Raw genomic sequence first — 72,089 nt, forward strand, 5'->3', positions numbered from 1 at the left:
AATATAAAACATGTCAGGGAATGATAAGTACTATAGAATAACAAATAGGAGAAATTGTTCAAAGAAAATTTGAGGACAATATTTTCATTAAGATTAACTTCCGAGTTCAAATGATAGCTTAGTTCATTGGATTTGTTTTCATACATTTAAAAAAAAAAACAATTGTATGAAACTACTCCATACTAAAATCATTCAAGAGATTGTTACTTTTGAATTAGCACTCTCAAGAGTTCCTTCCTAAAAGTTTAGTGGACTGTGTGTGATTCACTGAGAGAAGCAAAAGATTTTAGCTCATAGTATCTCTTAGATTTTGAAAATAAGAGTTGTGTCTCAGTTAAATTTATAAGTGCAAAAGTGAATGTTTACTAGGTAAGTAAAATATGTTAAGTGTGGCCAAAACCTATAATAGGTAATTATGTAAAATTGTCAATATTTTTCCTTTACTTATACTTGCTAAAAAGGCTATTCAGAGCAAAGATAAGAGTAGAGGTGTACAGTACAGCACATCAGTCATTTTAAGATTTTCCAGCACCACCTCTGAACAGTATTTGTAAACATGAATGGATAATATAATATGCAGAAAATAGAATTAAGTTCCACCATCAACATTAAAGGGGGGAGGAGGGAATTGACAGATCTGTTTATAGTCTTAAAAATAAGTAGTTTTTTAAAATCCCAAAATTATGGGATATTAACACATGTGAACTTCAACAGTGATTCTCAAATTTATACTACACAGCTTTCTGAAATATCGTACAACCTCTCCTAGAAGAGGAAAGGAAGAGTGAAGAAAATGGGGCCGGTCATTCCAATAAGAAAAAAGAAGGGGTCAAGGAGAGAAGGCTGCAAGCTACTAGGAAGTGGGAAGTTGGACAAGAAGAGCTGTAAAAAGTTTCCCTAAATCTGCAATAAGGAATTGTCACTGGTGTGCAAATTAAAATAAATTCAAAATATGTGAAACTATGTACCTAAGTGTTTCAGTGATTTTCAGGGGCACTCTGAGGGAAGCATCTATAGCATAAGAAGTTGACAAGTTATAGAATTTTGAACTTCAACATTACCAATTAAGAGTTCACAGTTGTGTCTAAAATCTATGTCTAATAGTAAATCCATACCCACATGACAAGTGCTGACAGAAAGAAAGACCTGCTGCAGCTTTCTATTTATCTGAAAAACAAGTACAAAAAGTTGTATGAAATCCCATCCCCTCTTCCATAGTACCATATTAGACAAAAGGATTTATTATGTAAACCTGGACCTATGTAAAGATCTCTAAGGAGAATTAACATGCATGATTCATGCACTCACTGGCCTATGAATAAACAACAATTAGCATCAGTTTTCCTTTCTTATATTTTAAGCCTAATTATCCACTGCAAATTGGGACAAACTAATTAAGTATTCTGTTGCTCATAAAGAATCTGAATATTGGGTATTCACATAAGCATCTTAGAATCAGCATATGAAAATATAGCTGGGATTGAGCTACACAGGATTTATACCATCTATTTAATTTCCTCTCTTACCACAGCAACAAGTTATCATTTATATTGCATAAACCAGCCATTAAATCACCAAGGAGAAATTTTATATCATGTTCCTTGAAATTATTCTAGTCTGTCAACAATGTTACCAAGCTTCCTGTTCACCTAACAAGGTGACTACAAATGAGACTCCACAAGCAAGTCTCACTACTTTCCACCCATATCTTGTAATATTTCTTTTCTTTCCCTACAAACAGAACTCACCAATATGTAAGCCTGGTATAAATCCTGAGATTTTTATGCATTTATTTGACCTCAGGTCAATGATTATATAAGACTCATGTAGGCCAGACCCTGGGAATAGGGGAAAAAAACCTCAACAACAAAGTTTAAGCATTCTCATAATTGCTGATCTGTGAATTCTATACAACTTAAGAAAACAATTTCTTCACATACCACTAGATTTTGTTTTTTAATTTTGATGAATAGTGTCCCCTAAGGTGACACATAACTAGATCTGAAATACCCAGTGGCAAAGAATATTATCCGAATACTAATCCTTCTGAATAGATGATGGGTTTGTGGGTCAACTACACTGCCTTGTAAGCTTTTTCTTCCTTTGAGATAAATACCAGGTCTTTAAAGCCTGATTAACTGGCACAGAGTGATTTTGAATAGGACAGCAAATGACCATTGGTAGGGAGGCTGGTCTAGGTTACAAGGGCAATAAAGCTAACAGATCCGTGATCTAATTCATGCTTCTGACATTTATCACTGTGTTCTCATTAAGTTTAAACCATATATAGTCAGTAGAAAAAGTTAAAGGATTAGTCATAAAACCATTATATATAAAGATTTAAAGATACATAAAATATCAGCTTTATTCCAATAATTATCAACCATAAATGACTTAAGTAAAATTTTAGACTTAAATGAAATATCAAATTATTTAAATAAGTTATTTCCTTATGACTACTTCATTAAACATGCTAACTCAATACTATTGCACTGTTTATTCTGATGGGCATACAAAACAATACTAAGGCAACAGATTCACTTATCAAAAATTACTACTATAATGTATTTTAGAACGTAAAGTTATTGCTTAGACAAAAGCAGAATTCAATATTGCTGATTAGTTGAGAAAAATATGTAGCCTAACACTAAATAGCTCATATTCTTTTTAATTGTCATGTCTTTAATCCAATTTTATAAAAACACGAAATCAAAGTTCTGACTTTAAAGCAGGGATTTTTAACCTGGGGCTTATTAATTTCTAAAAAATACTTTGATAACTATTTTCATTTAATTGGCTCTTTGTAATCCTATTCATCTTATGCATTTAAAAACATTCTAAGATGAGCTCTAAAGGCTTCATAACAATATTAAAAAAGGAGTCCAAGACACAAAAATGGTTAATAATTCCCTACTAATAGCAATTTCGTCATTGTTATTTTTTTAAGTGTTTGCCTTATATGGTATTTCAGAGCCAGTATAACCCTTACTTTATGGCTAACAGTTCTAAACTTTTTTTCCTCCTGATTTAAAAATCAGGTTTCTAAAATTCTACAACTAAATCTGCATTTAGAGGAAAAAAATGTTTTAAATACTTGTCTCTTTATAATACTTAACTTACAGAAGAATATAAAACAACCTTTGATGCAGTAACAATTATTTCAGAGTATCCAAATATTTTTTCATCTGCAAAATATTAAGGCATAATTCCAAGGAAACTTAAGAATTAAAAATGATTACCAAAACTTGTGAAATATGGAAAAGTTGGGGAAAAAAGCAGCATATTTTAACTTATAATTTTAATATAGCAATCAAAGAAAACTCCAAGTACTGTACAGTCAAGTGTAATATGGTACACTATATACTGTTATAATACACTATTATTACATTACAGATTTAAAAAACCCATATGTAATTAATACAGCAATCACAAATAAAACAAATCAAAACGTGCTGAATAACAACCAGTGCTGTAGGGATGGTATAACTTCTATGCTAATTTCTTTTAGTCACACTTAAAGCACTTGCTGTCTTCTAAATATATACACTATTACTTCTTATTTATACATATTTTAAATAACATTTCCCTCCAAAAAGTGCACTCATTAGTTCTTGGCAATAATCCTCAAAGTCAAATAAACCTGAAAATACTAATAACTTTTTCAGTCTTTTATTGCTCTACCACAGGCATAAAGGCTCAAAAATGGATTCTGCATTTTAGAAAGGATGTAAGATCTTAAAATGTAAAATACTAAGTAGCTGATATTGACAAGGAAAAATTAACATCAACTAAAAAGTTCAACTAGTTTTCCTTTTCTTTTACATGAGAATAATCATGTTAATATTGTACTATAAAAAGCATATAGATTCCATAATTTTAAAAAATTTAAATGTCAAATATACAAGTAATGGCATTTTCTTCAGTAATTTCACATTTTGTATGATTCCTGCTGTTTTGGAACAAAGCTAAAAACTCTCACGATTTGATAATCCTAACATATGAATTAAAACATTTTGCATTTCTATGTATTGTCAAAAATGGCTGAACTTGCTAAGTTACTTGGCAAATCTCATGTTGGTAGTACCCTTTGTTATTTTATTTTACTAAGTATACATTTAAATATTATGATTTGTTTTTAAATGAACAGTTCTGGGTCTTCTCATCCTCAAAATAATACATTTCTTGTGGAATTAATAATGATAATAATGATGGGCACTAGGACAAGATTTTGTAAATTTTGTAATTTTGTAAAACTGATCTAATAATCCTCTTGCAAACCAGAATCTACCAATCTTATTCAGAATATCTATTTTGTCACTAACTCTTGAAAGCCATTTTAAATTCTATTGCAAAATGGTTGGAATTCAGCCCATGGTACAGTTGTTTGATGGGGAGAAAAATAGCCCAAATGTAAATTGAGTCCTATGAGAATTTTTTTTTTAATCTCAAATTCTTCTCTGCAGTATTTCATTAATGAGACAAATTAAGTCCTCTTGGAATGGCTTTACAAACAAAATTATATGATTTGGGGGTGGGGAGATTTTATGATTGCATAAAAAGTATTCAAGTTAACATATTGTCAAGTTCTCATGTGAATAAGAGAAGTGGCATATTACTGTTTTAATCTAAAGATCCAAACATTACTAAGTGTTAATTTGTAGAGAAATGTTCGCTAGCAGCATATATTAGTAGTTAACCATATAAAATAATACTGTTATAAACTTTTCCATTTTGCGGCTAACAAATGATGTCAGTGATCTTCAATAATGTCAATACTGACTGGTATAAGAAACTTTAGCAAATGACGTTCCCTGAGGTAAAAAACCCTGCACAAAACTACTGCTCACCTCCCATTTAACTGGGTACTTTTGAAATTAGATCATATATGAGTCAGTACTGGTAGTGCAGAGATCTTTATATAAGGTAGTATGCTTGTCCAGAACCACAGCTGTTTTTCAGTCACGTCTCAATGGTAAGCAGTAAGCCTGATTTTTTTGGGGGGGTGGGGGTGGGGGAGAGGTGGGGATACTGCTACAAAGAAAGAAATTACCTTCATACCTTCCATAACCAAGAGCAGCTGCTAAATTTCTTGGCTACATCACACCTTCCAAAGGAATATTAGAAGCATAATGATAGGAAAAACAATAAGTTTTAGGCCTTTAAATTTATTTTTTAATGTATCATCCCCTCATCGTTAATATAGACTCTATGGTATTGTGCTGTACTGTTATGTATGAGTTTTAAAATTTCAACTGGTTTCCCCATATTCTGGTAGTCTTTAAGATATCTGAACTTGGACCATTAACACAAACATGATAAGTTTACCTACAAGAAAAATAATTAAGGAAGAAAATATAGAAATTAATGTAAATTTTCAACCAGACTAAGGATTATAAAATAAAGCTGAGTTTGAAAAGTTAACCGAAAGTTATGGCATAACTTCTAAGAGGACATAAAAATCAAACACAATGACCACTGCAAAGACTTTCCAGCTCACAAAGTAAAAGTTTGGTGATCATTTCCAGTGATTTCCATGCTATCACAAAAGGCAGGACTAAGATAATATTTAATTCTACAGCAACTTATTTGATTATTGTACACATAAAAGAAAAAGAATGGCTATAATTTAACAGAATAAGACAAAATAAGTGTAAAGAACCTCAGCTGTGAGACTTAGTGAAGATGTGTCATTTTGCTTATCTCTAAAAAAAGGCAGCACCTACACCATTCAAGACCTCAGCTGAGGTAAAATCATTTCTACGAATCTGATCACTTCAGAGCCAAACTTTTTATTCTTTAAACACAAGAGAACCCAAACTACCAGTCTAATGTCCATACATCAGTGTAATGTAAGCAGCCGTGCTGTAGCAACAAAAATTAATAAGATGTCTGAGGTTATGACTAAATTCCTGCTTTTGCATGTACATTCTGATTCACATTAGATAAGCATGAAAACTTAATAGGTTAACTTTGTTTTGTTTTTCTACTTTATATTCAAACAGGATTTGTAAGTCATCAAGCCAACACACAGTCACAAGTGAAGAAAATATTTCTGTTTTCAAGAAAAGGTGATTCTCTGATTTACCTGGAAGCAAGGAATTACCTTGTTAGACAGTTTCCCTGTGGTAAAAGAAGAGGAAATGTACATTTTAGTGACCAAGAAAGCCAAAATAATTATTGTGGATAGATACCGTAGACTGAGGATTTATACATAAAAGTTCTTATGGCCAAATGTGAAATGTTACTTGGTGGTTATATTTCACACTTTATGCAAAAATAGTACACACTATAAAATAGTTATAAATCTCCCTCAACCTACTCTCTGATCTGCAGAAAGACAAATTCTTCTAAGTAAATTTTAGAAACCGAAAAACCTGAAAGTTTCCAAATTAAAAAAAAAACCTTGATAAAATTAAACCCAAATATGCCTCACTCAGTTTAGTTTTAAAGTGTTCTGATTCTCTGAAATTAAGTGACTTTAACTGATGTACTTTCACAAAGAGAACCTCGTTTACTGAGAAACACTATAAAATGCCCAAATTCCGTATGACAAAAAAAAAAAAAGATTTTTAGATATCTGATAAGATAAACCTGTGGAACTCAGAATATAATTTTCATGGACCTGTTATATGTGCAAACAGAGACACTCAGGCCTTCAATGCTCTAGAGAAGATTGTATTAATATACATTCTGTCTTTCATCCATTCAAATTCAACTTAATTTCAGTGAGCAGAGGAAGAATGTAAAACAAAATGCACATTACAAAATGCAGATCTGCAGGATAAGGAGGTAAAATAGTGCAATACCAATGTCAAGATAAACATTCTTTGTCTTATGGAATAAGCACAACATCTGCTTCTCAAGGAAGCTGGCACTAAAGATTTTATGAATACACTAAGTGAATGCCAAGTTGATCAGGGTATGATGCAGGAAAATTTGCATCACAAATTCAAGTGAAGCCAACAAATAATGATCCTATGGGCACACATACAAAAAAAAAGGAAACATTTCCTGTCTCCAAGAAATTTCAACAGACACTTAGCATATCCAAGCTTAAAATACCAATGATCAAAATTTTAGAACAAAGCAACTCATTAATAAAGAATAATTCTCATTTTATAAGTTCTCTGTGACTGACAAACTTTGAAAATTGGAGATCATATAACTATATCTACCATTATCTGTTGTACTTCCTATCACAACACTTTCTAACCAACCTGTGAGATTAAAAAATGAGGTGGCATTTGCCTTGCTTAAGATTCAGGAGACAATATTAACATGCTACCGTGTAACGAAGCACCCTACTGGCTGTGTTGATTCAGACAGTAACATAACGGAATCAAATTCACTTTATCCTTCTAGAATAGCTTTTTTGTTTTAACCTTGCTCAAGTGGCAAAAACTGTATATTACACTCTATTTCCAAGTTATTTTAATCAAGAATACATAGCTCTATGAATGTATTTAAATCTAAGGAAATATCAGGTTCATATAAAGTGTCTAATATACTGTATTATGAATTTTAATATACAGTTCAGTTCTGGTTGCTCTCAGATTTACATAAACATATTTTTACACTATAATAAATGTCTGGGATAGTTATTTGGAATAACATTAACTTCAACAAATTTAATTTTTTGCCCAGTTCTAGCTTTTTCAGTAATCTTAAACATACTTAGCAAGAGAACTTTCACATGTTTAAAGAATTAAGACTCTCATGGAATTAAAATTACAAAGAACTTTCAATTACCCACATCTACAGCAGAAACTCATTCTCAGTGCATCTTCTAATAACTAATTTACAGGTAATTCAGAGCCAGCCTGGGCAGGAGTATATTAAAAGCTATTGCCAATCACACACTTGCTATCATGCACTGAAGAACAAGATATAATCTTTGAAATATACATACAAGATTTTTTCTTTTAAATGACTAATCATGTATGTGGCCCAGCCAACAACATTACATATTCACAATAAACATTCTGCCCTTATTAGCCCCTCACTAATCAAGAATGATCCATTGGCTCAGTTGCATTAGTCATTTCAGCATCTTGACTATCCATCTCTTCAGGCTCATCCACAGAATTTCCTTTTTGTGCTTTTGACCTTGTAGCAAACGTTGTTCCCATTGCACTTGCCACATTTCCACCAGTTGTTTCTGCATTCAAATGCTCAGTACCACCAGTTACAGGAAAAGATTCAGGTAAGCCAGCCTGAAAACTCCCAGATTTTGCAGATGAACTTACAACTTCTACTTTCCTTTGAGGAAAATCAGTTGGTGACTGTTCTGTGTTCTGATCTCGTAAGTGCCTGTCCATTGAAGCCTGGATAGATGAAACCATTTCCTGCAATTTTTTTCGCTGGGCTTCAATCAAATTAGGATCCAGCTGCCGGCTGTCTCTCATTGTTACTACTCCAGGAGCTATCCGAATAAGCTCACTATTACCAGGAGGTGCTGTAAATACAGAAGGATCTGGTTTTGCAGAACTAGCCGCAAAATCTGTTCCTGTACTATGTTTTCTGACAACTGGACCTTCTCTAGCTCTCTGATCAAGGAGAGGGCTACTAGACGCAGTTCCAAGAGAATGCCCTTTTCCTTGGAAGGCAGTTACATTATGCAGTTGTTCTGATTTTTTTTTCACTACTCCACCACTACCTAATTTCAAGAGACCATGTGAGGGACTTGATTCTCGACTTCTTGAAGTAGTCTCTGCCCGAACCTGACTTAAAGCCTCTCTCACTGAATCTTCAACATTAGGACTAATAGGGAAGTGCCCAGCTGCATCCACACACAATTCCAATCTATCTTCTGAAGCATTGTAGACAAAGGTTTTACCAGGAAGATGTGGAAAAGTGCAATGCTTGCCATCAGCCATACCTGTGAAAAAAGGGGGAAAAAAATCAGAAATTTATTTTCTTCAGCTCATATTTAAAAGATTACTGAAAAAGCACTGTTAACTTTGAAATACTGTGAAGCTTAACTTCGTTATCCCAGTGAGTAGTCAGTAGCTTTATGTAGCTTTTGCATACCTGGTAGTTGAGAAACCAAAGAATTAAAACTATTAAGTATATCCCACCATATGGAAAATGAACTTAAAGCATTTGTTCACAAGTCTTTTATCTACTTGATGGAAAAGGACAACACTAAAAAAGAAAAACCTAACTGTTCAAAGATAATATTACAGAACAATTTTAAATGAAGATGATGCACCTCAGAAAGTATAAATCAAGGGAAATGTGATTCAGTTTTCTAAAATTCAAATTATGTCATTTTTGTGAACACATCTATTATAGGAAATTGATAAATAAAACAGTTGCCTAGGAGGAAGACCATAACTGGAGAATAAGATTTGGTCTTCTGGCCTATAAGAATCTTGGATTCTTGACCAAGGACTTTTTTTTTTTTAAACCCTTACCTTCCATCTTGAAGCCAATACTGCAGAAGAGTGGTAAGGGCTAGGCAATGGGGGTCAAGTGACTTGCCCAGGGTCACACAGCTGGGAAGTGTCTGAGGCCAGATCCCTTCTCTAGGCCTGGCTCTCAATCCTCTGAGCTACCCAGCTGCCCCCTTTACCAGGGACTTTTACCTAAAAAGAGCCAGAATAATGTATTTGCCTAGAAATAGATGGTCTGATAATAAAGACTTTTAATTTAAAAATTTTTAATTGGAAAGAATAGCAGGAGGTGCTCTGCAGCCTATTGGAAAATAACAGAAAAGCGAAGCAAAAGTATTGTATTCACAAGCACAGATGCCAATATGTGGATTATGTATAATAAAGAATGTCATGGTTCTTAAAATGAGAAAGAAAACAAAAAAAAAATACCTCAGCCTTTGTAAGAAAAGTTAGACCTGAAATGAGGCAATGGAAAAGCGTATTTATTCCCCATTCAAAAGGAATAGTTTTGGGGAAAGGGTATATCACACAGTTATTCAATTGTATAGAAATCCATGAACCTCATGGGGGAAAGGGATTAAAAAGGGAGAGAGAGAGAGAGAGCTTTTGAGTGAAGATCAAAAGGTAGAAAAAATGAGGCAATATACTGGTGGGAATATATAGTGGGTCCTGTCACAAGGCTAGATAGAACTAGATAATATGCAGTTCACCACAGATAACTTGAAGACAGGACATAGAGTTTCTAACAGATAACAAAAGGTACAATAGTCATTCTAATTAAAATCTGTTTTGCTTTTTTTATGTATATTTATTATAATAATATTCCCCCAATTACAGAGAGATGGGAGGAGTAGAAAACAAATTTTTCTTCACTGAAAAGAATAAATAACATTTTTTAAAATCTTTATTTAAAATTTTTTTTAAATGGCTGTCAAAATTCACTAACAGAATAAGGCCTGAGACTCTAAAATAGTGAGATGACTCAAAAGGAATGAGATACTCTCAAAAACAAAACTCTACTATGCTCCACACACATTCTGATCCTACAATCCCAGTTTACTTGCTATTCCTTGCAAACCACATTGAATTTCCCTTCTCTATGACTTGATACTAACTAGCCCAAATGCACATGCCTAAAATGTTCTCTTCTCACCTCTACGTCTTGACATTCCTGGCTTCTTTCATGACTCCAATTCAAATTGGATCTTTAACAGGAAGTCTTTCTGATTCTTACCCTTACCACCAAGCCACTTAAGCTTTCTACTACAAGGCTACCTAACTTCCTCACAATATCATAGATATGTGTCTATTTATTTACATACTGTCTACATTAGCATGTAAACTCTTTAGGGGCAGGGACTTTTAATGTTCTTTATATCCTTATACTTGAAAAAGTTTCCAATATATAGTAAGCACACAATATGTGTTTGTTGACTGACTAATTAAGCAGTTCTTCAGAATTCTAACAACAAAGATAAGGAGAGAACTGGAAAGAATAATGTAACTGAGCAGGGATTTCATCAAAGTTATTCACTCAGATTTTGAAGGACAATATAAAACATGGAAGCAGGTATAAGGATGACCATTACAGATTGGCAAGATCCTTTAAGACTAATACAAGGCAGGGGGAGGTAGGGAGAAAGGAGAGAATATGGAACTCAGGACTAAAAAACAAAGGTTAAAATTTTTTTCCATGTAATTAGCTAATATTATTCTTAAAAAAATTTTTTTTTAATTTTTAAAAAGGAAAATATTAGGAAAGGGCACATTATTGCAGGAAGCCATTAAGAGTCAAGACTTGCAGTAAGTACTCAAGATAAGAAAAAAAAAAAGATTTCTTTAGCTATCCTGGGTCAAGATGAATATGAATCACTTGCTTTTTCTCACTTACCATTCATTTTATATTTACAGTGATCCCTCACCTATCACAGGAGTTACGTTCCAGAAACCCCCACAATAGGTGAAAATCTGCGAAGTAGTGGTGTTATATTTATTTTATTATTTATATATATTTTAAGGCTTTATAAACCCTTTCCACTCTCCTATAAATCTTTTCCACACTCTTATTAACCTTTCCCACACTCTTCTAAAACACTGAGCCAATCAGCTCCCAGGATACAAAACACAGTGCTATGGTTGGTCCTGCAACATTGCAAAAACTCCACAATATAGCAAAAACTCCACGATAAAGAATTAGATTTTTTTTAAACCCAGGATACAGTAAAGTCGCAATAAGTGAACCACAATAGAGCAAAAGATGACTGTATATGGCCATTGTTTACACCCCTAAGGTTGATAATATTTATAATGTAAACTGACAACTAAACACATTATTATGAAAAACTACTCTTCTGTGATTCCTTTTTACCTTGCCAATATGAGCAGTCTGATTAGTAACTTTTTTTCCCTAGCATTTCTCTCAGTACCTATTTTGAGGTCTTTTTAGCACAGTCATATCCACAGATTCAAACTTTAAATCAGTATTAATGCCATAAAGAAACAAAACTGGGGGTGGGGAGATGAATATGAAATAGAACTTATACTTGTAGGAAAGGAAAGAACTACTGAATTCCTATTTTGCTTCTTTTTCTACCAAGGAAAATCATCTTCAGACTGAAAATGAAAAAGTAGTTAATAGAGAATTAGAATTCAAAAAACGTAAGGAGATAATAAAAGCATATAATTACCAATAATGATGATAAGATTTCCTGGTACAGAAAAAGTACAAACCAGGGCAATAAAACCACTTACAGGTCAATAATCTTTCATGAATCATAACAAAAAAAACAAAAAACTTGTTGTATTATTTGAGGTGTATAAATATCTCAAGTGTTAAGAACTAGATCTAGTGTCAGAGAACCCTGGGGGTTTAATCCCATACCCCTGATACTATATTTAGGTGACCATGAGCAAGTCCTTTAACCCTATTTCCTCATCTGTAAAATGAGAGCTGGGCATTAAATGACCTCAGGGGTCCCTTCCAGCTCTATCTATGGGCTGAAGAAAGTCAGTAATTCAAATTACTTGTCTATAAGCATGAATTGTTCTAGAATGGTTCACTGATTTCTGATCTCTTGGAAAAGAGGTGATACCTAAGAGGTCAGCATTCCTTCATTTAAAATGGCCTAACTGTCCTGAGATTTGTAAATCCTAGAGGAGTTAGCAAATTTGGATGAGCTTAGAAAAGAAACTGATGTTATCAACAAAAGGATAAGAGATGGATTCATGGAAGAGGTGACTTCTGAATTAGACTTTTAAAAATGGGTAGGAATTTTAAAAAACACAAAGAAAAGAAGAGCAATCTAATTAGAATAGTGTTTGCAAAGTTGAGGAGACAGAACAGCAGAAGACACTAGTGATAATGGACTAAAGAGCTTTGAGTGTCAGACAATGGTATCTTAACTTTGCCCAGGCAAAAAGAAGACACTGGAGAGTAAAGGACCTTCACAGAATCTTCATGGCAAAGACAGAAACATATAATTAAATGTCATATTGGTTAATTTTTTGATCCACTGATCAGAGGGTGCCTAGAAGCAGATCTCTAGCATAATGCCCTATGATTCTGTGCTCAGCCTATTCATTTTTACCAATGACTTACATGAAGTCATGGTTAGCAGCAGATTTATGAAATTCACCAATAACACAAAACTGAGAGAGCTGATATTATTTGGATGATAAGATTAGATTTTAAATGATCTTTACAGACTAAAATTAGTAAGATATCTAAAGCTATCCCCCAGTAGAAAAATGGTCAATGACTATGAACAGAAAGTTCTCCCCCCCCAAAACCCTGCAAACTATTAATAACAAATGAAAAAATGCTCCAAATCACTAAATAGCAACAGAAATGCAAATCAAAACAACAACAAGGTTTCACCTCATACCCAGCAAACTGGCAAAGATGACAAAAGACTGAAATATATCAGTGTTGGAGGAGCTGCTAAAAGACAAAGAGGAATGAAAAAGGGGAGGAAATCAGTGTTTATTAAGCACCTATTATGTCCTTGGCACTGTTTACAAATATTAGTTAATCCTCACATAGATTCTGGGACATATGTACTATTATTATCCCCATTTTACATTTAAGGAAGCTGAGGCAGCTAGAGATTAAGTGACTTGCCAAAGGTCATACAGCTTGTAAATATCTGAGGCCAGAATTTAACTCAGGTCTTTATGACTCCAGACCTCATTTACCACCTACCTGCCTCTAGACATAAACTAAGGCACTGTTGATGGAGCTGTGAAATCTATTCATTCTGGGAAGCAATGTAAAACTATGTAAATAAAAATACTAAAATGTTCATGCCCTTTGGTCCAAAGATTTCACCATGTAGCATAAGATCACTGAGAAAAGGCTCCGCGCGCGCGCGCGCGCGCGCGCGTGTGTGTGTGTGTGTGTGTGTGTGTGTGTGTGTGTGTGTGTGTGAGTACTTTTTAGGGGTAGCAAAGAACTGGATGTAATATAGATGTCCATCAATTAGGGAATAGCCAAATAAACTGTGGTACATAAATGTAATGGAATTTTACTGTGTTGGAAGAAAAAACAAGCATGGTGAATACAGAAAAGTATGGACAGACATATAAATTGATATAAAATATTAAAACAAGCAGTCAGAAAAAGAATATTATACAATTACTACAATGTAAATGGAAAGGAACCACAAAATAATCAATACTGAATATTGTGGAATTATAAAAACTAGAATCTGACTGTGTTAAGAGTATTCCTTATAGAAAAAGTTGATAAAAATAGAAATGGTAGAGTAACTGCATCAAACATCAAGATGATATTCATGAAAAAATCCACAAACAAGAGAGGGAAAGCATAGTAGAGTTCATTAGGATGAGGATCAATGGAAGGAGTAGTAAATATTATGGTGGGATCATCTAAAATGAGTCCAGGTAACTGATCACAAGTCTGGCATGGAAGCATGCTGGAATAAAAAATGGGGAACTTTAGATATCCCAACATCTTTTGGAGCACTTCCTTTTCAAAAAGCAGAATGGCTGAACAATTCTTGATTTGCCTTGTGATCATCTCATCCTTCAAAAAGTTAAGAAAGTGATACCAGGAACTTCTATTCTGGACTACATTCTGATCAATATGGAGAAAGTCACTGCCAAAGTAGAAATGATGAACTTTAGGAGGAAAAGACTAATCTATCCTCCGAAGTTTGTGCCAGATAAAGAGAAGGAAACCATGCACAATCTGAAACATATCTAAGATTTCAATAAAATCAATTTCAAAGAATTCAGAGAAAGGATGGATAGGGGATCCCAAAGCTAAAAATCCTAAAAGAAAGTTGGCCTAAGAAAGATTGTATGCTCTTAAAAGTGCTATTCTAATAACAATTTCAATGAAGAAAAGGTAGTAGTATAAAGAGACCAATATGAATACAAAAGTAATTCGTTGGTTAATTTAGATTTTTAAAGGACAGAGAAAATGGAAGCAAAGGTAGTAACTGAAAATGATGTGTGTCTAGGGGTAGCTAGGGTGGCTCAGTGGACAAAGAGTCAGGTCTAGATATGGGAAGTCCTGGGTTTAAATCTGGCCTCAGACATTTCCTAGCTGTGTGACTATCAGCAAGTCACTTAACCTCAAATTACCTGGTCTTTACCACTCTTCTACCTCGGAACTGACACTCAGTATTGAGTCAAAGAAAGAAGGTAAAGTTTAGAAAAAAAATAAAGAATGGTTCTTAACCTTTTTTAAATTATGTACCTCTTGGACAGTCTAGAGAAGCCTCTGGATCTCTCTTGGCCTAATGTTTTAAAATACATAGGATTGCAAAAGGAAACCATTTATATTGAAATAAAGATGGAATTTTTTTTTCCCCATCCAAGTCCACAAATTCCCCTGAATCTTTCTATTGACTCTTTAAGAATCCATAGACCCCAGGTTAAGTATGTTAACAGTGTAAGAGAGGAAAATCAGATTCATTACAACTGGATATTACTGCAATAGAAGAAAGAAAAAATATGAGTATTTTGGAGAAACACAGACATGAAGTAATGAATGTAAAGTAAGGAAAAGACATTGACCACAACAATGTAAACAGAAAGAACAATAATAAGAAAAAGCTGAAAACTGTGTGATTATAAAGGTCAAGCTTTACCTTGGAGAAGAGTTGTGAAGACATTCCCCTCCCTTTGCATATACTGTCATACTCATTTGCTGCATTGGCTAATTTGACTGAACTACTCCACTCATCCCCATCTCTTATCCTCACCTTCTTTTTATCTTTTGTTCAAGAAATGACTCTTTGTGGGGCAGCTGGGTAGCTCAGTGGATTGAGAGTCAGGCCTAGAGATGGGAGATGCTGAGTTCAGACACTTCCTAGCTGTGTGACCCTGGGCAAGTCACTTAGCCCACATTGCCTAGCCCTTACCACTTTTCTGCCTTAGAACCAATACATGTTGATCCTAAAACGGAAGGTATGGATTAAAAAAGAAAGAAAGAAAGAAATACCTCTCTGGGTTTGAGACAGAAAAGATATTTAGAAATTAAGGTTATATACAAAAGATATCAAAATGCATACACACATATACCATATGTCAATGGCATTAGTATAATGCCAAGAACTAACATGATACAGATCTTCCATGAGAATCTTCTGAAATACTTTTATTTCAAATTGCTGCCATCTGCTCTTTCCATATCTCATAAGGAACAAACTGATTCCCCATTTTGAGACTCTTATTTCAAAGGCCCATCACAATCATCCATATCTAAGGTCAAATGTATACCCATATTAGGTATGTTATATTAAGTCAATTTCCTTGTGTTGACAGTCTTGGAAAGCAATGCAATAGTAATCAAGATTCAACCAAACAGATACTAATAAACTGTTGGAAGAACTGCTAACTAATACAATTATTCTAGAGAGCAATCTGGAACTATACTCAAAGGCCATAAAATTGTGCATACCCTTTGACCCAGCAATACCACTGGGTCTGTATCCCAAAGAGATCAGAGATGGGGGGGGGGGGGGGAAGGAACTACTTGCATGAAAATGTTTTTAGCAGCTCTTTTTATAATGCCAAAGAAATGGAAATTGAGGGGATTTTAATCAATTAGGGAATGGATAAACAAGTTTTGGTATACAGTTATAACAGAATACTTTTGCAGTATAAGAAATGACACAGGATGAGTTCAGAAAAACCTGGAAAGACTTACAAGAACTGATACAAAGTGAAGTTAGCCAAACCAGAACAGTGTATAGAGTAAGAAAAATATTGTACAATGATCAACTGTGAAGGACTAAACTATTATCAGCAAAGCAAAGCTCCAAGATAACCCCAAGTAGGCTCATGATATAAAATACTAACCACAGCCAAAGAAGAAACTGATTGATCAACATATGCCACTTTTCACTTTATTTCATGAATTCTTTTTGTTGTTTGATTGTCCTGTCACAGCATGAGGAATATAGAAATATGTACTGTATGACAGCATTGGTATAACCCATATCAGACTATTTACAGGGAGGCAGGGTAGAGAGGGAGAGAGAGAATATAAATTGCAGAATGTCAGATAACAATTGTCAAATATTTATGATTTTTTACTTCATTTCATTTCAGCAAGCTTCCTCAACATACTTTTAAAAATTCTATTAAACTGTATACACACCACAGTTATATGCATACTGCCAAAACTGAGCATCCATATCATATTTTCAGTATTTTTTTTAACAGAAAAGTCTAGGTGGTAACATGGATAAAGTACCTATTCTAAAGTCAGGAAGTCTCATCTTAGTGAGATCAAATCCAGCCTCAGACACATACTAGTTTGTGTGACCCCAGGCAAGTGACTTAACCCTGTTTGTCTCAATTTCCACATCTGTAAAATGAGCTGGAGAAGGAAATGGCAACACACTCTTCAGCATCTTTGCCAAGAAAACACCAAATATGGGCAGGAAGTCAGACATGCCTGAAATGGCTCAACATCAACAACTGGGTTGACAGTACCTTTCAAAACAAAAAGCTTATTGCAACAAGTAAAATTACAAAAATCCTGATAAGGTAATAGAATAAAATGTTTGTATATAAATAATAAATCTAGTTCCTTCCTTTTCTATCTCAGTCAGTAAACATTTATGAAGAATCTATTACATGTTCCAGGCACTGTGCTTGGGGCAGTCCTTGTCCTCAAGGAGCTCAAAATTAATTGGAGGAACAACAAACAAATATATACAAGCAAGTCATAAACAGGATAAAAAGGAAATAAGAAAGAGAAGGCACTATAATTGAAAGAGTCAAGGGGGCAGCTGGGTAGCTCAGTGGATTGAGAGTCAGGTCCAGAGATGGGAGGTCCTGGGTTCAAATTTGACCTCAGAACCTTCCTAGCTGTGTGACCCTGGGCAAGTTACTTAACCCCCATTGCCTAGCCTTTACTACTCTTCTGCCTTAGAACCAATACCTAGTATTGTTTCTAAGATGGAAGGTAAGGGTTAAAAAAAAAAGAGTTGAGAAAGACTTCCTGTAGAAGATGGGATTTTAGTTGGGAATCAAGGGAAACTAGGAAAGGGAGTAAACTGAGATGAGAAGGGAGAGTATTCCTCAAGAGTTCAAGAAAATGCCTAGAGGAGAGAGATGGAGTGTCTTATTCATGGAACAAAGAGGAGCAAGGAGGGCAGTGTCACTGGAACAAAGAGTAAAGTGTAAGAATAGAAAGTAGGAGGGGACTAGGTTATGAAAGTGGACTTTATATTTAATCTTAAGAATTGATTGAGTAGGGCCAGGATAGCATGATCCAACTTGTGCTTTAGGAAAATCATTTTCGTGGCTAAATGGAGAATGGACTGAAGTGACGAGACACTTGAGACAAACAGACCCACCAACAGGCTTCACCCATCCAGAGGTGAAAGGATGAAGGCCTGTATCAGGTATTGGTAAAAAATTTGGTATAACTTTTATAATAACCATTTTGTAGTATTAAGAACCCAATGAATGCATCAAAATTTATTCTGAAATCTTTATATATATACATATGTAAATGCCACAAACTTCCTTACCAATAAAAAGTAGCACTAATATGTCAGACTGTTTCCCCTTCAAGATAAGCTATTAAATACTGAATGAAACCTATAACTAGAGTCACATCTCTAAGAACACTTTGAGTAAATCATTTAGCCTTCCATTTCATTAAGACTTCATCCACAAGCTTCCTTCACTTCTGTTCTGCTAACCCTCTAGCAGCAGGATCCAACCTCTTTTCCTTTCCTACTATCACAAAAGGAATACTTTCTCCTTACTCAGACTAATCTCCCTTTATTTGTCTCCTTGATCCCATTCCTTTTCAACTCCTAGATCCAATAGCTTGCTACAAATATCATTTCTCTCTTCTTCTCTTGCTTGCCATAGTCACCATATATAAGTCACTATAATAAGCATGCTCAAGTTTCCCCTACCATCTAAAAATAAATAAACTTTCCTCAGGCCTTCAACTTCTTTCAGCTACCAACCATTCTTTCCCTTCCGGTTTCACTGACAAACTTTTAAAAAAAGGTGCTCCTGGGCCTCCACCTCTTCACTTCCTACTCTGTCCTAAACACCTGTGCAATCTGGTTCCTAGCTCTGAATCACTCAACAAATACTACTGTCTCAAAAGTTATCTCCTTTTTGTCAAATCTGGTGGCCTACTTTCAATGTAAAAGGCCTCTTCATTCTCCTGGACCTCGAGATAATTCTTGCTATTATCATCCCCTCAAACCACTTTCCTCTTTTAAATTCAAAAGCACCCAAAAAACCCTAGAGTAAAGCTGAACAGTTTAAGGTGGTCACTCAATCAATACACATTTATTAAGTGCCTATACTGTCCCAAGCCCTGTGCTAAACCCTGAAGAGACAAAAAAGAGGGAAAAGGAACTCCTTGGTGTCAAAGAACTCACAATCAGGAAAGGCCTCACATAGGAAATAGCATTTGAGCTAAGCTTTGAAAAATATTAGGGATGCTAACAAGTAGAAGAAAGAGAGAATCTGTTTCAAAATGAGGGATAGCCTAGGGAAAGCACAAAAAAAGAAGTTGGAACACTAAAGAAAGGCAGGAAAACCAGTTTGACTGTTCTATAGAGTGAATAAAGGGAAGTAATATATAATGAAAACATAATATAGTGAGTCTGGAAAGGTGAACTGGAGCCACCTTATGAAGGGCTTGAAATATAGAGGAGTTTGAATCTTATCCTAGGGGTAATAGGGAGGCACTAGAACAGGGGCGCTTTTTTATGGGATTTTTAAAAAATTACTACATTATTTACAGAACTTTCATTTCTAAATATATCCCTTCCCTCTCACCTTCTCAGAGAGCCATCCTTTAGAACAAAAAGCTTTTAAAAAACAGAAGTTCATCAAACCTAACCCAACATATTATGTTATCCCAAATATGACAACATATATCATATTCTATACTATGCCCTCTATTTCTTCAAAAAAGCAAGGGAGGTACATTTTCTCATCTTATTTTTAGTGCTAAGCTTGATCATGATGATTAAAAAGAATTCAATTTAAGTTTTTTATTCTATTTTTTTTTAAACCCTTACCTTCCATCTTGGAATCAATACTGTTTAATTCTTAAAAGTCATTGGTGAGGGGGCAGCTAGATGCCTCAGTGGATTAAGAGCCAGACCTAGAGATGGGGGGACAGTCCTAGGTTCAAATACACAGTATTGATTCTAAGATGGAAGGTAAGGATTTTTAAAAAACATTGTTGATATTGTTTTCATTCTACTTAACCTTACATCCATTTGAATGTTCCTCTATAGTCTTCATAGTCATAGTTTATTATGGTGCAGCAGTATTCCATTACATTCATGTACCACATTAACCATTGCCAAATCAATGGGCATCTATTTTTTTTTCTAGTTCTTTACTATGACAAAAAGATAGAGGTTGCCATAAATATTTTAGTATATCTAGGACCTTTCTGTAGCTGACTTCCTTGGGGTATATGACTAGCAGTAGGATCTCTGAGTTATAGTTATAAAACTTTAGTCATTTTCTTAACTTAATCCAATATTGCTTACTAGAATAAATGGACCCAACCATAGCTTGATTAAAAGTGACGGTCTTTCCATATCCTTCAGTGAACCTGGGGTTAGAGTGAGGAAGTTGGAAAGGAGTTGAGCTCAATAACCTCTAAAGATCTTTCAAAACTTAAACATAGTTCTCTGACCTGTGGTCTGTAAAAATTATCCTATTTACCCATCTTGAGAAATGATCCCTCGTCATTTTTTCCCTTGATAGTTTTGTTCATGGATGCCAGGTCTAAAAAAATGTTATTGTTGGGGAGGGGGAAGAGAAGACAAAGAAAAGGAAAGGAGAAAAATTAGAAACTAGACTGCATTGAGCATTTGGGGGATAGCAGGGCTGAGTCTATAGATAGCACCATGAAGAGATGCGAAGCAGGTAAATGTGCTAGTGCTACTTATGATTTATATATGTATCACACCTCAAAACCCAGCAAAAATGAAATGTCTGTAGTAACCAAGTCTTTTTTTTGGATCAGTTTATTCTTAGAAAATTTTTATTTAAAAATTTTAAACAATTTAAGAGGTATATGTCTAGTTTCACAAACTAGATTCTTAAGATCCCCAGAAGTAGAGACTCTACCTTATACTTCTATATCTAGTTTATCACCTAATGTACACATACCACAGGCATTCAAAAACGCTTCTCGAATAAACTATATTTCAGTTAACTGAGCCTTTTGCTATGGTATCTTGAACTAGTCTAACACAGAAATCTCCTAATTCAATCTTCCAATTCATTTTATAAACACAGAAACTCAGGCTGAGATTAAATAACTCAGTTATATCTTTAAAAAAAAAGAAAAAAGGTGAAAACCAGAATCCATGCCCTTTGCCATCTAATCCAGTTTTCTGAACAACTAAAATTCTAGAAAGGAAGAGTTCACAGTGGTGTTCTAATAAGGGGAAAATGTAAGTTCTATTTTTAAAGAAAATTTAGTTTTGGTCCATAGTCATCTACTGCAGGAACATATTTAAAGTACCTATCACCAACTGTGTCAGAATGGAGTATGGTGCCCAATGTTTTGTCAGTGAAGTTCATGCTCACCTACCCACGGGTAATAAATGGAAGTCTTGTATAGATGTTTAAGTCCTAATCTTTCCTACTTCTTTTTTCCCCTCATTTTGCCTACTAACAGATTAAGACAGTCTATTCAGAGAATAACCAAACTACAGTAGTGTAAGGAAATTTCAAGACACAAAAACATTTGAAAGTAGTTTTTGTAAGGCTATCTTAAAGCCTGTCAAAAGCACTTAAGAATACTAGACATACCCTATACCAAAGTCCTTTTGTTCCAAAGGCTATTCTTCCAGGCATGCTCATTCTACTTTCTTCCTTCCCACCATTGGAGGTTGGTCAATAGTAGAATAATGTCTATTGGAAAGAGGACTGGGCACGAACTTAAACTATCTGGATTCAAGCCCAATATACTATACTTTATTGTTTTTTATGTAAGTTACTTAAAGTCTCTGAATCATAACTGCATCATTTGTAGATTTCAGGGATTAGACAGATGAGTTACTACTATGACATTCTGAAGTTAAAAGATCAGGCCCCCAGTTCCAATTATTAGTTTCCTCTGTTTGAAAAGAGATAACTTTTCAAGGACTCTGTTACCTACTCAGTTGTCATCATTCTGGCTCTCTCTTTGTGAGCCCTCTTTTTCCTGTCATTGGGCCATAGCTATCCCCTAACATTTTTTTAATAGTACAACCTTGAGACCTTAACTTCTTTGCCTTCTTTCTTAGGGACCTTGGTGTTTCCTTCTCCATCTAATTTGATCAGCACAACCTGGATATTCTTTTTTTCACCACTGCTGTTTGCCTTTGTTTTCTCTTCATAGCCCTTTCTAGTTGAGTTATGCCTCTCTTGGATTCCTGGAAAAATCAAATTAAGCTCCTCTCTAGCTCTTATGTTCCATTCTTGACTTCCATTTGCCTTGGACTCAGGTTCTGTGATTTACTTTATTATATTTCTATTCCTTCTCCATGATACACATTTGCATTTTAAGGAAGTCTGGTTTTACTTGCAGAATTCTTGTAAACTTCTCATTACAGATTTTTTTATACTTGTCTACATGTTCATGTTTGAGTGTAATACCTCAGGCTCACTCTTCCCCATTAGGGGTTCCTTCAATTCTCTAGCACTTGGAGAGAGGATATTTTAACATCAGTGTTTTAAGTTTTCATCTTTAACCTATATCCCAAGAGAATTAGAATTGGATTGTAAATTATTTGAGAACAGAGAACTTTCCATTTTTGTCTTTGTATCCCTGCATATCACACAGTACTACTATATAGTAAGTCTTTCATAAATAGTTATTGAATTAAAGCAACAGATTATAATGGCTATAACACCTAACTAAATTAATCATCCATATATGCTGATCATCGAAAAGGGTTAAGTGCTATTTTATTTGTAACCTATTAGTTTTAAAGCCAAATTACTAACTTCTCATAAAATTGTTTTTTTTCTAAGGATATATATACCTCATCTCCTTTCCTCTATTAAATACTATCACATCTACATAAAAGCAGCTGATGCTTATATGATGCTTTACAAATTAGTTGTCAAATATGATAAAAGAATTATTTAAGGATAAAATTCAAAGAACACAAAAACTTGGGAAGATTCAATATACCCTAATATGGAATGATTTTTTTTACTAAATATCAACCAGGAAAAACAGTTTACAGAGAAACAACCTAAAGTTATCAAATTCCCTGAATGACAAATTTATTTCTTAGCATTCTAAATGAGTCTGGACTTCCTTGGTATGAGAGACAGAATATAGCTGCTGAGTTTCTATATTAGTTAACTTTATAACTTTCTGCTAAATAATGGTAAGTTAACTTTTCCTTTATACAAATTATGGCTATTAGAGAATAAAAATCATTCTTGGTTTAATAGTTTCTAATACCCAACTATTATAATACCAAATATCATGAATACTCTATTTCCTGACTATGTCATTTTGATTCAATATTCTAGTGTAAAGAATTACCAATAAATATCACTTGTAATTACCAATTTCAACTAATAAGAGTAAAATAACCTTAACACTAAATAATGAACATAATTTGACTTTTTTATGATTCAGAAAAGTAGTTGAAGATCCTGTGCTATGTTGAATCTTCTTTATAAATTTCATCATCATCCTGATCCATTACAATGGCAGTCTGGCTTAAACCTATGATTATGACCAAACATATATGTACATGTGGATATAGGTAGAGACAATTTTCTGTAAGTTTAAATAGGTCTGACCATTTCCCACTTCTAATCAAACTCCAAAGCCCCTTCTGCCTCTAAGACAATTTTACTCCCATTTGTCATTTAAAGCTCTTTTCAATCTGACCCCTTCCTAACTTTCCAGTCTCTTACACAGTGCTCCCTACAATCTAGCCATAGTGATCTACTTGCTATTCCTCCCTCATAATATTTATCTTCTTTTTGCCTGTCTGCACTCCTTATGCCTGAATAGAGCATATTATTTGTTTCACTTCTGCCTCTTGAAATCCTTGATTTCTTTCAAGACTCAATTCAGCAGAAAGGTAGCTCAGTGGATTGATAGCTTAGAGATGGGAAGTCCTGGATTCAAATCTAACCTCAGATACTTCCTACTTGTGTGACCCTAGGCAAGTCACTTATCCCAATTGCCTTATCCTTACTGCTCTTCTGCCTTGTAACCAACAAACAGTTCTAAGAGAGAAGGTAACAGTTAAAAAAAAAAGACTCAATTCAGTATCACCTTCTACTGGAAGTCTCTCCTAGTGACTCCCTTTCAAGGTCACTTCCTCTCTGCTTTGTATGTGTTTTGTATAGACCTAATGTACATGCTTCTTCCCTTACTAAAACATAAGCTTTTTGAGAGCAAAAACTATTTCAATTTTGTCCTTGTATTCTCAGTGCTTAGCACTGTGCTTGGCACATAGCAGATAGTTAATAAAGGCAGATTAACTAATATTACACAATCCCTATCCTTAAAAAACTTTGCAATTATATTGAGGAATTGGGACTCATAGAATAACTAAGCTAAAATCTATGATAGAATAAAGTACAATCAGAAATCAGAAACGCAAAGAAAAAGTAGATTAATTTAAAGCTAGAAAGAACTTTGGGTATCATCTAATCCAACTTCTATTTTATATTGGAGGATATAGAGACAAATAGAGATCAAGTAACTTTCTTAAGGTCATAAGTGGGTTGTCAAAAAAGGAAAGAATCTATGGTGGCTGAAAATGGGGGTAATCATACTTGTACCACTGACCTGATCTGTCCCAAAATGAGACCCAAATGAGAATGCTGGCAAAACACAAAGCATTACAAAAGTTTGACATAATAACTACAAATAAAGTAACAACAAAAGCTTCTCTGATGTATATTAAGGTTTCTATAACATTAAAGGTATCTTAAAGAAAGAAGAAATGAGGAAATGTACCAACCCTCCTTCCCCTGGAGAAGTGTGAGACCAGGGATATGGAATGGTATACATGCCATAGATATGTTTCAGAGGTCTGACTACTCATTACATAAAACAAATCCTCTCTTATCGGTTGTTGTTTTTTTTCTTAAACCTTTACTTTCTGCCTTAGTATCAATTCTAGCAACAGCCAGGCAGTCAGAGTTAAGGGCTTGCCCATGATCATGCAGCTAGGAAATGTTTGAGACCAGATTTGAACCCAGGTACTCCCAACTACAGATCTGGAACCCTATCCACTCCCTACCTAGCTGACCCTTCTCTGTAAATTTTTATATCCAAGTTAACTCAAGTATATAAAGCTTTTATATCTGATAAGTATTTTCAATTTTTTTAAAAAGATGTTATTTTTAAAAACTCTTCTTTCCATTTTTAACAATGTGTAACACTATATATACAAGTTAACTCAAACCAGGTAACTGTACATAACCTCTCACTTTGTATTTTTTCCTCAGTCTGGACCTATGATTTCACACCTGGTATGGTAATTTCTCAGTGTAGGTCAGTGACTCATGTGTAACTTAGAATCTTAGGCAGTGGCCTAGGCAGATGCTATCATCATCGTGTTGTCCATGTAGCTCACGTCAGAAGCAGGACTTGAACCAAGCCTTCTATGCTCATATTAAAAAAAAAAAATTAGCATACTCTTTTCACATATATACATAGAACTTCACAAAATTTAAACATTTAAGAAAAAGTCAATCTGAATTCATGGTCTAAATTCTAAATATTTTTAAATGCATTTCACTAAGCATATGAGCTATTGTATCTTTGTTTCCTGTCAAAAGAAAATGTGAACCTTCTGAAACCTACAATCAAAAATAAAAAGCTGTGAAATTAACAATAGAAAATGGCCTTAACTCAATAGAATATATAGAGTATATCACTTCTCATCTGGTCTAGCCTCACAATGGCCTCCTAATTGGCCTCCTCCCAAATCTCCATACAAGATGCCAAAGTGAGGGTCCTCAAGTGCAATCCTGAACAAATCACTTCCTTGCTCAATTAGCTCAAGTAGCCCCTTATTACCTCTTATTATATGCAAATTCATCTGTTTGCCTTTAAAGCCTTCACAGCCAGGCCCTAACCTACCTTTCCAGCATTACAGATTAAACTCTCATGAATTCAGTAGCCCAACCAAATGCCATTCTTCCTGTTTCTCACATCACATATTATCTCCAATTTCCATGACTTTGCAAAGGTTCTCCCCATGCCTATAATGCATCCCCTCTCCTCATTTCCGAATGAATGAAAAAGTATGTATTAAGCACTTACAGAGTCAAGCACTGTGCAGAGCAGTAAGAATATAAATTTTTTTTAAAAGAAAGAAAAGAAATCCTCTGCCCTCAAGGAGCGAATTCTAACAAGGGAATGATCATTCATACAGAGGAAATGGCCAGGAAAGGAAGTATTTTGGGGTGGAAAGAAAGGAGGGATGGAACACACTACAGCAAGAAGTTAATAAAGCAACTTGACACACTTGATAAGATGTGAAGCTGAAGCAATGATCTGTTTGTAGAAAGAATGGACTAAGGGGCTAGTTTGTATGAGCAGTCACCAGGGACCATTAGACATGTTTTCTCTCAATAGAAAATAAGTTCTTTAAAGACAGACTGTTTCATTTCTGTTTTTGTATCCCTAGAGCCTAGGACAGTAATGGTAAACCTTTTAGAAGGGCTGGTAATGTGAAAAATGTCCTCAGACACCCATAGAGAGGGGGAAGAGAGCAGCTCCACCCTGCATCCATCCCTCTGGATTTCTAGTAGTAAGCTCTGTTGAACTCTGTGCTGGGGCAATGGCACGCATGCCCACAGAGGCTCTGAGTGCCCCCTCTGGCACACGTGCCATAGGTTTGCCACCATAGGTCTAGGATATAGTTGACACAATAAGTGCTTGTTGGTTAATTTTATTTCTAATCAATTAATATGTGGGAAAGAAGGTACAATTGAAACACACTGGTTCTAGAGTCAGAGGCCTTGGGTTCAAATATTGCCTCTGGTGTTTATTACCCGTGTGACCTTGAAACAAATCACTTTCCTATGCCAAATTTTCTTTATCTGTAACAGAGACTGGCAGGTCTCTGAGATCCCTTTATGATGTTAGATCTAAAATCCTAAGACATATTTTTGAAAAAAATTTATGACTTTTTAAAACTTCCAGTCTATAGGGTTTTATGAAAAGTATTTTATTTTTCCCTTTAAATTTGATCTTTTAAGATAATAGCCTTAACTTTGTATTTTTAGGATGCATCTTTCTATATACATTGAAACTGCAAGTAATGATCTCTCCCTGGGGGCTCACCATATTGGTACCAGACTTAGTAAAGGGACCCAAAGACTTTAATCTCCTGCAGTTCAGACCTAAGCAATCCAATAGCCTCAGCTTCCTTTAGAGCAAGTATTATAATCTCATGCTACTTTGCCCAGCCTCAGTATCTTTTCTGTGATCTTACAAGTTGCTCTGAGGAGTAGGCAACCAAATGATTTACTTGGAGTCACATAGCCAGTAGGTGTCAAAAAACAACTCTAATCCAAGGCTTAAAGGCAGACTCTCTAGCCACTTCAGATAAGAATGCCTCTTCAGGTAAGAATAATATCAATGTACCAAAATATCTCTAGCAACATTTTTTTTGTGGTTGCAGAAACCTGGAAATAAAATAAATGCTCATCATTTGGGAAGAGTTAATCTGTGGAACATGAATATAATGGAATATTACTAAATTTTAAGAAACCACAAATATGATGAATACAGAGAAGCTCACAAAGGGTTACATGATGCAAAAGGAAGTAGAAGAGCCAGGAAAATAATACATATGATGATTACAACAATAAAAATGGAAAGAATCACTGAAAAAAATCAAAACTGAATGTTATGAAATGATAAAGTTCAACGATCTAAGAACATACCTCCTCCACTACTTTTAGAAGTATAAGAAATGGCTCTCTGAAAGGAAGAGAGGGGAAGAATTTGGAGGGCAAATGGGAAATATAAAAACAAAAGATACAAATAAAAAATTATTATAAATATAAAAAATAAGAACAGAAGTCATATCTAAAAGGGTACTGAAGTACTTAAAAAGAAAGAAAATTAAATTCTCCCCTGCAATTGCCTTTACATCATTTATTTATTTATCAAGATAGACATAAAATTTGTAAGCTCTAATTATCACAAATCTGAAATGTTGAAAAAAAAATTTTTAATTCAAACCTGCACTCTAACCTCTGAACAGCATAAAATGTAATGTTTCTTTAAAACTTGAAGTACGAAATAATGATGTTTTAGTAGCAAAAAAAAGCATGTATTAGCATAGTTCTTCATCCTCATATAATCTTTTATAGATTTTTAAAAAGAAGAAGGGCTTTAATGACACCAAAGTATATAAGGCTTTTTTAGCTTTACCAAAATTTTAGACATAAATTTTTGTCTTTTAGAGTCAATTTTTTTTACCCCTGGAAGAATGACTTAATACATACATATTTGGGTTGCCTTCTTTCTGAAAATGAAGGATGTGAAGGAGAATTACTGATTCTACATAGTAGACAGTTCGTCCAGAAAATGCATTTCACTTTTTAGGGTTTTTTCAGTAGCAATATAACTAAAATGACTTTTACCAAATAAGAAAAAAAAAGCAACCCTATTTTTTGGTAGGGTAATGTGATTTTCAAAGAAACTGATAATGTATTTCATCAAAACTAAATGTAATTTTAAATCTCTTGCATTTAGAGCTTAGGAAAATAAATAAACCCACGTAGCTTCTTTAATCACTCTATTAAGCAATGGGGCAACTGTTTCAAACTTTATGCCACTCTAAATAAAGAGATATCAGCTTAATGACGTTTTATAAAATTAATTGCTAACTAGAATATTTAACCTTCTCCCTGAACTTACACAAAACTAATTCAAGTTACCATGGTGAAATAAATATCTTATAATTCCCCCAATAAGGTTCTCTGATATCAAAATTTATATATGCTTATGAACTTTATGAATATAGCTCAACTTTAAAATTGCATAACAGTATTTTATAGTTAATCTCTGTTTTGTTGTTGTTGAGTCATGCCAGTAGTCTCTGCTTCTTTAGGATCCTATTTGGGGTTTTCTCTGCAAAAATATTGGAGTTTTTTTCTCATTTCATTCTTGAGATTATTTTATGGATAAGAAACTGAAGCAAACAACATTAAGTGACTAGTCCAGGGTCACACAATTAAGCAAGTGTCTTGAGGCCACATTTGAACTCACAAAGATGAGTCTTCCTGACTTCAGGCCCAGCACTCTATCAACTCTGCTGCCCTAGTCTTGCTATAGTATAACATAAAATCTAAAGAGTTGGGGGGTGGGTGTGTTGGCCATGTCTAGTCATTCAGTTTAAATATCCCCCAAACACCAAAAACAACACTAAATGTCTTCTGTACCAATTGAGAGGCAAAGCACAAAAATCTGAAAATACTTGTTATCGTGGATTTGACCAACATAAGACAGCTATGCTATAAGCTGTGTGTCTAGTAGTATGGGTTGGGATTTTTTTCTGTGGGGGAGGGGAGAGAGAAAGGAGTTGAGTGGAAAATGTAGCATACAATGATCCTCTGGAACAAAAACAATAATTTGCCAGGTGAAACTGCCTATATACAATTAAACTGACCTACCTATAATAGACATTGTTGCCATTATTTCAATAGAGAACCTATAAGAAATTAATTAAGAGACAATCTTCTAGGGAAATTCAATTACATATGGCTGCATTTGATACAAGAAAACTTCAGTAATTTACTTTTCTTCCCCATATAGCTAAGAACCTTCAGAAGGATAAACATTAAATAGGTATTTTAACCAGGAACACAATCAAGAAAACATTAACAAAAGCATGGAGAATACTAAGTGGAATTAAACAATAATGCCAAGTTATCTATATTAGTAGGATTCAGATAAGTAAAAAAGTAAATGCCGATTCATAAGATCAGGGCTCCAAAGGAAAAAGAAGCCTGGACAATATCCCTAGAACTTAAGAGAAAGGTTTTATATGTTAGTGAGCAAAGGAGAAAAAGATGTGTAGTGGATATATGGATATGAATATGAAAAACACCTATACATATGTACATGTGTATACACATACATAGTCATATAAAAGATTAATGGTATAATGTTTAAAGAGGGAGGAAGTTGACCCTGGGCAAGTCACTTGACCCCCATTGCCTAGCTCTTACCACTCTTCTGCCTTGAAACCAATATACAGTATTGATTCCAAGACGGAAGGTAAGGGTTTTATAAAAAAGAAAAAAAAGAAAATCTCAACTACAATCATTTGTTATGATACTTAATAAGACAAAAAACCCAACATGTTCTGATCATCTCACTGACTGCTACTGAATCTGCTTTTTACCCTTTAACCTTAACTACATAATCATGGAGTATAAAGCTGTTATCTCATGGACTTTGTCTGATAATCGGTATATATAAACTACTCAATTTTTCTATTCCCATCACTTGACAACTTTTAGCTAAGGATTAAGATCAAATTATATGAATGCTTTTAGTGATGATGTGGCAAGAAAAATAGGTGTCCAATAGATGTCAGTGTAATAACACATTAACTGATAAGATTACTCCATATGGATAATAGCTACAATCCATATTTTTTTAAGGTATACCCAATTAAATGTAAACTTCCCTAATTTCAAAATGGCTTGAGCAGACATATTATCCAAGAATAAAGTTAGAAATAAATTGTACCCATGGTTTTCTTCATTATGTTGTAGAACACCCCACCCTGTTGGAACAAGTGAGGAAGTCCTTTCGCATGAGACCAGATATCTTCTCCTGTAGAACAAAAATAGATCTGCAGTCAATATTGATATCAAAGCACATAGTACTTGCTAGAATTCATTTTATTATCTGATCTAGAACAACAAAAACAATGGTTTTTAAATGGCTTTATGATGAAACCACTTTGTCTATTCACAGCTAAGGAAAATGATCACTTGAGCCTAGATGAATTCTACGGTCCCTTACAGCTCTAATATTCAAAACAAAGGATTCTCCTTATAATAGTCCTAAGATGTATTATGTAATGTATTATTATCCCCATTTTATCCATGAGGAAACTGAGGTTCCAAGCTGATTTGTCTACTAATAAGTGTGAAAACTGATAGCTCAAACTGATAAACTATAAAGCCCCACATAAATGTGAGCTACTCTTATTAACTATTGTTTGAAATAAATGGGCCAAAAAACAAAGACAATTACTTCTTTCATAACCTTCCCCAGCAAAACTTGCATTGTACTACACAAAGCTTTTACTCATGGCTCTATTTCTATTCCTTTTCTGATTATTCTTTCTCCATTTCCACTCCATACATGAACTATTACTCCCTCCTCATTGCCAACTCCTGACTTTCCTGACTTCCTTCGAGTCCCAGCTAAAATCCCACCTTCTACAAGAAGGCTTTCCTAATCACCCTTAGTTCTAGTACCTTCCCTCAACTGATTATTTCCTAAAACACCACTTTGTACATTGACACATAGTAGGTGCCTAATAAATGTTTACTGATTATATAATTTGTTTACACATAGCCTCCCCCCATTAGGTTGGGAGCTCCTCAATGACAGGGGCTGTCTTCTGTCTGTCTTTGTATCTTCAGCACTTAGTACAGCGTCTGAAACAAAGGAGTGACTTAATAAATGTTTAATGACTAAATGATTACTTCAGCCTTTACTGAAGACTTTAATAGGCCCTATATGTTCAACACCATCTCTTTTCCCACTTGCTAATATTTCTTTCCCCTTTCTATTGCAAATCTCATGTTCAGAACTAATTCTCCAATTCCACTAAAAAATTTGCCAAATATAAGTGATATGGAAGAAAAAGTGAAAATAGAGAACACAAAGCAGGAAAAACAGGGATGATGGTTCTTGGCTAAAACCTATTCCTAACCCCAAGGTACCCATACTTTGAAATTAATTCCCATTTCCAATACTCACATGCTCTGGCTCTTGACTCCAAACCCCAGCTGGAATTATAATTTTTTTTCCTTGTCCATTCTTACTTTGTTTATCTGTCTCAATTTTAACCTCTTGCATCTACCAGGTATAAATATGATTAGAAAATTAGCAACTGGATTTTTCAGTCAATTACCTAACAACCATCGTGCCATTTTAGTGATGAGACAGAATGGCATAGTTAAAATGCTGGATATGAATCAAATGACCTGGGTTTTAATCGTAGAACTGCTTCTTAATATTGCTCATCTTGGTAAAGCACTATACCTTCCTGGGCTTAATTTATTCTGTTTGTAAAATGAGAGCAATATACTAAATGGTCTCTATGATCCCTTTTCAGTTCTAAATCTACCATCCTAAGATCCCACCATTTGTTTTTTTTTAATTGAAGATACAGCACAACCCACAGCACTAGCATGTCAAGTTCTAACTCTTGCTTAGATGAGGAGTGTGTCCTGAATAGTGATTAAAAAAATGGTCAAGGATTTAAACCTGGCTGCTACTTCATAAAGTGAATACTGTAATTGAGATTTGACTATGAAGTTTGAGATCACAAATTAACACAAAATAAAAATGTTAACTATTTTGTGAAATTTAGTGATTAAAATGTACATTCTCTAAAACTCACCAAAAAATGAAGATAGCTATGAACTGAAGAATCTGTAACCATGAAAAAAATAGTCAAAATGCAAACTTCCACTGAAAATCTATTTCACTACAAAAGATTTCACTGATGAATTAAATGAAGGAGCTATTGCCATCTATTCTCTCATTTCCATTCTCTAACAGATTACTTCATTAAAATAGCTCCCAGGAATCACCTGCTTGATTCTCCTTAGTCTAACACACTTTTCAAGCACATCTACTCTATGCAATAAATGTTTAAGTTCATGACTTCAGAACATATGCTTCCATGTGGAACATAAAAAAATACAGCACTGTACAAATGCATCTCAAGTTCAATACAAACACTGTAAAATGAGGTTTTATACAAAGTTATGAATGCTTCCCTGTTATGAGTCCATAGTACATAACAGGTCCAAGGTAAGAAGGTGAAATATCATGAGGTAAAAAAGCATCATTTCAATTTTACAAAATTGTCTTTCACCCAACATTTTAAAGAAAAATCAGAGATACAGTGATCATATTTAGACCCAAATACATCTATAGTATTGTCAACACTGGCTTTATAACTTGCCTGGGTGCATCCAATTTCAAGGGGTTTTAAGAATCTGGGAAACATACTACTAAATTAACAAAATCACTTAAAATCCATACTGCTCTTTTGGGGGCTAAGGTGGAATTAGGAAGTGGTTTCAAAACCAAAACACAGGAATATCTCTCCATTCCTAAAATCATTGAAATGGAAACACACAAAACACCATTTATACAACTCTAAAATAAATTCTCCTCTTTCACCTAAATCGTTGTAGTCACTTTAAATGGGAAAAAAAAACCGTGATAGTAAGAAAACTGAATTAATACAAGAACAAGTGCAGCTAGGGTAGCACAGTGGATACAGCGCCAAGCCTGGAGTAAGAAGGACCTGAATTCAAATCTGGCCTCAGATACTTCATAACTGTATGACCCTGGACAAGTAACTTAACCCCCATTGCCTAGTCCTTCTGCTCTTCTGTCTTAGGAATGATACTAAGACAGATACAGGTTAAAAATAGCAATAATAAAAGTCAGTGAAATTAATCCAATACTACAGGCTTAATTATCACATTAAGCAAAATTTGGATTTAGAAGACATTTTAATACTACAGAGGCAACAATATTAAAGATGCACAATTTACCTGGCCATTTAAAGACCAAAAGATAACTTGCAGAAAGATATTAATTTCACTAATATTCAGTACTATGAAGATATGGGCTATCCCATAAGAGATGACATTTTTCGGAAAAAATCCTGAGTTTTTTGGTTGTTTTTTAAATTAAACACTCAGTTCTATATAGAAGAAGGCTAGCCAATGACCAATATCAGTCATAGGGAAGATGTACTTGAGAGAATTGCTTTTCTGATGTAGATCTGATGAATCTGATATATAAATATTCTGAACCAAAATATCCATATAAAACAATGCCACAAGTCTCTGGCTTTTAATGGTCAATTTTTTTAAGATGCTATATAAGTCACTGTTTTAATATCTATTCTTCTTTTTTTAAAACATGTTTTTCAAAATTATATATTATTGATATTTGGCAGTTTTACTATTTTTCTACATGGTAAAGTGTGCTAACCTCTAAGTGATACAAACTGAATCACTTACAACAAAGGATGAAAATAAAATGAAGTATAATAGTAAAGTACTGAAAGCATATAAGGTACTTTCTTAATTTTATCACCAGCTTTATTCAGATGTGGTCATTTAAGAAACAAAACATCCTTCACACTTTGCTCCATTCTGAGTTCCATCACTTTATAGCCTCTTCAACCCAGGCACCAAGGGTTCTCCTTTCTTGGCCAAATAGATACTCAAAACAAACATAGAATTTTAAAAATGGAAGGGACCTTAGATATCTAGTCCAAGTGCTTCATTTTACAGGTGAGAAAATTTGAGACCCAGAGAAGTTGTGACATCTGAGGCTACAAGCAAAGTTAGAATTAGAATTCAAAATTATAAACAACACACTTTTAAAATGCCATATTTTATCAGTATCTTATATTACATTTAAATAGTTATAGTAAATGGACTAAGTTAAGCAGAAAGAATACTGCTTTTGGAGTCAAAAGATTTGGGTTCAAATTCTGACTCTGCCACTTACAACTATAACTTTCAGCAAATTACTTACCCTGTCTGGGCCTCAGTTTCCTCATATGTAAAAATTAGGAAGTGTGGAATAAATAACCTTTCAAATCCTTTTCAGTTACAAGTCTACAAAGTTCAGTGTCTATACTTAGTACTGAAAAGAAAACATCCATAGAAGGGGATATTTATAAACAATAATACCATGTTAAACATTTGGTTTATGTAAACCAAAAAAATGTTTTAAAGAGATTTGGCTCTAACTCAAACATTTAGTACTTCCCTTCAAGTTCATTAAAATGGAACATCACAAACTTGAAAGAGAGGGACAAACTAAGACAAAGTGTTTGCCTAAGCAATTTTATAATATCATAGGTTGGTTTATAGAAGAGTTTGGACTAGAATTTAAATTTCCTAAATACCTTTTCACTAAACTAATGCATTAAAAGATTTTAGTTCCCATAACTATTGGAATCCCAAAATTCATAATCCAGGAAGAAATCAAGAGTCTTTACTGAAGAAAGTAAAGAAACACTGACATTTAGTAGCACTTTGATGAATTGAACCACTTTTGATGCTATCCTTGTGAAAATCAGAAATCTTTCAAGAAAAAAAAAAACAGGAACTACTAATATTTACATTTGTGTTCTTTATATCATATCACCATGTAGTGTGATCAAATTATTAAGTGTAACAAAAATACAAGAATAGTCTAAATGCGGCAACATTTCATTGCAATATAACAAACCTTCCTTTTCAAACTAGCTAGAATTCAAAATTATTATCCAAAGCTTTAAATTCCATTTCACTGGTAACAAGACTGTTTTCATTAATTTTAGTTGCATCATCAAAAGGAGAGTCACACTCATTCTCCCTAATATACTTCAAAAACAACCCTATTTATTTACTACCTATTTCTTTATCCCTATGGCACTTCATTACAATCAAATCCAGAGGCCAATGAAGACACTTAAAGCAACTACAAAAAGATGTGAACAGGGTGTAAGAGTAGGAGGTAAGAACAGAAAAAGGAGTTAAGACAACACCAGCATTGAATTAAGTGGGGGTGGGGTGGAAATATCAACACCAGAAACTGCAATTCATCAGACAGGAAGTCCTGAATCACCTGACCTAAACACAGGAAAACAAAATAAATTTAAACAAAAATTAAAGGAGGAAAGGTGGGTAGACTCAATTCAACTGCCAGCTAAGCCTGGGGAAGAAAATAAAAGGCCAGACATGGTATTTTAAAAACACTACAGGTATAAATTATGTTGTTCTAAGGAATTTTAGGACAGCAAAAGCACATCTTTGCAATCTGGCATATTTACCCAGGCATGTCAAAAACCTAAAGCAAGCCATTTCCTACTAGGATGTATGATCAGATTTTCGCAGGCCTTAAGAATCAAAGGAGGAAAATACTTTCTTCATTTTACAGAGAAGATAAATGCTATATAAAGTAAATTGGCCTTACCCATTAATGTTGCCAGAAGACACAAGGAGTACATTTCCTTGTCAGTCTGCTCCTGAAGTTCCTTAGAAGATATTTTGCTAGTAACAGCAATATCTTCATGTTTCACAGTGTGTGCTGAGTGTGCTGCACCAGGCTGACCACCTTCTTCTTTACCTTTTAGAATTTCTATGGTTATTCTGTCACCATGTTGTAAGGGCACAGGCTCCTTTTCCATTCCAGCTTTGGGGGGCATTAGCTCTTTAGGAGGAAAACCATATCGAATACATTGTAAATATGGAGGAATATCAAATTCTCTGGCTATGCTTTCCTGAAGTTCAAAATAGGTTGTTGAGGGTTTGAGTGTAAGCATGGACTGCCGCCCATCATTTGTTGTTATACGGATTTTCTTCTCCTTAGTAGATACAGGTGAATAAGGAGCCTTGGTAGGTGTAGCAGGAGCAGAAGATGGGCCATCACGAATGATGCTTGGGGAAACAGTCCTTGGCTGGGCTTTTTGTTCTTGTTTTAACTTCTCAGTTTTCCGTTTCTGCATTATAGAAGCTTGTTCCGTAATGTTTTGTTGAATAGTTCTTTCAGTTTTGCTCATATTTAATTCCTCCTTGTGCAAAGTTTTTGTTTTCTGCCCAGTAAGAATAATTTTAGTTGGAAGTTGAGATTCCAAATCTTGCCCATGTTGTACATCCTCAACTCTCTGGACATGAGCACCATCTATATTTACAGGAGTATAGTCATCAGGATTCTTTTTGGCTGTCTGATGTAATATAGTGTGGACAACTTTCTGAACTAAGATTTCACTCCCAAATTCACCAGGGAAATGTTTGGTAACAAGTTTCATTGCAACGTCATAAACATTGCTATTCAAAGACACATCACTTTCATACTGGAACCAATACACTGTTTCCCTGACCACTCTTCCACTCCATTCCAAAGTAATAGGAAAAGCCTCAGGGAGATTGTCATATTCTTTACCTTCCCAATAATGTTTGAATCCGCAACCACATTTACCACCAGTGGACCTGGTATTAGTTCTGTCCCCATCCAAATACACAACAGAACCATCACCTCTTACTCTTCGCACTGATGTGCCATGGCACCAATTACAAGCTGTTAAATTACTCAAACTGTAGTCTGGGATCAGAACATCCTTCCCTGCATCATATGAGCATACCAGATTGTTCAAAGGGAAGCTATAATTTTTGTCAGGCCTCAGCTGTCCATGGGTACTTTTGGCCAGGTTGTACAGTTTCCCTCCTGGAGTCAACCACTCAGTAGGGACATGAAGTTCTGAAAGGGCACCACAGATCAAACACTTGTGAAGGCGATTATCCATCACTGCTTTTTTAGCAGCTGCCGTTACTTCTTCAGGTTGAACTCCTATTACCCCAGTTCTCCTATAGAAATATTGATGAACATCTGCAACTAAACTAGGATGAATACCATGTTTGTCCATGAAGACTTCCTCCATAGCAGCCACAAGTCTTAATAAGTATTTGTCCTGCAAACTCCTGTCTCCTCCAATCACACACCCACCATCCTCCTCAAGTTTAATATACTTTTTAATGAGGTCCTGAGGCACTCCCCATGCTTTAGGAAGTAGCTTCATGGGCAGTTTGGGTAAAGCAGCCCCTTTTATACCAACCAAAGGAATATAGTGGTTTCGCCCAGAACTACTCCATGCGATGCAGATTGGTTTGTTCAGATGGCCATCTCTACCAGTGCACTTCTCTGCTGGGATGAGCCCGGGAAGAAAAGTGGCAGAATAGTCTCCAGAGCTTCTCATGCCACTGAGGGAATCCAGGAGAATAATGGGCCGGTGTAGCACATTGGCAAGGCCAAAAATATGAATGTTCCTCAATCCCAAGGGGACACCCTCAGGTGGCACAAAAAGGGGGTCACATTCGTTAATAATGTCCTCCCACTCGGCAGCATCAATGAAGTCGTGAAAGAGGGCTTGATATCGAGCCAGGTGCTGCTGAAAGTGCTGCTTAAGATTCTCTCTCAACGCATGCCAGAATAGCTCCCGGCCCACTAGAGCCCGGGACACAGCATGCACCAAGCAGTGACCATCCCCATCTACATGCACTGGAATCAAGCACTCCTGACTCCGGTTGGCCCTCTTAATGTCCTCGAGGGTGTCATGCAAGTAGAGCAGACTTCCAGAGCGGTCCTTGCCATAACCCACAGTGTTGACATGCTCGGGCTCAATGAGAAAGGCGCGGTCGCCCAACAGGGCGCAGTCAAACAACTCGCCCTGATTCATGTCTCGGAGCAGCTTGGCCCTGCCCGTCTGCTTGTCCATCCCATATCGGGCCAGAATGGGAGACAGCAATTTGCAATGGTAGTTGGAAAGGCCCAGCACCTTCACCAGCTCTGTGTTCTTCTTGGGGGCCCCCGTCACCCCGAGCAGCGCGTTCCGCAGCAGGTTGTGCAGGACCACGTCCGGGTCGGTCACCTCCTCCACCCCCAGCAGCTGGTGCTGCTCGTGCCGCTGCCCGCACTCCGTGCACTCGATGCTGGCCGAGCCAGAGGCCGGGAAGAACAAACGCGCCTGGCACTTCGGGTCTGGGCAGTTCCCGGACAGGATGCGTCGGTCTTTCCGCTTCGCGAGCCCCCCCTGAGCCGCCGCAGCAGCAGCAGCGGCCGCCGCCGGCGCCTCGGGGGGGGGAGGAGGAGGAGGAGGGGGAGGCGGTGGCGGCGGCGGCTGAGACATCGCTCTCCGCTCTCGGGTCTCGCTCCGCGCCCCGGGCGACCCCTCAAAGGCTCATAGCCCCGATCCCCACCGGCCCCGAACAGTCCGGCCCAGGCCCCGGCTCGCCTGACGGGGGACTCGCTCTCCTCTCTCTATCAGCCCTACCACCGACACCTAAGTGAAGGCGGAAGCGCTGGCCGCCGCTTCTCTTATTGCTTCTTCACTGTCGTAGCCGTTGCCCCGAACGTAACGGCCTCCACCCTACCCCGCACACTCTCACTCACACACTCTCTCTCCCTACCCCTCTCACACACAGACATACACACACGCCCTCCCGAGGAGAACGCGCAGGCGCGGCCTTCGCTCTGCCCCCTGGGAATTAGAGTCTCCTAGCTTGTGCGTCTGACCTCGGGATAATGAACGCTTGGGCCGGGTCAGGACTACGAGTGCCGTGAGGCAGTGCGGCTCAGGGCCCCAGCAGAGGAAGAAGAGGAAGGGGAAAGTAAAGAACTATGGTAATACAGAGGGGAAAACAAGATGGTTCGCTTTGCCTGCCGGGAGTTGTAGTCTCGAGCTGCTCCTTGGCCCGCCTGAAGGCTCAACCCTGAGCCACTGGGGAAACCACATTTCCTAGGTTACCCTACGATGGTACCTGTTGCACTTCCCTGCCGCTTCGCAGTATTGGGAGAAGGAAGGGTGCCGGTGAGGACCTGGTGTTGTCTACGGGGGAATGGAAAGCAAACTGCTAGCACCTTTGAGTGGATGGATGGGTTGATGGAAGTAGAGACAGTTCTTGGGAAAAGAGCATCCAGGGAAGTATTGGGCTGGGGAAGTTGGCAGGAGGTGAGGACCAATGGGCATTGACCGGGGGAGGGGACAGAAAGGAAAGGTTCGGGATTCCCCATGGGCGCAGGGGATTCCTCCCAGGGTCTTTCCAGCCTCGGCTAGACGCTAGAGGCAGCCTATCTAGGACTGTCACTCCCGGGAAATGTTCAGTTTCTCTTTTCCGATTCATATTTGCAGCTCACCACATAAAGGTCAAGAGAGCTGAGTCATCTAGGGCCAGGGAAGGCGTGGGCTGCCAGAGGAAAGGGGGGGGGGGGGGGCATCTGGGGCCACCACCTGCTTCTGCGAAGAACGCAGAGAATCTTACTGACAACAATCAGAGCCTGTTATGCCTCTGTCTCCAGGTGGAGTGTTTGTTTACCTTTCAAGAGTTATTTTTATGACTTGCCATTAACCTGGACTGCCAAACCTAATCCTGCCACGTTCCCCCTCCCCTCTTGCAGTTTGATGTCTGATGGATGTTGATAAGGTTCTCTCTCTCTCTCTCTCTCTCTGTCTCTGTCTCTCTCTGTCTCTCTCTCTCTCTCTCTCTCTCTCTCTCTCTCTCTCTCTCTCTCTCTCTCTCTCTTTCTCTGTCTCTCTGTCTCTGTCTCTCTCTGTCTCTCTCTCTCTCTGTCTCTCTCTCTCTCTCTTTCTCTCTGTGTGTGTGTGTCTCTCTCTGTCTCTCTCTGTGTCTCTTTCCTCTCTCTTTCCCTCTCTCTCATATATACATACATATATACACACATATACACGAACACACTTAATCCTACCATTTCACCCTCCTGCTCTTCCATCCTAAAGAACTTAGATAGATCGATAGATAATGTGTGTATGCGTTTGTATATATACACATATACATATAAACACACATATATACATATACACATACAAACTGTTCTGTCATCAGCACTCCACTTTTCTGGAACAAAGTTTATTTTCATGGAAATGCTGATGTTGCTTTCTGGAGACTTAGATAAACTGCCTGAACATTTCTGTAAGACTTGGCACAAAATATAATCAGAAAGTACTGAGTTTGAGGTCATGTGAGCTTCAGAGGCTGCCAAGGAAACTGCCCATCCTATTAGCTGCTTTGATGGGAGTCACATGAATATTATGAAATGAATGCTCTGGAAAGCAGTTAGTTGTTCCCCCACCAGGATCTTGATGTTGACTCACTTCCAATAGCTGCCAACTAATTTAGCTGAAAAGAAAAATGCCTTGTAGATTACGAAAGTAAAATGATCCCTGTTGTCTCTTAACTGTTCCTCTTTTTTTAATCTTGTAATCTTTTTTTTAATACAGTTATACTATGTCACTTATCTTCATGGTTAATTTTCAAATACAAGCATTTGGAGTAATCATATTAATGACTCCATAGCAAAATTTTGCCATGTTAATAAATCCTTCCAAAACTAATTGCTAGGAATTAATTCACTCTGTATTTTTTACAGTAAGGATATCTCTCTCACAATCATTTGCACATAGTAAAGCATTTACTAAATGCTTATTAAATTTATGGTTCAGTTCGGAGAAAGTTGGTTCTAAAAATTTGTAGTTATACATATATATTTTTAAAGCATCACAGTAGTATATACAGTAAAATGATTGCTGATATGTAATCAAATGATAATAATGAACATGTAGCATTTTAAGACTCTAAAAGTACTTTGCATATATCATCTTTTTTAACAAAATATTAGGTAAGCAGTGAAGTTGACTAAAAAGTGGACAAAGGGGGTTATAATATAACAAGCTTTCAAGAGAAATGTGAAACTATTTTTTGTTTAAAGAGGAATTTAAAAAGTTAACTACAGTTGTCTAAAATGTACTGTTTTCAAGGTTATATATTATACATATGATTATAATAGATAATGTATATTTTTATACATACAATATTGAATATTTTCCTATATACTTATAACATACAATACCATATATACTATACAAAATCATGTGTATATAATATGCAATCTTGATTATATATATTCAATATCATTTATGAATATTAACATATACTATTGTACATATACATATAATATACAAACTTGGAAAATATCACTTTTGGATCATCATATTTTATCTTTTTTTTTTAAACCCTTACCTTCCGTGTTGGAGTCAATACTGTGTATTGGTTCCAAGGCAGAAGAGCTGTAAGGGCTAAGCAATGGGGGTTAAGTGACTTGCCCAGGGTAACACAACTAGGAAGTGTCTGAGGCCAGATTTGAAACTAGGACCTCCCATCTCTAGGCCTAGCTCTCAATCCACTGAGGTACCCAGCTGCCCCCTTGTCTTTTTTTTAAATAACATTAAAAAAATTTTTTTAAACCCTTATCTTCTGTTTAAGCAAATGAGGTAAGGTGATTTGCCCAGGGTCACTCAGCTAGGAAGTGTCTAAGGCTAGATTTGAACCCAGATTCTCCCAACTCTAGACCTGGTTCTCTATCCACTATACTACCTATCTACTTCAACACATTGCTCTTGAGAGAATATTTAATATTAAAGTCTTCTTTGACACTTTTAATCAGCTTTATTATTTGCCTAAATCCCTAAAGCACTAGAATATCCAACTTTTATTTAGTACCTTTTCCTAAATTCCATTACATGAATCAACAGAAACGTTCACAGCATCTTAGATAATGTCATATCTTATTCACATCATCCAAGAACCTCATAGTTGAGAGAACTTTAAGAAGCCATCATCCCTGTTCTTTAAACAGGAAAGCTAAGCTAAAATAGTATTTCAGTATTTCAAGCAATCTCTTTTTCATTCAGCACAACACATTTTTTTTTTAAATTTCCAGCATACATATGTATATATGTATGATCAGGAACCTAACCACAGAAATAATAGAAGTAACTTGAGCCAGGTAAGTAAGTTCTAATCTGGAATTGCACCCAAAAATGCTTCTTGGAGGAAGTATGTTCTAAAAGAAGATAAAAGTTCTTAGTGAAAATAAATTGTATAGTGTGTTCTACAAGGAAGAGATGCCAGGTAAAACAAGTTAATTAAGAACAGATTGGGCCCTAAGGGAATGCAATCCTCTCTGTCTCCTCTGCCCTCCCTCCCCCATAAATAGTTCCAGTAGAAATAGTCTTGGTTTGCACCCCTGATCTAAGGGGCAATCTAGTCCAGTCAGCCAGTGCTGCTGCCAGGCTGAGGTCAGAGTGGCTTTGCCATAGTGACCAGGCTAGAGCACCACCTAGTCACCTTGGCCCTGAGCAAGGCAGCTATTTGATCAGAAGAAGAAAGGAAGAAAAGATATCAGCAAGATACATTTTTGAGTCTTAGAATCAGAGGAAATGCTGTTTTTCCCATCTAGGGGTGAGGTAGGGAGCTTTGGGATCAGGGAGAGGGCATAATCTATGTGGAGGATATCTATCCTTATAAATCTCATGACACTCTTTGTACCTGTCTTTTTAAAAATTAGGTATCTACATGTTTTTTTAGTTTTTCTCCGGATTGTGAGTTCCTCAAGGACAGTGGGTATTCTTCTTCTAACATTGACCTTACACAGAGATGCTGGACAAATTTTTTTTTTAACCCTTACCTTCTGTCTTAGAATCAGGAGTGTTGGTTCCAAGGTAGAAGCCTTAGAAGCTCTTACAGCTGGGCCTTTGGGATAAGTGACTTGCCCAGGGTCCCACAGTTCAGTACTTTTGAGGCTTCATTTGAACCCAGAACCTTCCATATCCAGGCCTGACTCTATCTATTCTGGTACCTAGCTGCCCCAAAGGATGTTTTTTTTTCATAATTCATGTTGGCAAATAACAGTTTATAATTTTCTTTTTCTTTTCTTGGGTTCCTTTAAGGACTTTCAAGATTGAAACCCCAGGTTCTTTATTTTGTCTAACTTCACTTAGAAAGTTATAAATTAATTTTGTTGTTGTTGTTCAACAATGTTTTATTTTTTACTAGTTACATGTAAAAACAATTTTTGGCATTCATTTTCTGTCATTTTGAGATCCAAATTCTCTCTCTCCCCTCCCTTTCCTTCCCTCATCCTAAAACATTAAGTAGTTTGATATTGCTTCTGCATGGGCTATCATAGAAAACATACTCCAATATTCATCATGTTGTGGAAGAAGTTGAGAAAAATGAAAAATGGTATACTTTGATCCTTATTCAGACTCCATCACTTCTATTTCTGGAAGTAGATAGCCAATTTAGAGTTTTCAATGCACTTTCTTCAAAGCACCTCTGTGAACTGCATAATGCAAATAGTATTATCCCTATTTTATTTATTTCCCAGATAAGGAGGTTGAAACTTAAAAGGATGAAATTATTTGCCCACAATGACCCAACTTTTTGTAATAGAGTAAGCATTTGAACCCAGGTGTTTTGCACTCTGTGCAGTGTGTGTCTTAACAATTGAACTGAATTTCTCCATGCTTGAGTAGGGCCCTATTTTCTCTTGTGAGCTATTGACACACAGAAGGAAACAAAAAGTCCATCCAAAGGTCCCAGTGGGATACAAAGGGAATTTCACAATTTTTTTTACTTGGTTCTTGTGTTTTTAAATGTATATATAATTTTCAGTTCATAAGCTTTTGTAATTAAGAACACAAAATTTGATGTTATATACTCAAATGATAAATATACTTCATTTTCAATTCATGACCAATTAAGGGAAAGAGCCTGAGAAATAGAGGGGAAAGGTGTGAAAGAGAAGTAAGGTAGACTAGGGATTTGAAATTAAGCCAAATGCTTGATCTAGAGGCTCCTTATTCCTAGGCAGTATAGCTCCTAGCTGGTTATTGACAAAGCCATATGGATTTGTATTATAATAAACTAAGAAAAATAGATGCTATTTATCTTTATTTTGAACTGAATCATTAGAGATGCCTAGTGAAACACATAATATATATATATATAGTATAATGTATAATCCTATGGGATTATAGATTTAGAGCTGAAAAAGATTTTATAGGTCATCCTATATATGATCTGATGTTATACAGATTGTGCGTGTTAGGGTCAGGATCCAAAAACTCACTTTTAAAGCATTTAAATACTAAGGCTACATGATAGATACTGTTCTGCATGTACTTCTTTGATACTTCAATGGGACCACTTCTCTGAAATGTGTGTGCTTTATTATAGACAAATTAAAACCCATCGATATCTCCTATATAGTTCTTATCTATGTCTTAAAATAAATCCTCCATAGGAGATCCACCCAATATTTTAGGAGCCTTTCTTAGGTTCTTTTCATATTTCATGCATTCCAATGGAACATGCAAGCTGTCTATATGTTGTCCCTTCTCCCTATATAGCAGGTCCACCTCTAGTTATATTTACCTTTTATAATATTTAATTCACCCCAAAATATTTTATTCTACTTTTCTCATATAAATAATTTTCAGACATATGCTATAGTCCATATCTTAGAGCATATCTTTCCATTGTCCATAGGTCACTTGTCATTCTGATATTTCTGAGATCCTATGATTGGCAGATTGGACCACCAGTAGAGTATTAAAAATATCAAAGAGTTATTAAATATCATCTAATTATGTATTCATAAATTAAATTTTATTTGTATTATTAATTTTAATTAAAATATTAAAGAGTTGGGTGTTTTAAAAAAATAGGCAGCCAGGTACCATTATTAGTGATACCTAGAGACTTCCAGAGCTCTTAGGGGATTGGACAACTGATCAGAAAGAGGTTACGGGAGTCTCTTTGCGGAACCTGAGTGCAGGACTGTTGCATTGGCCATATATAGATCCTGGCCACAGTCCTGGGTCAAAGTCCCAGGACAAGGAGGAGTATTAGTATGCCAGAGCTTGTGACCCCAGGTGAACAGGGACCCTGATCACTGTTCCAGAGTGGGAAAGGGTGCTTATGATCACTCATAGACCAGAGCATAGGTCAATAAGGTAGTAGATACACTTCTCCTTAGCTCAAACCACCTTGGAAGAACTGAAAACAAATCCCCAAAACTAGCTCAGAAAACAGCCGCACAGAAAATCTGAAGCGTGGAACAGTGCCCCCACCACCCCACAAGCAAGAGCCCAACTTTAACATAATATTAAAAGGCAAGAAATAGACTAGGAAAACAAGCAAACAACAAAAAAGAACCTGACCATAGGAAGTTAATATGGCAACAGGAAAGATCAAAACACAAACTCAGAAGATAGAAAAGTAAAAAAAAAAACTACATTCAAACCCATACCCTACCCACCTCAAGAAAAATATGGATTGGTCTTGGGCCCCAAAAGAATTCTTGGGAGATCTCAAAGAGGAATTTAAAAATCAAGTGAGAGGTAGAGGAAAAATTGGGAAAAGAAATAAGAGTAATGCAAGAAAGTAATGAAAAGAGTCAAAAGATTGGTAAAGGAAGCAGAAAAGAGTGATGAAAGTAATGCCTCAGACTGTGTGTGTGTATGTTTATGTAAAACTCCAAATGGTATCATGAAGATTAAGACATGACTGAAATGATCAAAAAATCCTTATTGTGCATCCCCAACCAGATGAACTTAGAGATGTCATTTCTATATTCAGAAACCTTAGGAGTGACCCACAGAATGATTCTAGGATAAAATACAAATTCTAGTCCTTTCCATCTCTCAACTCCATGCCTTTGCAGATGTTGTCTCCTAAACTGGACTGTATTCCTTATCTCTGCTTTTCATTCTAGTAAGGAATACTAGAGTCCTAGTATTCCTTAAAGACACAGCTTGAACTTTTCCATGAATCTTTTTCTTAACCCTACAGTATCTCTATTCTCAGATTCTGACCTCAATTATACTTTAAACATGTGTCTTCTCTGAAGACTGTAAGCATATTGAGCAGAGACTGTTTTTAGTTTATAACTAGCATAGTGCTTTGACTAGAATAGGTGCCTGATAAATGTTGATTTACATTGAATTATGTTGAATTGACCAGCTAAATTTATTGTGTATTCCATCTTCCCCTTCCAATTCTTTCTTCCATAGAAATTTCTCTCATTTCTTTACCATTTTTCCTCTCACATCATTTAATAAAAAGAAAAAAAAAACACTTTTAAACTCTTGTTTCATTTCTTCAAAGAATTCTAATTGACTTTGTGCCCAAACTGTGTTTTTCTCTGAAGCCATGCTTGTAAATGTTTTAGAGTCAGTCTATAAGGAGTATTATATTTTTAGAGGTTTATTAAAGATTAAAATATAAAGAAAACACAAGTAAGAAAGGCACATGTCTAGGCCCAGAGAGCCTATTCACGACCACTCACATCTTGCCTGCTAGGTGGAGAGCCACATGTGCTCCGAAGTGGAAGTAGAAAAAAAAGGTCAGAGTCTATTCACAACCAGGTTAAATACCCCATCTCGCTCTCGGCCCAGATGAGGTTACCAGGAGATTACAAAGCATTCTGGGGAAGTGGAGCAAGGACTTCTGGGGATTAAAGTCCTGGATTTTACATACACCCATTTGATCATTATTGGGGAAAGAAGTTTCCCCAAAAAGGATCATGAAAACATAATCAACTTAAACATTACAACAATTTGAGGATAAGAGGGAAAAAAAACAATAATTGCTGGATGCATTGACAAAAAAGTCAGTTAGGGGGCAGTCCCCTTTGGCATGAAATACATACAAATAAATGTTCAATCAACTACACCCAAAGTTCATTCTTGTGCAACTTGTGGTCTGGAGGCTTCTTCATGGTGTCTTCTCCAACAGTTCAGTTTCTGGATTCAGAGAGGTATCATCTTTCTTTACCTAAAATTCTTCTCAAAAGGAATTTAAACTTTGCAATTTAAATAATGATATTTTTTACATTCCCCATTAAAAGGGTGATTGAAAAAACACAGGATCACTTAGGGATGCATGGCTGAGGTATGAGGTATATGAATCAATTGGCAAGAGAAATTAAAAAGATATCAGAAAAATCCAAAGAAAAAAGAAAAACCTCTGGATGAAAATATAGACTGTCGAAATCTTATGTGTAAAAATTCTAAGTAAAAGAAAAATGAATCTATAACAGGTCCTTGAATCAGGGCCCAATTAAAATGATCTAAGCAATGATGCATTTACCCAGTCGCTAGCCAGGACTACAGAAAGGTACCAGACTATGAAAGGCAGAAAAGGGGACCAGATTATAGGAGCCAAGGTTTTGGGGATACTCGTCTGTGAGTATTTCCAGAGTGAGTGTGGACACAAGGAAAGCCTATGTCTAGCAATGATAAACACAGTAACCTTGAGTCTTCACACTAGGTTCAAGACCTTTGCATTGACCCAGAAGTGCATCAATCCACCCCGGATTGGGTTTTCTTTGGCCATGTGCAATGGCTCTTTTATGTATATCTTGTCCTGGAATCAGACAGAGTCATTAAGCAAAGTCCCATAATTTTTAAAAATAATTAGTGGCATCATTTTTATAGTCACAAGCTTTGGGGGCATGCATTAGCAAATGTATCTTAAACTTATAGTACTGAAAAGTCAAAAAGTTAAAGAAAATCTTAATGCTGGTGACGTGCTTCAAATATAAAAAGGAGAGAAAAATTTTAAAAAATTGAAATAGTATATTACACACGCAAGAAAATGTAATAATAAAAGTCTTTAAAAAATTCAAAAATATAGCTCATAATCATTGACACTGTCAGCTAAGAAAATGTAGTTATCAAAATCTCCAAAATTCTCAATAGCCCAATTAATTACAATAGCAAACAAACACACTATCATATTTCACATAAGTTGCTGTATGACATTATGGAGCCTATGAATTGATGGATATTTGTCACAATTTTTTACAAATGTAGCAATCTTTCAACCTTGGTAATAAACATATTTTTAAAACAAAATAAAACTCATTTGGGGTTAAGAACATAATCAAGAAATATCATTCTGGTGGAAGTAGTGAGCTAAAGAGTAAATGAAAGGTGCTCCTTTTTTGGAGGCTTTTTTTTTTATTTTTTTTAAACCCTTACCTTCCGTGTTGGAGTCAATACTGTGTATTGGCTCCAAGGCAGAAGAGTGGTAAGGGCTAGGCAATGGGGGTCAAGTGACTTGCCCAGGGTCACATAGCTGGGAAGTGTCTGAGGCCAGATTTGAACCTAGGACCTCCCGTCTCTAGGCCTGGCTCTCAATCCACTGAGCCACCCAGCTGCCCCCTGGAGGCTTTTTTTAGGGGTACAAATGCCCTGAGATTAACTGCCCCAACTTCCATTCACATATTTACAAATGCGGGAAGTTGGGGATTACCTCATGGTAGGGGCAGGCAAAAATAACCAGAGATTGTTAAAATTTTTTTCTAAAAATCGTATTTAAAATGATTTTAAATTTGAGATATTTAACACATTAAATTTTCCAAAGGTTGTTATAGCAATTGTAACCAGTTCTGATGAAGTCCATCTATCCTCTATGTGACAATTTACAAAGGCAAAACTAGAGAGGCTGTTTTTTCATATATGGGCTTAATTACAATGATCTCAATATGGTTATAGGGAAAAGCAACACAATTTTAAAACTCAGTAAATTAAATGAACAGTATAACAGAGTAATATTGAATCCAGTAATATATGAACTTAAAATCACAAAGTTAAACCTTAAACAAAGTAAACAGTAAAATGCAATAGAATACAGAGATTTTTTATAACCATTGGAGCCTGAAATGCCTTAAAAATCATAACCTCCAGTCTCTTTGGGGTTTTTTTTTGTTTGTTTTGTTTTTAATTATCCATTTAGATGCCTATTGTCTGAAGGCAAATTGATAAGGGATAAGCAATGAGGTCCAAGCGATCTACTCAGGGCCACACAGCCATGAAGTATCTCAGGCCAGACTTTAATCAGAGACCTCCCGTCTCTGGGCCTGGCTCTCAGTCCACTGAGACTCAGAGTTTTTTCCCAAAAATTAGCTAAATGGTTACAGGAAGCTGAATTTTCTTCAGATGAAGTCAATAAAAGGATCAATGCGATTAAAAGATATTCTTGTAAAATAGCCATGCTTTTAAGTTCCTGCTTGAAAAAAAAAAAAACCTTTCTTCTTTCCCTCTTGTCTCTCTCCCTCCTACACTCTGATCTGCCCACATGGAGCCCAATCCACCCACGTGGAGTGTAAATATTAAAATTTAGGGGAGACTGAGGGAGGTAGAAATTAGTTTCTCTCTGCAAGGAGTATTATATTTATGAGTTTTATTGAAGATTAAAGATTAAAGAAAATACAGGATAAGGAAAATGTGCCTAGGCCAGGGAGGCCTAGACAAGACCTCACCTACATTATGGAAAGAGCCACGTCTGCCCCAAAACGGAAGTCCAAAAGCGAGCCCGCCTACGGGGAAGATCCTTTAAATAAAATTTTGTTCTTGTCCCAGGTGAGAATTCAGTGAGATTAGAGGGCATTCTGGGAGCTAGCAAGGACTCCTGGGGAATGGAGTCCAGAGTTCAAATCTCAATTTTACAGGAGCCAATACCCCCGTTTGTTACCAGCTGGTAGAAATGAGTCTTGAGTAGAAAAAAAGGGCAGAGTCGATTCACAACCAGGTTAAATACCCCATCTCGCTCTCAGCCCAGGTGAGGTTACAGGAGATTACAAAGCATTCTGGGGAAGTGGAGCAAGGACTTCTGGGGATTGAAGTCCTGGATTCAAGTCTCCATTTTTACAGAAGACAACAAAGTCTTGGCACTTATCCTAATCACAGGCCCTTGGAATAGGCCTGGGGTGGCCAATATGGATCCAAGACCACCTCTTGCCCTGGGGTATAGTCTCTTACTAGGTGATAGTGCTCTAGGTACATCACAGTACAGCTTGTTCTTTCCTTGATCCCATGTGCAATATCCACAAACCTCCCTGCCTATTTCTCTCCACTGATTGAGGTAGACAAAGCTCTCATCTGACATTTTGGGAGATTTCTCTATCAGGATACAGTATGGTTCATTAAAAAAAAAAACACCTTACCTTCTGACTTAGAATCAATACTAAGTATCATTTTAAAAAGCAAAAAAGCAGTAAGAGCTAAGCAATTGGTGTTAGGTAACTTGCCCAAAGTTATACAGCTAGGAAATGTCTGAGGCCATATGGATTTGAACCCAGGACCTCCAATTTCCAGACCTGGCTCTCTTTCCATTGAGCCACCTCACTGCCCCTATGGTTCATTTTTTTAATGTTAGGAGTTTGTGTAGATGGACATATTGCATTGCTTCCTATTACTCCACAATCTTGGCTCTGGTTCAAATGAAAAACTATAAATAGTTATCCACAAGTATAATGGACTATCTCAAGAGGTAATGGTGTGAAAGGAAATTGTTGGTTCTCTTTGTCTAAGAGTTTACAATTGTGAAAATGGAATCTTTATTCTTTTTTCCCAGTTGGAGTTGAAGCTTTGGTTAACACTAATTTAAGTACCTCATTAGATTGTGAAGACAGGATTAACTCTCCTTTGTCTACCTTTTGATTGAATCAACACAAGCTTGAACTAGGTGGAGGAGCTCCAAAACCATTTAGTGAATTCACACCTTACTAAATTCTAGAATGTATCTAGAAGATACTTGGAGAACTCCACCCTTTTTTCTAACTCAAAACAGCCAGAAACATTAGAATTCTTTTAAGAATTCACACACTCAGAAACATGTGAATCCAAAGGCAACAACTCAGAAACATTTGAATCCTAAGAAGAGAGTTAACACCTTTAGAGGTGAGAAGTCAATCCCACCAACACTGCCCCTGGGCAGTGCTGGACAATTTCGAAACTGTGATTGGACCCTGTGAAAAGGGGAAGACATAGGAAACCACCATAAAAGTCACGAAATCCCTTGGCTGGAGCAGTCTCATGAAGTTGAGTCTTGAGGAGAGTGTCTCCTGGAGATAGTCTTCAAGGGAACTTCACTGGAGACTGTGGCATGGATTGTGACTTCAACTTAGACTCCAACTTAGACCCTGACTCCTGGACTATTTCATTAGGGGAGTGAAAAGGCTGACTCCCTTCCTAGATTCATAAGAGACTAGCTTCCTTCTCAGAGGAGGCCAAATGGTCACTCACTATTGGCCCTCCTGACTGAGGATAGTATAGGAATTTTTTTTAACTCCTTTCACATTTTTCTACTTTATTGTTTCCCCTCTATTTTGATAAATAAACTTCTGACTTGAGATATAATAATTTGGGCAACCACATTATTTCATATAATTTAAGTCCAATCATTAAATTTAATATTTATAGTGGGTTCCCCCTCACTGGAGATCTAGAATCAGCAGGCATTTCTACATTTGTCCCCCTTGTTGGGGATCATAGAAATGGTTCCTGTTTAGGTACGGATGGGACTAGGTGACCTTTGAGATCCCTTTCAATTTCCAATCCCTTCTTATCAATGGTCCTTAATTTGGAGAACCAATTAGGAAAATTCTAAGCAGAAGGACATTGTCTTGGATAAGATCAGTAGAGAAGTGAGAGCCTGGAGTGGACTACTCATCATTACACAAACTCTTATTACATGTCAAGCTTCAACAAACAAAACTAGTAACCTAGTCTTCAATAAACCCAAAGAACCTAGTTATTGGGGTAAAATTCATTCAAAAATAATTACTGAAAAAACTGAAAAGCAGACTGATGGGTTAGGTTTGGAACCATATACCATATACCAGCAAAAGCTCCAAATGGACACCTGATTTGAATATAAAATGTCACATGATAAAGCAAAAAAGAAATTACCTTTTGGATATATGGATAGGGGAATAAGCAAACAAGGAATTGAAAGGATCACAGAAGCTAAAAAGATGGTTTTGATCACATATAATTTTAAAAGTTTTGCACAAACAAAACCAATGTTGCTAAGGTTGGAAGGGAAACAGAAAGGGAAAAGAATCTTAATAAGTTTCTCTGGTAAAGGTCATATTTCCAAGGCATATAAGAAGCTGGTTCAAATTTATAAGAATAAGAACCATCCTGCAGCTGAGAAATGATAAAAAGGATATGAATACAATTTTAAAAGGGAAAAATCTCCAAGCTATTTTCAGCTATATGAAGAAACACTCAAAATCACTAATAATTAAAGAAATGAACTCTAAAGGAGGTTCTGTCTTACACCCATCAGATTGACAAAGTGAGAAAAAAGGTCCTCAGGGTCACAAAGAGTCAGACTCAACTAAACAACAACAACAAGCAACAGTATGGGTGAAAGGCTAAGAGTGCCTGAATTAGGACAATAGCCACATGAATAGAAAGAAGGGGACAAATGGAAGAAATGAAGTGCAAGTCTGGGCAACTTACTTTAGATTGGTTAGGAGGGTAAGGAGAAGATAAAGGAAAGGACACTCCAAAGTGAGTCCAGGTGACTATAAGAATTAGTGATCCCTCCAAAAGAAATGGGGAGATCTAGAGGAATGGGGGATTTTAGGGAGAAAGAATGAATTCTGTTTTGAACATGTTGAATTTGAAATGCCTTTGGGACTGTTGACTGGAAAAACACGGAACTATTCAATAGTCAAAAATCACTCTAATCAAGGGAAAGGGGTTCAATGCAGTAGTAGGCCTACCCGACACAGAGTTGTGCACCACACATGACTGCAAAGAGTCCGAGGACTGAACTCTGGCCACTCTGGACACTGACCCCTGGGAAAGCCAACCACACTAGATTGGATAATTTCAAGGAACAAAAGATTTTGGGGAACCTATATACCATTTGGGGGAAATCCAGGGGCAGGGAAAGATGATTGACATTACTATAGCTACAATGGAAATCTGAGTGTTCAAACTACACTGATAGGCTACAGTCAAGCTTGGGAAAGGAATCATAACTAGAGGCTAGGGTGTAAGAGAAGGGGCTACTTACTGTGGATACTAAAGGATGGTTCTGGTTCCTGCCCAGATGTGGATCTTCTTAGGAAAGGGTCTCTGATACAATAGGGAGATTGCCTAAAACAAAGAGGGACCTTAGCACATGCTTAGTCCCACCCAACTGGGGTCTGCCACTCAGTCTGAAACTGCTAGCCTGGGATTCCCTTCAAGGTGGATTCCCACAGGAACAGGGAACAAATACAAACTTTGGGGTCTCCAACCTACAGGCTAGTCTTGAAACCTGGGGTTTACCAGCTCCTACTAGGCCACAAGTTTAGGGTTTCTAGATTCCATGTTGACAGGACTAACCATTCATTGGGTTCCTATGTAAGCATAATTAACTCTCTGATGAATGAATGATTGTGCTGTTGAAAGAAACATAGGATTACCCCAACTAATTATATTGATTAGGCTTCAAACAGCATGACATTATATCAAAGAATGCTGCAGTGAGGGATAGGAAAGGCCTCTTAGGAATAGCATTACAGTCATGTTTCATGACTCAATGGTGAGGTTTGGCTCTCATGTGTTTATGACTACTGTGAAGTCATGCTGGTCAGGGCAATGTTCTACAGGGTATGCATTTGTTTTCCATGTTAGTTTCCATGTCTTAACCTTACTACTTTTTGGTAAAAGCTAGGTTTCTAGAGGGCAGCGACTTAGGACAGTTTTTATCTTTGTATCTGAAGTTAATTAACTAGGTTGACTTTGCTACTGTCTGGAGCTGTCACACTTAGGAACCTTAATAAATAATAAATAATAATAAATTAATTAAAATAATAAATTAAAAAACACATTTAATAAATAATAGCTCACATTGCTTTAGATTTTGTAGAGGATGAGAAGGGAATTTAAAGTATCATTCACCACATTTTATAAATGAAAACAGAGAGATTACAGGATTTGCTTAGAATCATGCCATTTAGAAAATGGTCAGTCAGGACACAAATTTAGTTTCTCCTGGCATTTTCCTACAGCACCATGCTACCTCTAAATGTTTGTTGTTGGTGTCATTGCTATTGTGACATGGTGACACATTCTTAGATATGATTAGAAAAAAAAAGGAAATGAGATGGAGCAAGCATGGTGAATGAGCAAGCCAGGGAGGCCTGGGTCTAAGCCCCACTTCTTTTTTTTTTTTAACCCTTACTTTGTTTTAATAAGAACTCTAACAGATGGCAAGGGCTAAGTAATGGGGGTTAAGTGCCTTGCCCTGGGGTCATCCAACTAGGAAGTGTCTGAGGTCAAATTTGAACCCAGGACCTCCTGACTCCAGGCTTGTCACTTTATCCACTGAGCAATCTCACTGCCCAAAAGTTTAGCTTCTGATAGCTACTAGTCCCTGGGCAATCATTTAACTTTCCAGTTCTTCAAGACTAAACATTGCAGATAATTTTCCAGCCTGCTTTTGTAGAGGGAGTTTTTCTTTCCTTGAGACTTCCCTCTATCAATGAAATTCTTAAAAAATCCTTCATCTTATCTAGTAGGTTATGTGACTTTTCCAGAACCACACAGGGGAGGGAAGACCCAGAATGGGAGTCTAGATCTCCTGACTTCAACTTCAATGTTCTATCCACTGAGTTAGCAATTATTAGAAAGTCTTAAAACCTCAACTCTTGAGATTTAATTTGACATGAAATGTAATACTTTTTTTTCTCTGGGTATGTTTCCACAATTTATTTTAATCAACAATATCTATGTCCCAATCCTGCACTGGAGCTCAATTTATTCATGAGCAAACATCAGGCATTTTAATATTTTATTAATGAATACATAAATGATACATTTAAATAAACCAGCAGGATGTAAAAATTATCATCATTCTTGGGTCACAGGGACGTTCTGTGTTAACCCTAGAATGATAGGGAAGGAGGTAATTGTCCACTTTATTCTAATATATCAAAGAATAAAGAAAAATAATCATTTTGAAGCAAAATTCTGCAAGGTGGTATTTTGCGGGATATAGTATAGCCAACTTCATCCATGCTATTGTGATACATTGGCACTAGGTGTCAGCATACAACAACTACAGACTTTAAGAAGGAATAGTAGTAGTCTCTGGTAACGGAGGATGAAGATTGTCTTTGTGGGCTTTCATCTGTGATGTAGATGAGTGTGCACAAAGACACTTGTGCATGAAGATTTAAGTGGAAAAGTGGGTGCACAGAGACAGGCCCACTCTCTCAGCGTTGGAAGCCTGGGTCCAGTGGCACGAAAAGTCGTTACACCTGGAGACTTCCTCAGCTGCATTGGATGGCCTTGTTGTCCTTTGTGCTCCAATACCCCCTGAGCACTCCACAGTGCTTTGCTGCATCGCCCTCTCAGCCATTGATTGCTATAACAACCTTTGGAAAATTTAATGTGCTAAATATCTCAAATTTTAAATATGATTTTTAGAAAGTTTTTTTAACAATCTCTGGTTATTACCTCAAAGTAATTATCTGCAAGAAAAGACCTTCATGTTAATGCTGACAGACTGGATAGGCACACAGTGGAAAGAGAGCAAGCCTCTGAATCAGGAAGACTTGGATATAAAAAGTACTGACTAATGTGACCTTTTATATGTCATCAAACCACATAAAGAAACAGGTACCTCTCTAAGACTACAAGTCGATAGAGGTGGTTTCTTCCTTGGGAGTTCCCTCCACTAGTGAAATCATAGATTGTGGCAAAAAAAAAAATGACAGGTTAACATTCTGCCTGTGCAAAAAAGGAAAGTTTATCATATAACCTCTCTGTTCAAAAATAAGGTTTCAGACATAAAAATAGATGCCAATGATTGCTGGGAGAGGGAAAAGAGTGCTGAAAAGACCTAGGATCCAGACGTAGTCCTTCTACTTCCTACCTATGTACCTTTGGGAAAGTAATCTTACCTCCTGAGACTTGGTTTCCTTATCTGTAAAATGGGACGTTGCACTAGATGAGCTCTGAGGTTCCTTCTAAAGCAGTGATGGTGAACCATTTAAAGAATGACTGCCCAAATTGCAACCCTCACACCACATGTGAGCCCTGCCCCCACCCCCTTACTCCAGACAGGGGAGGGAGAAAGCACTCCCATTGGCTGCTGGACAGAGGGGAGGGTCATGTGACAAATGGCCTCAGGTACATGGAGAGGGGGAGGGGAACCAGTGCCCTCCAGCACATGTGCCATAGTTTGCCAACTTAGGGGCAGATCTAGACATCTGACCTGGGTTAGGTATGGGGGGAAGGACAGCACTTGGAGTCAGGAGAGGCCTAATTTTGAGCTCTGGCTCTGATGTTTACCACCCTTGTGACCTTGAAATAGTTACTACACTCCTCAGCCTTAGTTTTCTCATTTCTAATATGGGAATGGTAATAATATTTGCAATGCTATCTCACAGTTTGAAAACCTTAAAGTGGTTTGTTGTTGTTGTTGTTACTTAGTCTTTTTTAAGTCCTGTCCAACTCTTGGTAACCCCATTAGGGGATTCCTTGACAAAGATACCAGAATGGTTTGCCATTTCCTTGTCCAACTCATTTTGCAGGTGAGGAAACTGAAGGAAACAGGGTTAAGTGACTTTCTGAGGATTGCATAGCTAGTAAGTATCTGAGGCCAGATTTAAACTCAAGAAGATGAATCTTCCTGACACCAAGCCCAGGAGCTTTGTTAGTTAAAATTACAGCAGAAGCTCATTTTATACCACCAATACATTCCTTTTTTAAATATTATTTTATTGCCATGCAAAACACACTTCAATGTTGGTCATTGTTGTAAGAGCACACTCAAACATAACCAGAACCCCAAAATAAAAAAACAGATACACTGATGTGAGAGACAATTCCAATAGTTCTTTCTCTGGAGGTGGATAGCATTCCCTGTCCTAAATCTTTCAGGATTGTCCCAGATCATTGCATTGCTGAGTTTTCACAGATAATCATTGTCCAATATTGCTATTATTATGTACAATGTTCTCCCAGTTCTGCTTATTTTTCTCTGCATCAGTTCCTGAAGGTCTTTCCAGCTTTTACTGAAATCATCCTATTTATCACTTCTTAGAATCTCCCTGCTCAGGAATATCATCAGTCCCCTTCTACTCTGCCTCAGATCTGTGACCTAGGACTGAGTAGTGAGAGACAAAACTTCACTTTGGAAGCTCATCATAGAAGTTACTATGGCAACAGGAAAGATCAAAACACAAACTCAGAAGTGTTAAGATTAAAATTTAGGGAAATGAGGCAGGTAGAAATTAGTTTCTCTCTGCAAGGAGTATTATATTTTTAGAGGTTTATTAAAGATTAAAATATAAAGAAAACACAAGTAAGAAAGGCACATGTCTAGGCCCAGAGAGCCTATTCACGACCACTCACTTCTTGCCTGCTAGGTGGAGAGCCACATGTGCTCCGAAGTGGAAGTAGAAAAAAAAGGTCAGAGTCTATTCACAACCAGGTTAAATACCCCATCTCGCTCTCGGCCCAGATGAGGTTACCAGGAGATTACAAAGCATTCTGGGGAAGTGGAGCAAGGACTTCTGGGGATTAAAGTCCTGGATTTTACATACACCCATTTGATCATTATTGGGGAAAGAAGTTTCCCCAAAAAGGATCATGAAAACATAATCAACTTAAACATTACAACAATTTGAGGATAAGAGGGGAAAAAAACAATAATTGCTGGATGCATTGACAAAAAAGTCAGTTAGGGGGCAGTCCCCTTTGGCATGAAATACATACAAATAAATGTTCAATCAACTACACCCAAAGTTCATTCTTGTGCAACTTGTGGTCTGGAGGCTTCTTCATGGTGTCTTCTCCAACAGTTCAGTTTCTGGATTCAGAGAGGTATCATCTTTCTTTACCTAAAATTCTTCTCAAAAGGAATTTAAACTTTGCAATTTAAATAATATTTTTTTACATTCCCCATTAAAAGGGTGATTGAAAAAACACAGGATCACTTAGGGATGCATGGCTCTGAGGTATGAGGTATATGAATCAATTGGCAAGAGAAATTAAAAAGATATCAGAAAAATCCAAATAAAAAAGAAAAACCTCTGGATGAAAATAAAGACTGTCAAAGTCTTATGTGTAAAAATTCTAAGTAAAAAAAAAATCTTAACAGGTCCTTGAATCAGGGCCCAATTAAAATGATCTAAGCAATGATGCATTTACCCAGTCACTAGCCAGAACTACAGAAAGGTACCAGACTATGAAAGGCAGAAAAGGGGACCAGATTATAGGAGCCAAGGTTTTGGGGATACTCATCTGTGAGTATTTCCAGAGTGAGTGTGGACACAAGGAAAGCCTATGTCTAGCAATGATAAACATAGTAACCTTGAGTCTTCACACTAGGTTAAAAATCTTTGCATTGGCCTAGAAGTGCATCAATCCATCCTGGATTGGGTTTTCTTTGGCCGTGTGCAATGGCTCTTTTGTGTATATCTTGTCCTGGAATCAGAGTCATTAAGCAAAGTCCCATAATTTTTAAAAATAATTAGTGGCATCATTTTTATAGTCACAAGCTTTGGGGGCATGCATTAGCAAATGTATCTTAAACTTATAGTACTGAAAAGTCAAAAAGTTAAAGAAAATCTTAATGCTGGTGACATGCTTCAAATATAAAAAGGAGAGAAAAATTTAAAAAAACTGAAATAGTATATTGCACATGCAAGAAAATATAATAATAAAAGTCTTTAAAAAATTCAAAAATATAGCTCATAATCATTGACACTCTGTGTCAGCTAAGAAAATGTAGTTATCAAAATCTCCAAAATTCTCAATAGCCCAATTAATTACAATAGCAAACAAACACACTATCATATTTCACATAAGTTGCTGTATGACATTATGGAGCCTATGAATTGATGGATATTTGTCACAATTTTTTACAAATGTAGCAATCTTTCAACCTTGGTAATAAACATATTTTTAAAACAAAATAAAACTCATTTTGGGTTAAGAACATAATCAAGAAATACCATTCTGGTGGAAGTAGTGAGCTGAAGAGTATAAATGAAGGGTGCTCCTTTATGGAGGCTGTTTTTAGGGGTACAAATGCCCTGAGATTAACTGCCCCAACTTCCATTCACATATTTAGAAATGTAGGAAGGTTGGGGGTTATAAAATATATTTCACTTCAGTTATGGGCCTTACCTCGTGGTAGGGGCAGGCAAAAATAACCAGAGATTGTTAAAAAATTTTTCTAAAAATCATATTTAAAATGATTTTAAATTTGAGATATTTAGCACATTAAATTTTCCAAAGGTTGTTATAGCAATCAATGGCTGAGAGGGCGATGCAGCAAAGCACTGTGGAGTGCTTAGGGCGTGTTGGAGCACAAAAGACAACATGGCCATCCAATGCAGCTGAGGAAGTCTCCAGGTGTAACGACTTTTTGTGCCCCTGGACCCAGGCTTCCAATGCTGAGAGAGTGGGACTGTCTCTGTGCATCGACTTTTCCACTTAAATCTCCTTCACACACAAGTGTCTTTGTGCACACTCATCTATAATAGATGAAAGCACACAAAGACAATTGTCATCCTCGGATACCGAGAGAATACTACTACTACTATACTACAATAGTATTCCATCACCAACATGTATCACAATTTGTTCTGTCATTCTCCAATTGATGGATATCCCCTCAATTTCCAATTCTTTTCCACCACAAAAAGAGCAGCTATAAAAATTTTTGTATAAGTAGGTCCTTTCTGCTTTTTTATTATCTCTTTGGTATACAGACCCAGTAGTGGTATTATTGGATCAAAGGGTATGCACAGTTTTATGGCCCTTTGGGCATAATTCCAAATTACCCTCCAGAATGGTTGAACCAGTTCACAACTCCACCAACAATGCATTGATGTCCTAATTTACTGTCTTATTGGCCAAACCAATAGGTTCAATGTGGTATTTCAGGTTGTTTTAATTTGCATTTCCCTAATCAGGAGTGATTTAGAACATTTTTTCATATGATTATTGATGGCTTTGATTTCTTCTTCTGAAAATTCCTTGTTTATATCCTTTGACACTATCAATTTGGGGACTGGCTTATATATTCTTATAAATTTAACTTATTTCTCCATAAATTTGAGAAATTAGACCTTTATCAGGGACATTTGTTATAAAATTTCCCCCCAGTTTATTGTTGCTAGTATCTTATTTAAATTTTTTGCATCTATATTCATTAAGTAAAATACCCTATAATTTTCTTTCTCTGTTTTTGTTCTTCCTGGCTTAGGTAACAGTGCCATATTTGTTTCATAAAAAGAATTTGGTAGATTTCCTTCTCTGTCTATTTGCCCCAATAGTTTATACATATTGGAATTAATTAATTAACTTGTGAATCCATAAGGCCCTAGAGATTTTTTATTGGGGAGTTCATTGATTACTTATTCAATTTCTTTTTCTAAGATGGAATTATACAAGGATTTTGTTTCCTCTTTTGTAAATTTAGGCAATTTATATTTTTGTAACTATTCATCCATTTCACCTAGATTATAAAATTTATTGTCATATAATTAGATAAAATAACTCTCTAATGATCGCTTTAATTTCCTCTTCACTGGTGGTGAGTTCACTCTTTTCATTTTTGATATTGATTATTTGATTTTCTTCTTTCCTCTTTTAAATCAAATTAACCAACACTCTATTTTTTTTTCATAAAACCAACTCCTAGTCTTATTTATTTTTTTCAATGGTTCTATTACTTTCAATTTCATTAATTTCTCCCTTAATTTTTAGGATTTCCAATTTAGTCTTTAAATGAGGTTTTTTAAATTTGTTCTTTTTCTAGTTTTTATTTTTGTTGCATGGCCTATTCATTGATCTGCATTTTCTTTATTTTATTGATATAAGCATTTCAAAATAAAAATTTCCCCCTAGTCCTGCTGTATCCCATATATTCTGATATGTTGTCTCCTCATTATCATTCTCATGAATAAAATTATTGGTTCTTTCTATAATTTGTTCTTTGATCCACTCTTTTTTATAGTTAGATTATTTAGTCTCTCTAATTTTGTATTTATCTTTCCATGGAGCTTTATTGATTATAATTATTATTGCATTATGGTCTAAAAAGGGTGCATTTATCATTTCTGCTTTTCTGCATTTGTTTATGAAGTTTTTGTGCCCTAATACATGGTCGATTTTTGTGAAGAAGCCATGTACTGCTGAAAAGAAAGTATATTCCTTTTTATTCTCATTCAATTCTCCCCAGAGACCTATTAGTTCTAACTTTTCTAAGATTTCATTCATTTACTTATCTTTATTCTTTGGGTGGAGGTGGGGAAGCTGAGTAGTTCAGTGTATTGAGAGCCAGGCCTAGAAATAGGAGGTCCTAGGTTCAAATCTAGCCTCAGACACTTCCTAGCTATGTAACCCTAGGTAAGTAAATTACTTAACCCCTATTATCTAGCCCTTACAGCTCTTCTGCCTTGGAACCAATGCACAGTATTGATTCTAAGACAGAATGTAAGGGTTTTTAATTTTTTTAATTAAATTAAATTTTCCCAAAAATATTTTTTTGTTTATTTTTTGGTTTGATTTGTTCATATCTGAAAGGGGGGAGTCAAGTTCCCCCAATAATATAGTTTTATTGTCTGTTTCTTCCTAAAGTTTATTTAATTTCTCCTTTAAAAATTTAGAGGCTATACCATTTGCTGCATATATATTTAGTATTGTAATAGATGCTCCTCACTAGGATTTTTAAGGTAGCAGAGAAAGTCTAGAGCAATGACACCAGGAAATAGGTTAGAGGGAAAGCTAGGATTCTCACTCCTTCCCCTCACCCCACTTCCTATCCCTCTCTCTCAGTTTGTCCTACAGCTCTTCTCAATGTGGTGATTTCTTAGAAATTTCAACAGACTACTTTCACACTATATATAGCTCTTTCTAAAAGGGAAAGTTAGAGATGGTGGGAGAAGGGGAAGAGGGTATTTATGGTCTTCCTAATTTACTATGAAATTCAATACAAAGAAGTAAATCTGATTTGTCTCTAAGGGGATACTGTTGATAAATTGAAAAGGATGTTCAGAGCTATACTCCAATCTTTTCAATGTTAAGTCACTAGCCAGGAATCCAGAGCAGTTGACTGCTAGCTCCTTCTCCAAAGTTCAAGAGAGAAGAAGTGACCAGTTTCAGATGCTGGCTTTCTTAACTATCTCCCTGACCAGATTCTTCTTTAGAATCTTCCTTCCTTCCCTCCTTGATTGACAGTTCCTTCAAGCTTCCATTTCCTTGCATTTGCTTGCCAATCTCACTGATGTAATCTCTTCCTCTCTATTCCCCACTTTTCCTGTTCAGCAAAATTACAACCAGGAATTTTGCCACAAACAATACTCACCTTATTATTTTACTATGAAGAATTCCTAACAACCTAAACTCTTAAACTCTTTTATTTTAAAATATTCTACTACCCCCCAAAATAAAAAATCCTAACCTGTTTTCACTATTCTGACTAACTATTTCTATTCTAAGGTTTGGGAAAATGGTGTAGGTCATAGAAATGCAGTACAGAAATATGGTTTAAACATAGTAACCAATGTAAGGTTCCAAACAATATTTTTGACAATGTAACTTTCTTATATTCTAATGACTATAGTTTGTTCTAAGTAAAAGTTTCTATAAACAACTGTTACTAACATTATTATGAAACTTAACTTATATTAATTATGCTATACAAACTGTCCCTAAGTCATCTAGGATTCTGATCAACTTCCCTAAATCTTGCCCTGTTGTGTTAGTTAGAATGTCAGTAACTTAATGTTATATTGTTAGCATGTTAATTCTATTAGTATTTACAAATGTATATATTTTTGTCTATGTAGATTTACATATGTACAATCATAATACAATTTTGTATGTGATTTCTGTGCAAACTCATGCAGATAAGAAAATTCTCTTTGTCTGTTTGAATTTTCCACAGAAACTCACAAGTATATCAGTATGAATTTCATATATGTGTAACTATGAAATGTTATATAGATATATATACACATATTTATACTTACCCATTCCATGAGACTCCTTTCCACATTGTGCTTATGTGTTGTTGTATATATGTGTATGTACCTATATGTGAACTTAACATGTATGACACATTCTTATGTGACCTCATCATCATCAGTTCAAGATTTCAAAATCTTTCCATGTCTTTGGTGTTAATTGTAGAAATATACACGTCTTGGCTTTTTCATCTTTGCAGCATATATGTGTTGTATGTCATATCACCTTGATTGAAATCCCATGTTCTTTAACATACAGAAACATGCATGTGTGTAAACTTTTCATATGCATGTATATAAGATTGATATTTTGTATGCTTGTACTTGAGAGTAAGTCTGAATTCTTCATGCGTGCCTGTCAGTGTTCATGAGTTGATTTTTCATGTGTGAAAGTATGTTTTTCTTTATGATAATCTTCATGTGTGGGTGTATGTAGTATATTGTACTGTATAAATATTTCAGGATGTATGTTATAATTTTGAAATATGATATTGTCTTACATTATTTGATGTTTGATTTCACAAGGTATTTCATTTTGTGTAGAGTTGCTTCTTCAAGATGTTCATATTAGAAGATTCTCTTGACTTTTGAATATTACTTGAAGATAAAATTTTCCTTTAGCCTATGTGCTTCTGTGTTCTTCTTGGTGTATATAAAATGATACATGATATAATGTGTTTTTCAGAGATGTGTCTTCTTATTTAAGTAACTTTCTTTCATTTTCATTGTTGTAGGCAGAGACAATTTTTCTTCGGAGCTGTAATCTTTATATGTATGGGGCTATTTCATCATTGCTTTTGCAGTGCTTATTTCTGTTGTAATTTGTATTCTTGTGTGTTTTCTTTATGTTAATATATGCAGTGCTTTCATATTTGTTCTTGCCTTCTTATGTATAGCTTTCCATTTATAGGGGCAATTGTTAAATATTGCTAGGGCAGTTTTTGTAGCTAGTTTATTCTTCTTCGTTGCTGGTGATGTTATGGGCTTAATGTAGTTTTACATAGGACATATGAAACCATGGATCTTTCCCATAACAACCATAACAACATCCACAGGACCTATTCATCTTGGTTCTGTGGGTGATTCTCTAGTAAAATTCTTGACATATACTTTGTCTTCTTGTTTTATCTTATGTAATTAGAAATCCAATGGTACTCTCTGTACTAGTAATCCTAGCTTTCTTAATTTTTCCAGCCTGTTTTGTATTTCAATTAGGTATTTATGAAGTAAACATTCTCCTTTTAACATCGATAGATACGGTAGTTTTACAGTCCTGCCCTGCCATAATGGTTGACCATATAACATCTCAAATTGGGACACATGCAAGTCACCTCTGGGTCTTGTTCTTAGATGAAATAATGCAGGAGGAATTACGTCTGTCCATTTCAAGTGTGTTTCTGAACAGAGTTTTCCTATTAGTGTCTTTAATTCTTTGTTCATTCTTTCTACTTGGCCTGAACTCTGTGGCCTATAAACATTGTGGAAATTGCATTTGATACCCAGATTCTTGTATATTTCTTGCAAAAATTGGGAAGTAAAATGCAACCCTCCATCTGAGACTATGGTATCAGGAATGCCATACTAGGAATTATTTTTTTCAGTAGAGATCTCACCACTGTGGCTGTATCATTTTTCTTAGCTGGATATGCTTCAACCCATCTTGTCAGTCTATCCACAATAACATACTTATATACTTTATCTTCAGGCATGTTTATGTAGTCTATTTCTAAACATTGGAAAGGCATATAGCTTAGAGATCTGCCTCCAAATGCTATGTTCTTGAAATGACCTTGATTGAATTTTCTACATATATCACATGCCTGAGGAGTTCTAATGGCATTTGTTGTTATCCCTGGTGCTGTCCAAAAACATTGTACTGCATCCAAAATGGTTTGCACCCCATGTCCTTTTGCATGAATCATAGTACATAGATGTTGGTTCAGTTTTCTGGTGAGAATTGGTTTCCCACCATGAGCTACCCAAATGCTTTTGATTAATTTAGCACCAAGTTGCTCTTTCCATTACTGAATTTCATCTCCACAATAAGCTTCGATAAGATCATGCCTATCCACCAGAGAGAAATTCAACACGCAGTAGGAACCTAATCTTGTGGTGTATTTCTCTGTAATGTCTGCTCTTTCATTCCCAAGGGATATTCCATCTTTTCCATGTGATAGAGAAAGAATGTTTTGCAACAAACTGAGTGGTGCATAAGTCAGAATGATTGACAGGAGCATGTGACTGAGAGTCACATGGGAGCCTAAGGCTGGAGATCTGGGGAAAGTTTCTAAGTCCCAACTGACTGGGCACTTGTCTCCTGGAAGGACCTTAATTGGAAACCAGGCTTGGAAAACAGGTTTCTGCTTCTAATAACAACTGAAGAGAGAAAATCTTTTAATCTGGCTGCTGGCAGCTTGAGTACATTAGATTGAGGACACACTTCACCTTTAGACCTGATTGGATACTTATCAACTGAAGATCCTGGCCCATTTGTTTGGACTCCATTTGTGAGACTTGGTTATTGGAGAAAATTACTGCTTAGCTTAATAAGATAGTTTTAGATAGATTTATAGAAATTGGAGTGTAAGATAACTTGTAGAAATTCTCCTAATCCCCTGTTCTTTCCTCCCCTTCCCAACCAATAAATATGAATTTTTATGTTTCCCTCTTGTTCATTCCTCACCAAATTCCTATCATAACAGTTTGCCAGAGCCAGGTAGATTTATTATGTTTATTGTATTAGTATTTTGTAAGTAGTCATAGAGAGGGCAGTTTGAGCCAATATTCTAATCCATCTCTAAGTGGCTAGGAGCTTAGGGGGTAAGCCAAATAGAATTCTGAGGGCTTGCCTTACCCAGAGGAGTACCCAGACCCCCAGTAACCATCTTATAGTGGCCATCTTGAGAAAACTAGTTTTTTTTTAATTTGAAATTTATTTGTTATTTATTTATTTGTTGTATGTATAAATTATATTGTAACAATAATGTTTTGAATAGCATTTTAATTATGGAAGCTAACATGTCAGCAGGCATATTTAGTACTATGCTAATGGTATTGTTTGAATATGTAATGTATATCCCTTATTTTATTTTTGTATCCTTCCCTAATTACTATCACTATAATTTCAAAATGAACTGTATGAAGCAAGTAATGGATATGAAGCTGTGTGATATTATGGCCTATGTATCCCTTGCTTTTATCTGTGGGTGTATTGTGTACAAGTCTCATGCCTCTGTGTGACTTTGTGTAAATCGCCTAAAAGATCTAGTAGCTTGGTTTAGAAGGGATTCTGACTTAAAACTTATGGTTATGTACAGGAAACAACAAATGGATACTCTGGAGCAATTTATAAATAACAAAATATGAACCAGGGATGTGTAAATTACAACAACAAAATAAACAATAAAGGGAAAAGACTAAATAGGCTGGAGCAGGAGGAAGCAGCAAGAATAGTAAATTTATATCCCCTAAGAGATATGCCAGTGGTTAAACAAAATAAGGTGCATAAGGTTAGAACACACAAAAGATTTTCCCTGGAGGACCTTGAATACATCAAAAGGAGAAACCCAAATTTTAATGACAAGCCAAATAAATTGATTAAGGAAATGCATAGGGCAATTGGCTTATATGATCCTGATTTTAATGATTTTGCCTTATTAATGAAAGAGGTTCTGACTAAGAGAGAGAGGAATAAGTTCATGGAGGAGACAAGAACAGATCCTATGTTACAGTCTTGGCTGGAGGACTTAAAGCTGGATGCAGCAGATGATGGGGTTTATGATATGTTAATTGAAGCAAGAGATGCAATCCTAAATGTTATGGGGAGATATACTAAAAGGCCCAATACTTGGTCAAAGTTTGAGGCCATAAAGCAAAAAGTTTCCGAAGCTACTGTGGTTTTCCTGAAAAGGATAACTGAGGCAACTGAAACTCTATTAGGGATGGATGCACTGGAAGAAAGCACTATTGCCAACATCAAATGGGTCTTTGTGAAGAATGCAATCCCAAGGGTCAGACAATTTTTTAAATCAAATTACCCCAATTGGGAAGAACTAGATCTTGATGAATTAAGGAGAAAAGCTACTTATTTGACAAATGATCCAGAGGAAAAAACTGATGAAAGGGATTCCGTTGTTGAAGATTTGAAAAGAAAATTAAGGGAAGCTGAAATGAAAGCTAAAGAAAGTGAAATTAAGGAAATAATGGCTGTGGCTGCTTTGATATCTGTATAGCCAATGAATAATAATAACTATAAGCCTAGAGAAAAGGGATAAGGTCCTAGGCACTGTTTCCTTTGTGATTGGGTCGGTCATCTGTACCAAGACTGCAATTTCAGAAATCAAGTTAGAAGACAACTAAATAAGAATAATGGATTCAATACTGTGAATCTTAAAACTACTCAGACTCTACTTCAGAAGATATGATTAAGCTATTCCCCATTTTTAACAATGGAGGTACTTGGTCAGGAATGTATTGAGAACTTTTAAAATTACTCCACCTAGTGTGACAAGGAAATCACTTTAAAAGATTGATATATATTAATTTAAGGTCGCCAAGGAATTCAGCTATGTAATTCCTAAATGAAAACTCAAGTCAGCAGTCAACCTTTTATAGAGTTTAATTACAAACAGGAGGAAGAAAGGAATTAGAGATAGAGAGAGAGAGGGAGAAAGGGGAGAGAAGGGAATAGGGCTTAAATACCCCTTCTGTTTAGGCTGGGCCAAAAGGCCCAAGCCCTTAGATAGCTGAGGCAAAGAAAGGAGATCAGTCCCTATTACTCACATGACCAAAATGGAGAAACAGTCTCAGGGGCCTCCACCTCCAGCTTCCTTCAGAGCCAACTCTCAAAGCACCACCTCTCAGACCAAAATCCTCTCCAACCAACCCTCCTCAGTCCTCAGACCCCTCTATCTTTAAGGAAACCATCCAAGTTCCCTCCCCTCAGTTCTCACATCTACCAATCACTGTCCATGTCTTCCCTGTGCCAATGGTGGCTCTAGCTTAACCCAGGACCGCTCAGAGGTTTGTGGCTTTGCACATGTCTGTTGAAGGTCATATTCTCAATAATTAAATCTTGATCCTTTGCTGCAGCCCTTCCTAAATCCTGTTAGGACTGAGTGGGGTGGAAATTGTATTTTCTAAGACCTGGTTCTGTCATTCCAAGTATCTCTATTGTATCAATTCTAAAATCAATCATGACTCAAAGAAATTCCTGTTCTATGCTTAAGCATAAGCCCTTTCCATTGTTCAGCAAAAGGTTTCTGTCCTAAAGTAATCTTAAGAAGGGAGGAGGAGGAACCTCCCATGCCAATGGGGTTCACATTCCAATAGTTCCCACTATCAATAGGAAATTTTTCAAGTATGAAATTTCCCAATGGTGAAATTTCCAACATTTATAAGTCTAAGAAATTTTAAGGTTTACACTAGCTCAGACAGTGCCTTAGGGGAAGATAAAGTTGAAAACTCCTGATGAACAGTGAAAAGTCCCTAACTCATACTTATAGTAAAGCTAGAACCTTAAGCTAGGTCTATTTTTAGATCTAATACAAAAAGGTGCAAACTACCTATAAAGGTTAAATTAATCAGTAAAAGGTCAAGCAACTTACAAAAGGCAAGCTTAACAAAAGAGGTGTGAAGTACTCAGAAGATATAATCTACCCAGAAAACGTGAGAACTAAAAAGTGGTGAGAACTAAGAATGGGCAGTCCTGGAAAAAAGTGTCTAATATGATTGGTAGATATGAAAATTTAGGGGAGGTGACATAAGAGAAAATTCTCTTTAAAAGGAGGTCAATTGAATTCAGTTGGGTCTCTGAACTCAGTTCAGGAGTTTAGGAGTTCAGTGGAGGACTGGAGCTTGCTTGAGATGATCTTGTGGTGAGTGATAAAGACTGACTTGCTCTCCCTTAGGCTCAGGCCTAGGCCAAATGGCCTAGGCCCTTTATATTATTTTCTATTTCTCTCTCTCTCTCTCGTCTTCTTTTAATTCCTTCATTTATATTAATTAAAATCTCCATAAAACCCAGCTGACTTGGGTATTTTCATATTTGGGAATTTTCCCATGGTGACCACTTAATTTTAGATTTTAAATCAAGACACTAAAAATTATCTTCATGGTTTGGCTGAAACCTTTACAGTTTTGGCATTTCACAGTCTTAGAAAACCACATTTTCATGGTTATAATACACAGTACAATAATTGGAGTAAAACTTATAATAACAACAAGAGATGGAACAATAATAATAATCAAAGTAGATATACAAATCAATGTCAGAATGCCTATTAAAAAGGAACAACAAGCACCAGATCTCAGTACTATGCAGTCATGGGTAAATTCTGGAGCTAGACCAAAATACAGCCAAGTAGTAAAGGGTGACCAGAGTAAAAGTTCTAGTGCCTTATGAAGGTTTCCCCTGAGACATATGAAAATGAATCAAGAAATGAGTGTGGTATAAATGAAAATGAGTTGGACATGGTGATACAAATGAATTAATGGAATCAAAGGATATAATTAGTCTAAATAATTGTACAGAGAAATAACATTGTAATATAAATTTAATAGAAAATCCTAAGGAATGTAGAATAAGAGAAATTAATGAAGAATATAAACTAAATAATAATAAATTCTAAATGGGAACAATGATACTAATATGGAGAATTTAAGGACCAATGAGAGTAATATAAAAGCTGATGATACAAAATCCTGGGAAAGTCATGTAATTCAAGCAGATGTAGACTTGGATGTACAGGAAATGACTGAGATTCGTACTGATGTTACTGTGCTTGCACCGATTCTTTGAACCTTCCAACCTCCAAATAGTACTGAACCCTATATTTCTGTAACTATAGGGGATAAGATATATGATCTTTTGGTGGATACTGGAGCCAGTAAATCAGTTTTGCAAAGTCTTCCTAAAGATTGTAAAGCTATTGGTACTATGAAATGATTGAAGCTACTGGGAAACCAGAGAAGAGTAGCAAAATTACAACCTAAAATGATAACTCTAGGTACTTTATCTGTGGAACATGCATTTCTATGTAAGCCAGAATGTCCAATGAACCTTCTCAGGAGGGACTTGCTTTGTAAATTACGAGCAACAATTCAATGTACTGACACTGGGGATATATCATTACAACTCCCAGAAGAATCTCTGAAAGCTTTTCCATTGCTGTTCTTAGATTCAGTCAGCACAGAGAATGTGTTGTATTCCATCTATCCTATTCCTGAGAATATACCAGAATACTTATGGTCTAAGTCTTCCACAGATGTAGGCCTATTGAAATCAGCTACTCCAGTAAGAGTGAGAACCAAGGAAGGACAAGTTCCTTGTGTTCCTCAATACCCTTTGAGTAAAGAAGCTATAGATGGGATAAGACCTATCATTGAGTCCCTAATTCAACAAGGGATCATAATACCATGTTTCTCAGTATACAATATACCCATACTTCCAATAAAAAAGCAAAAGCTAGATTAAGATGGCAAAATTGTCTATAGATTCATACAGAATTTGAGAGTTGTAAATGATCATGTAATAAAGACACATCCTATAGTACCAAGCCCAACTGCTATAATCTCATCCATTCCAAGTCAAGCAAGATATTTCACTGTGGTAGATTTATGTTCAGCATTTTTCTCAATACAAATTCATGAGGATTCTCAAAAGATCTTTGCTTTCACATGTGAGAGTACCAAGTGGATGTGGACTCATTTTCCACAAGGTTTCTGTGATTCTCTGAGCCAATTCTCACAAATTTTGAACAGAGACCTTAAAACAATAACATTTAAGAAAAGTAAAATAGTACATTTTGTAGATGATATTGTCCTAGCATCTCCATCTGCTAACGTGTGTTTAAGAGATAACAGGATTCTTTTGATTGAATTATATAAATGTGGACATATAATCTGTAAAGCAAAACTTCAGTGGGTTTTGCCTCACATTGAATATCTTGGCTTTGTGTTGTCAGAGAGTTCCAGAAGAATCACCAAGAAAAGAATAGCTGACATCCAGAAATTGAGTGCACCTAAGACCAAGAAGCAACTCAGAGCTGCTCTTGGAACTGGTTTCTGTATACAATGGATACTTGGGTATAGTGAAATTACTAAATGTTTAACAGATGTAACCAGGAATACCGAACCAGAACCTCTGAAACTTAAACCTGAACATCTACAAGTGTTATGTAAGCTTAAGGAAGCAATTTTATCTGCACCAGCTCTTGGAATCCCAGACTATACTAAACCTTTTAAATTATTTGTGAATAAGATGAAAGGAATTGCATCTGGTGTACTGACACAGACTTTAGGACAAAGTTATTATCCAATCGGATACTATAGTTGATAGCTAGATCCAATTGCTGCAGGTACAGTTCCTTGTTTAAGGGGTGTAGCTGCTGCAGCTGTATTAGTTCAGAAGTCATCAGACTTAGTTTTGGGATGTCCATTGACAGTATTTTGTTCATATCAAATAGAAGCACTAGTGAGGAAATTTCATACTCAACCATATTCTGACCAACGAATATCTAAGTACGAAATTATACTTCTAGGGAATGAAAACATCAAATTGAAAAGGTGTAGTGTATTAAATCCAGCTATACTTCTTCCTGATTTGCCAAAGAACAGTGAACCATTACATGAATGTGTAGAAGTAATAGATCTAGTGGATATGCCGAGGATGGATTTAAAAGACATACCAATTAAAAATCCAGATTTGATTTTATTCACAGATTGTAGCAGTCCACCCCTAGCTATGGGCA

The 72,089-nt window shown here is 36.1% G+C and overlaps 1 protein-coding gene across 2 annotated transcripts; it reads right to left on the reverse strand.

The window, feature by feature from the left end:
* Positions 1 to 736: 736 nt before the first annotated feature.
* On the reverse strand, positions 737 to 39,249 carry VCPIP1 (valosin containing protein interacting protein 1). Of its 2 annotated transcripts, XM_001378967.5 has the most exons (3): positions 36,118 to 39,249; positions 30,628 to 30,714; positions 737 to 8,878 (listed from the first exon to the last, which is right to left on the reverse strand). In XM_001378967.5, exons 1-3 carry the CDS (start codon positions 38,825 to 38,827, stop codon positions 8,007 to 8,009), a joined length of 3,669 nt encoding a protein of 1,222 aa, XP_001379004.2. In that variant the 5' UTR covers positions 38,828 to 39,249; the 3' UTR covers positions 737 to 8,006. The 2 variants fall into 2 exon arrangements, with proteins under 2 accessions (XP_001379004.2, XP_007487096.1); XM_007487034.3 differs by lacking the exon at positions 30,628 to 30,714 and having other exon boundaries at positions 36,118 to 39,176.
* Between the last annotated feature and the right edge of the window lie 32,840 nt (positions 39,250 to 72,089).

Source organism: Monodelphis domestica, chromosome 3, assembly GCF_027887165.1.
Source record: "Monodelphis domestica isolate mMonDom1 chromosome 3, mMonDom1.pri, whole genome shotgun sequence".
NCBI classification, from domain to species: Eukaryota; Metazoa; Chordata; class Mammalia; order Didelphimorphia; family Didelphidae; genus Monodelphis; species Monodelphis domestica.

What these genes read in the sequence shown, in the direction of transcription:
- VCPIP1 (XM_001378967.5), bottom strand. Translation starts at nt 38,827, where the DNA reads ATGTCTCAGCCGCCGCCGCCACCGCCTCCCCCTCCTCCTCCTCCTCCC. An exon ending in TCTTCTGGCAACATTAATGG is followed by an intron (nt 30,715 to 36,117) that starts GTAAGGCCAATT and finishes TTTGTTCTACAG; the next exon opens with GAGAAGATATCTGGTCTCAT. An exon ending in CATAATGAAGAAAACCATGG is followed by an intron (nt 8,879 to 30,627) that starts GTACAATTTATT and finishes CTTTTTTCACAG; the next exon opens with GTATGGCTGATGGCAAGCAT.